This window comes from Plectropomus leopardus, chromosome 7 (genome assembly GCF_008729295.1).
Source record: "Plectropomus leopardus isolate mb chromosome 7, YSFRI_Pleo_2.0, whole genome shotgun sequence".
NCBI lineage: Eukaryota > Metazoa > Chordata > Actinopteri > Perciformes > Serranidae > Plectropomus > Plectropomus leopardus.
The window spans coordinates 10779397-10851485 of record NC_056469.1 but is presented as its reverse complement, the minus strand read 5'-3'; the positions used below and the strand labels follow the sequence as shown (position 1 = coordinate 10851485).

The 72089-nt window shown below is 39.0% G+C and overlaps 4 protein-coding genes across 5 annotated transcripts; all 4 read right to left on the bottom strand.

The window, feature by feature from the left end:
- Positions 1 to 17898: 17898 nt before the first annotated feature.
- On the bottom strand, positions 17899 to 27089 carry LOC121945665 (sulfotransferase 2B1-like). Of its 2 annotated transcripts, none has more exons than XM_042489964.1 (6): positions 26951 to 27089; positions 23105 to 23313; positions 22688 to 22814; positions 22479 to 22573; positions 20971 to 21151; positions 17899 to 20153 (listed from the first exon to the last, which is right to left on the bottom strand). In XM_042489964.1, the coding sequence occupies exons 1-6, from the start codon at positions 27087 to 27089 to the stop codon at positions 20038 to 20040; spliced, it is 867 nt and encodes a 288-aa protein (XP_042345898.1). In that variant the 3' UTR covers positions 17899 to 20037. The 2 variants fall into 2 exon arrangements, with proteins under 2 accessions (XP_042345898.1, XP_042345899.1); XM_042489965.1 differs by lacking the exon at positions 26951 to 27089 and adding an exon at positions 26639 to 26921.
- A 9102-nt stretch (positions 27090 to 36191) lies between these two features.
- sult2st3 (sulfotransferase family 2, cytosolic sulfotransferase 3) lies at positions 36192 to 39730 on the bottom strand. Its single transcript, XM_042490794.1, has 6 exons — positions 39553 to 39730; positions 38526 to 38734; positions 37973 to 38099; positions 37760 to 37854; positions 36644 to 36824; positions 36192 to 36389 (listed from the first exon to the last, which is right to left on the bottom strand). Exons 1-6 carry the CDS (start codon positions 39686 to 39688, stop codon positions 36274 to 36276), a joined length of 864 nt encoding a protein of 287 aa, XP_042346728.1. The 5' UTR covers positions 39689 to 39730; the 3' UTR covers positions 36192 to 36273.
- Positions 39731 to 42061: 2331 nt separating this feature from the next.
- Positions 42062 to 47674, bottom strand: tmem147 (transmembrane protein 147). The gene is made up of 8 exons (XM_042490270.1): positions 47591 to 47674; positions 46506 to 46608; positions 45964 to 46033; positions 44781 to 44846; positions 44509 to 44645; positions 44319 to 44403; positions 43948 to 44069; positions 42062 to 42954 (listed from the first exon to the last, which is right to left on the bottom strand). Exons 2-8 carry the CDS (start codon positions 46580 to 46582, stop codon positions 42834 to 42836), a joined length of 678 nt encoding a protein of 225 aa, XP_042346204.1. The 5' UTR covers positions 46583 to 46608; positions 47591 to 47674; the 3' UTR covers positions 42062 to 42833.
- A 6705-nt stretch (positions 47675 to 54379) lies between these two features.
- gapdhs (glyceraldehyde-3-phosphate dehydrogenase, spermatogenic) lies at positions 54380 to 70186 on the bottom strand. Its single transcript, XM_042490906.1, has 11 exons — positions 70104 to 70186; positions 60506 to 60563; positions 59704 to 59800; positions 58746 to 58852; positions 57912 to 58002; positions 57678 to 57796; positions 57457 to 57538; positions 56512 to 56663; positions 56203 to 56365; positions 55804 to 55901; positions 54380 to 54876 (listed from the first exon to the last, which is right to left on the bottom strand). Exons 2-11 carry the CDS (start codon positions 60532 to 60534, stop codon positions 54807 to 54809), a joined length of 1008 nt encoding a protein of 335 aa, XP_042346840.1. The 5' UTR covers positions 60535 to 60563; positions 70104 to 70186; the 3' UTR covers positions 54380 to 54806.
- Positions 70187 to 72089: the final 1903 nt, after the last annotated feature.

The window sequence follows — 72089 nt, the reverse complement described above, 5'->3', positions numbered from 1 at the left end:
GTTCATAATGGCAGAAAATACGAGTAATTAAACATGAAGTATTGCTGGAGCTTCCACTTCTTCAATTTATAAGTACTAATACAGTCCCTATTCCTGACAGGACATGTAATATTTACAACCAAAGTTAAAAACTGAAAAAAAAAAAAAAAAATTTTAGGCCAATGGTTCCCAGTAGAGTGCTGACATGCCGTCACTCTGTAGTATTACTGTAACATCAAGATGCAGGAAGTACTTAGTGCACACACAAAGATAATAATCGGTGCTTAGCCTGCCCACATGGCACTAGCGTGTGTATGTATATATGAGTGAGTATGTATGTAGTACCAACTGTCAGACACATCCTCTTAACCCGGCTGACGTAAACTAAAGAGGGCCGTCACACTGGCTGAATTATATATTAATCTGTGTGAGTATGTGTGTGTGTTGCAGAGCATGTTATCCTTGCATGTGCTCTCTTCACAAGATTATCTAACTGAAATTAACATTAAAAAATAGAGTTTTAATATCTTTTATTACTAAAAATGCTGAATGTAGATTTGACAATACAATGTTTAATCTGATGAAGTGGTGCTTTTAAAATTTAAAGATGGATATCTAAAAAAGTGTACATAACAGCCGTGGTGTTAAATAGTTTAACAATTAGCTCAAAAATGTACATAGAGCTACAATATGTATAATGCACTAAGAATCAACACAGCATCAACATCAGCAGTTGTGACAACAGTAAGAACTAACTTACTGGGCATAGGTCTTGTTTCAATATTAAGGGGGGACACATATAAAATGGGGGATTTGGGGTGTTAAACAATTCATTTCCTGCAATCCGATGGTTTTATGCACCAATTTGTACATAAAAATGTAACTTTGTGTAAATATCTTTGAAGTATTTTTCTACTTTCGTGTTTCTTATTTGAGGAGGACAAACTCGCATGTTCAAAATATAAAGGGGGTCTATGCATTTTGCTTTGCAGAGAACAGATGTTCAAACTGCGGGCAGCAGGCCAATGGAGGCCCTCAGAAACATTTAGGATGGCCCCTGAATGTGACATGAAATGCATGCATTATTGATAATTATAGGGCGCTTTACTTTAATTGATGATGCGTTTATTGTGCTGTTTTTAAACCATTTCAGTTTCTGGTCCAGTGTGGTGGGAGTATCTTTGTTTTCAGGTTTCTATATTTCTGTATTTTTCCTGATGTTGCCCTTTATGTATTTTTGTGTCTTGATGCCTGCTGTACATCATATTTCCTTCAGGGTAATAAAGTTGAGTTGGTTCTTTTTCAGCACTTTAACTTTCAATAGCCTACACACACTACCTGGCTACTGTATGAAATTGTGTGCACCTAACAAACATCTGTCTAGTTATGAATGACAACTTGTAGAAAGCAACTGGTTGCACTAGTGGCAACTCTCAAGTGTTGCAGAAATCCTGTTCTGTCATCACTGCTGGTGCTGTTAGCTGAATTTAGCGATATTGGTGGTAAACTTGACAGATGGAAAAGCCACCTTGGACAAACGCTATACAGTATGTTGAAGAGAAAAAAAGGGTACATATAAAGTGATCTGCCTTATCAACAAACAGGTAAATCTGGTGCTCAAGGAATTCAATGTGAAATGCCAGTATGAGACCAATCACAAATTCTATGACAAGTTAATGGGTGGAAAATAAGCCCCCAGGAGCACCGCTCAGCTTTGAAGCCAAGCAGTGGCCAAACATGGAAATACAACGTCAGAGTCCGTCACATGATGCCATGTGGTCCAAAAAGACTTTTTCTCATAGACTCAAAATGTAAAATACATGTTTATGGTTTTGAGCGTCACAATCCATGTAAAATGATGGAATTTGATCCTTTCAGTCTGATAACATTTTGAAAGTCTACAAGAGCCCATTCCAGTTAGTGGAGGGCTAACCCAAAATTTGGCCACTTGACTGGCAGATCCACTTGGCCACTGAAAGACTCTAGTGCACTTGCTCTAATGGGCCCAATGATGCGGAACGTAATTTCATATTGCGGAGTTAAATATTTTTTGTCTTCGTGCACCACTGAGCAACCTGAATGAACGGGGTCCTGCCTCCAATATTGTATCAAGTTCTCTTCATACATCCATGGGAGAAGAAAGCAAAGATAAGGGTGAAAATTTTCAGGGAGACTTATCTTAATGCGGACTAACATAGACAAGCTATGTGGTATCTTGTGAAGTTGGAGTTCAGGGAGAGGTTGTGAAACTGTTTGGTGAAAGAGGCAATCAGCTTATGTCCTCAATTTGTACAAGTCTCAGTCATATGCCGGCTCCCTGGATTGGCAATCGGTCATTAAAACTCATTAAAACCCTACATTAAGGTATTATAAACACAATGATGTAACAGGGCAGTTGTAATTAGCATCACAGTAATCCAAGTACTGCTTGTTCCTCGCACGCAGGGCCTCTAATCTGTCACATCATCAGTGTTCCTAAAATAGCGGTAGACCGGATTCTGAACAAAAGAAATACTTCCTTTGACTTGTATTCTCTCTATTGTTATCAATGTGAAAGTGACAGCAGTGCAGCTGCTGGCTATATTTGTCCAGGTTGTATTTACACACAGAGAAGACCGTAAAAGACACACCCCGAGGTCATCTAAACCTCTGTTTACGCCAACCATTGTTGTCACATAAACAACTAATAAACAAACCCTGCAGCATGTACACCGTATGTGCGTGTTTTTACCGCATCGTGTTTATTCTGGAGCGATCCAACATCTAGCCAGACCCCTGCACCTCCTTCAGCTAATAATAGGAGGGACACAGACTATTTCCTCTTTCTGTCCTCTTGTGCCATACAGGAAACTCATAGTGAATCAGCAGAGGACGAAGACAGGTGATGGTCTTTTACTATCTGTCTGTCTCCTTGGTTTGTTCTGAGCATCCGTCATTTCATGTCAGTTAAATGCCACGTGCGGTGCACAGGCAGGATGAACTAAATTAAGAATAACTATGGCTACATGAGCCAAAGGTCAGGGGTACATGACCCTTCTGATCATCCTGTACCCTGAGAAAAGGGTAGAGAGGGAGAGAATATTATAAGGATTTTATTAACCCTTTGAAACCTTGATAAACATCACTTTTATTGTGTTTCTTACAGATGCCTTTGACAAATATTTCACCTTTCCACAATCAGCAAAGGCAATGAGCAACTTCATAAGAAATGTTCCCCCAATTAAAAGAAATTTGTAGATTTATTAGTTGTTTTTGTTGTTTTAAACAGCTAGGGGAAAAATAAAAAAGCTAGGGAAAATGGTAATTATAATTATCATAACTACAGATACAAAATTATGACACAAAATTCTTGTAATTTTTAAGCAGGGTTTTCCATGGGTGTTTTTTTTTTTTAAACTTTCTTTTCCTTTTTTTTGGTGCTAATTTTCTTGTACTTCTTGCACATTTCTTGCAATTTTTTGGGCCATTTCTTTTTAAGTTGCTTATTACCTTCTTTTCATGTTTTTGGAAGAAATCATTCAGTTACCAATTTGCTTAGGCTTCAAAGGGTTAAGAGGCAACAGTAGTAGCACTTAATGAGATGATTTTTCAGCTGAAGCCACATCCGTCATCAAACAGCTGGACAGTCTAAACAATCCTGAATGTCGCCATCAGATCATTCATCTGAACATCTGAGCCCACTCTGGCAGACCAAGCTGCAGATGTTCTGCTGATTTTTTTATCGCTCCGATTAAAATGCAGCCTGCAACAATCACAGTGAGAACTGAGCACTGCAGAGCACACTGCCGGAATTACATAATTTAAATCAAGTATAATAATCAAGACAATTTTACAAGTTTAATATGTGACAGTATTTAAGGTCTGTTTTCCGCTTAAAAAGTAGATGATAAAATTGGAAAAACTTGTGAAAATGTTGTATAACATGAAGTAATCAAAACTTTTGCACATATTCAGTCCATCATCAAGCTGTCGTTTGAAGCCAGCCTCTGTCATTGTTACTGCACGTCACTAAATTTCAAAATACAATCAGCAGCAACAATAGTAGGAAGACAGATGGTGGGCTGGTGTGCAGTCAGCTTGTCTAGAAATGATGCATGTGTGCTTAGACTTTTTGTTTTGTAGACAAACAATGCAGCATGCCTAAAAAATCTCTCCTTACATGTTTCTTAGATGAATTTACACTCACAAACACACTCAGGCAAAATTCAAATCCAATTTGTTTTCCATTTAAAATAAATATATTTGCTTGTATTTATTTACTTATTTATAGATTACATAAATGACTTTTGTTGTAATGTGGCACTTTAGGTCAAGTTTCCATTGACATTTTGAACTGAAGGGGAAGTTGTTGACGACATCCCATCGTAGCAATACAAACAATATGTTACCAGAATGGAGCCCTGTTTATTTGACTTATAGTTTATTTTGCATGCCATCACATGAATGAATGAATTTACATCCAAACACCGCAGTCGGCTGTGAGTGGTTTGCCAGCAGCTGATATTTAAGTAGAATTTCCGTTAAGGATGTTTTCTTCCAAACACATGCAGCCTCTCATTTGGCAGACATCATTAAACTGACTGCTGGGAAAATCTGTTGTGCTTTGGATTGCCGGTCAGTTGCTTGATGTTGAGAGAATGAAGGAAAACAAGATACATTTTATGAATGAACTTTTATCTAGATAACTTGTGAGTACAGGAGTTTGAAGCATTTTAAGTTGCCGCAATATAAATAAATAACAGATACTCTGTGCATTTGTACATTTACATATAAGAAGCCAGTAAGCACGGGCTCAGCAGCACTCATGGACGAGAGGTTAGGTGACACAGTGTTGGGCAAACTTGCACGTAGCCTCTCCATGCTGCATTATTGGAAGTTTTTTGTTAATGGGTCTTATCTTAGCCTTTGGTGTTAACTGAGACATTTTCTTTTGTTTAGCTGCCTTGGGGAGTTTATAAGGGGAAAAGAAAAGATTTGCCATATATAAACACATACGGTAAATCCTCTCTCTTTAACTCATCCACACTCTCACACAAACGTACACACAATAAAATTCACTCTCCGCTACCAAAGTTGTAGGCGGTGGATGGTGTGAAGAGGGACATACAAACTGAGGCTACTGCTCACCAGGCTTTCTGAACAGCATACTGTGCTGAAATCTTCAAATCGTTTGAAATTTTTAATTCCAACTTAGGTCTACTGGACTGAATACAGGCTATTTTTTATTTATTTTACAGATTTTATTCATGTTTTATTTATTTTATTTCTGGGCTTATTTTTGGTCTCTTTATTTGTATTATTTTATATTGACATTTTGTTTCCTACAGCTTGCATTAGTTGCCCTCTCATTTTAATTTTAATCTAACTTTACCCTAGTTTTGTCTCACTTGTGTTCAGTAAGACTGGATTTCTGTTGTTATATTGCCTCTCATTTCTGATTTTTCCTTGACTTGTCAAGGCACTTTGTAAACTCTGTTTTTAAAGGTGCTGTGCAAATATATTTATCATTATTATTATTATTTTTGTTGTTATTATTATTATTATAACATTTTTTAAATACATTTTTAAAAAATATTATTAGTATTTGTACCAGGGACCATCATCATTACCAAAAGAACCAGTTAGGAAATCAAGCCTTTGCCAAATCCAGTCAGAAAATACAGTGAAAAAGTCTTTTTCTCCAAGAAACTCAGCCAGTGCATCCTCTTATCTGTGTTTAATTGTTGTTATCTGAATTAATTGTTCCTAATTGTTATCAATTATCTACTTATCTCTTTGTTTACTCTGCTAATGCTAAAGTTAGCACTTTTTGCTGCATGAGCCACAATTACTGTTTTGAAAGCAGTGGCCTGCATGTTACATCATCCACTATAACACAGTCCCCGACAAGCTGCTTATGTACACAGTTACAGAGCAGATCTCTTTGGCATGACAGGACTGTAGTGGATTGAAATTGTTTTGGTTGGCAGAAAATCCAGACTGAGACAAGGAGAGAAAGAGAATGCTGAGCTCACATGATCAGGATGGTCTTATCAGGCTACAAAAACAAACACCAATGCTTAATCCAAGAGTACTCACAGACTACATACGAGAAACAGGCCAGATAACAGTCCTGTTGAAGCACAAATGCGCAAAGAGCAAAACCCAGAGGCAGAAGAACCTAATGAAAAGGAAGAACCGCAACAAGCCAATTCTACCACCGAAGGTCCAGAAGAAGAGAAAGAAGAACCAGAACTGGTAATTCATTACTTGACTTGCATGTCCCCGATAAGTGGCCTAACCTGTCATTACCAAAGGAAAAGCCAGGACCCAAGCAGTGGGGTAGAGGAACCACCCCAGATGGAGGTTAGATCAAACAAAGATATTTAAAATGTTAAAGAAACATGCAGTCATAAATAAAGAATCGGTATATGAATAAAGATGTGTGATTTATAATGTTATGTATTTTGTAATAGTCATTGAATTAGTATATACATAAATGTGTGTAATTTATTCTTTGGTTGTATTAAAATAACAAAATGAATGTGTTTAATTAAGTGAGGTCTGATAAAAGCTGAACTTTTATTGATTTTTATAAAGAAATGTTTAAGAATAAGCCCTATGAAGATCACAACCTTTACTGAAAGTAAATGTAATGTGATCTTATGACATGTGTCAGGGAAATGAAAGGACTGGTGGAGAGTGCCAAGAATGCCGAGTGGGTATGGATGGACAGAGAAAATGGGAAGTATCCAAACTGAAAAAAATATGAATTAATTAACAGAATAGCAAAGTCTTTTTTTGTATGATTTTGGTATTTGTTTGGTATCACTAGTTTTTTTATTAGGTCTTTGAAGGTACTCGACTTGCTGTCGAACAACAATCCTGCTGAGTGCTGACATAAATGTAGCACAGAAACAATCACAGTGGACCACGAAGGCTACTATCCGTGTGCGCCTGCCAGTCTGCTGATGTGACATGGAGCTGGTCAAACCTACAGTACGTGACTGTTGTTGTGTCTGAGCCTCATTCAGGGATTTCTGCTGATTATTTTCTTTAGTCTTTTTTGGGCCTCCCTGATCACATCCTCTTACGCTCAGTGCTACTCATACCATTATTCCCTGTCGTCACCCAGATAACACCCACCCAGCCACCCACTCCTGGGCATGTGCGTAGTGTCCTGCATTCAGGAAGAGGGACATGCTGCCTTAACAATAGGGAGACACTATAAAGGCAGTGAGGAGCCAATCTGCAGACGAAGCAGTGGCACATAGACGGGACATTATGTCATTTCTAAAATACATGAAGTGACTGCTGGATACTGGCTCATTAATTGCTTAAGTGTTGAACATACCTAAAATGGAGCAAAGCAATGTAAGACATGGGGAAAAGAGACAAAGTATCAGGTGGCAAAGCAAGTAAATATAGGGGTGATTACAAATGCAGGGGCTATAAATAAATTATTTAACACAAACAGACAAAAAAAACTACATAATCAAAAATAAAAAACAAATAGAAATGCACCAGAGCCAATTAAAAGCTACTTTATATAAGTGAGTTTTGATGAGTGATTCAAAATGGGGCACCGACTCAGCACGCCTACTCTGCTTCAACAGGGCGTTTAAAAGTGTGGGGGCTCAAACAACAAATGCACAATCACCTTTTGTTTTCGCCGTAATTGGAACAGATTACAGTTTTGCCTGAAGATCTCATATTGGCAGCATATTTGGTTATAACAGGTGAAGAGCTCAGATATATAAGGAGGTGCCAGGCCAGAGGTGGTTAAATTAAGTAAGTAAATTAAGTATTTATTAAATATGTAGGTTATAGTTTTTGCCAAGACAGTTGTGGTCCTGATGATAAGAATCTCTCATCTATGACAGAAAACAGAAAGAAAAAAACAAAACTAGATTTATAGCCCCGCATTTGTATGCCTCCGCACACCAGTTAGCCTCATTCCCATTGCACAAAAAACCTGCTAACACCCGCTAAAATCTGGCTTTTTCATTCAATGGGAAAGTGTATAATTGGCATTCACACTAGGGTCAAATGACGCTGCAGTAGACATCACCTCCGGCTGTGAACGGCATTGATGGGAACACAACATCCAAGCGAGCATGTTAATTCCAGCCCCTCAGCTGGTGAGATGCAATGACAAGCCGCCACTAATTACTGTCCGAGTCCCCGTAAGGAACGCTAAAACATTGATCAAAATTTGTCTGCACCGAGTTTTGAAAGATTGACTGAATAATTACGAGATATATTTAAAGGGAAGAAACCACGGTTTTTACAGACCTCTGTCCATGCTGCTTTCTGTGCTGATTAGTGTCACCACTTCAGTATCTGACCAAATGTCTCCCCCTCTGTTCCTGAGATGTTGAATAATAGCCAGAAAAGGGTTTTATGCAGAATATTATGATGTCACAATGAAGCTGACCTTTGACCTTTTGGATATAAAATGTCATCACTATCATTATCGGCGTAAGAATTCTCAAGTTAAGGCCAAACACATTTTGTAAGATCACACTGACCTTGACCTTCAACCACCAAATTCTAATCAGTTCCTTCCTCAGTCCAAGTACATGTTTATGCCAAATATGAAAAAAATCCCCGAAGGTGGTCTGGAAATATCGCACTCAAGAAAATGAGATAGAGGCAAGGTCACATTGACCTTGACCTTTGACCACCAAAATCTAATAACTTCATTGTTGAGTCGGGGACGGAGACGTTTGTGCTAAATTTGAAAAAATTCCCTCAAGATTATCTTGAGATATTGTGTTCACAAAATTGAGACAGACAAAGTCACAGTGACCTTTAAACCTATGACCACCCAAATCTAATTTAGTTCAGTGTCGGGTCAAAGTGGGTGTTTGTGACAAATTTAAAGAAATTGCCTAAAGGAGTTCTTGAGATATTTCAATCACAAGAATGGGACAAATGGACAGACCATCAGAAGACATAATGCCCCCAGCAACAGCTATATATGGGGGCATTTATTTATTTCAATGTTCTCTCAATAGACAATATGAAACTATTGTCTCCTGGTTCCCTAAAATCTCATTTATTAAAGATGAAGCCCAGCAGGTGAATAACATAAATGTCCTCTCAGGACATTTGCCCGGGGCCACCTCCTCCTCCTCCCTCCTAGGCTCTCTGCCTGACTGTCTGTGTCTCTACGTGACCGGCCCAGGGTCTGTCAGTGCCAGTGAAGGCTGCCATGGCAGCAGATAACACTAACTAGCTTCCTGCCATTACTGCTAATTGCCCCCACGGCCCGGAACTGTGCAGACACCCTGGGTGGGGCGTGACTGAGGAGTGTGTGTGTCTGCGTGTGTGTTTGAGAAATATAGGTTATTCACATGTCTGCAAACGCTACCTACCTGTTGACATGGCTGAATTTATAAGTGTATATGTCCGCTGTCCGGGGGAAACATATAGTTGATATGTTGTGTCAGTGCTGTCGGTGCATTTACTGTAAATGAAAGAGAGGATGGAGGGTGTAGATGGGAGAGATAGTATGTAGCCAGACAAAATGTGTATGTTGTCTATCATAACACAGAAGAGGAAAGTCCCATCATCAAAACAGGCTAAATAGCTCTAAGCTGGTTGACCTGAGTTCAAATAAGGAACACTGGTTGTATTCTAGGAAAGACTTCGATCTAAAGAACATGGACACATTATAGCCTATAGATTGATGTCACACAAGCGTATAAGGCATTGCATTAAGAACAAAATTAAGGACAAAATAACAAAGCGATATTAATATTTTAGTATGTAAGAATAGTAATAATATTCTAGAATATCAATAGCAGGTATGTGCTAAAATAATCAACTAAAGTAAATAAATAATGCTGTATGTTATAAGAAGGCATACAAGGGCGATGGTGCATCAGCATTTCTGACGACTTTCCTGTGTCACACAAAAAGGGAGGAGAGGATGTTTAGATGTGCCACTGTATGTTATCACGGATCTATCTGCAGCCGTCTACAGCCGGCTATATGACCCTGGGGACGGCCGGCAGCCGGCTTTATGCATCTAACAAGGACATTGAGCACGGACAATTTAGCTACAGAAACATCATGGATAAAACTGTTAGCTACAGGGAATACAGATTGACTGAAAAAACAATCTAAAAGATTTATGGATCATTTTCAGGACTTTTTCAGGATATTGTGTGTGTAGCCTATGTGTAGCTGAAAACACAATTTTTTTTGCAACTAAAAGTAGTAGTTTGGCATTTTGTGAAAAACCTTTATAAACTCTCTTTTCAAGAGTTAGATTACAGTCAACACATTTACACAATTTGGTTTTAGAAAAAGTCAAATTATTGTGTTAGTCCAACTAACTGGACTTACAATACACAAATGCCTCAAATTCTGACTAACACACTTAGATAATTCAATAGTGAATTAAGCTACTCTTTCATGTATACGCCTCAACTAAACTTGAACTGACCTAGGCGTTCTGTGTGTGCTCCTAGCTGCCGTGCCAGACTTCCTTGGTGGTTAGGATTCGGGGACTGTTCGTTATTTATGAGGGTGGGAGGGGTGGTGTAAAATAGGTAAGGCATTAAAAAACATTAAGCACTGAAGCGGGATTCTTTTTTTTATTTATTTATTTTTTATTTTTTCTTCTTAGGTTAATCTGTGCAAAAACTAAAGTGTAAAAATGAAAATTAATCCTTTTTTGGGGGGGACAAAATATACTTTAGCACATAACCCTGCATAAAACAGCAGACTTTAGTTTTCACACTGTGCATTCCCAGGATTTTGTGGGCTGTTTAGGGGTTGTGGCCTGAAGTGCCTGAATTTACAGCAGCTTTTCAAAGAAATTGAGATGCAAGTTGTGCTGTGTCTAAGTTGTTTTTTTCCAATGAAACTGTGGAAGCAAGTAAAAATTGTTGCTGGACCATCCCATGCTGCTTGTCTCTTACGCTCTGTGCCTGGTTAGAACGAGCTAACACAGCACATGTGACTTCTGCTTGAGCTGAAGCCCGTCAACAGACACATCTCACACAGAGCTGACACTAAAATAAGTCGATGTTTAAACCTGTTAATAACCACTGCCTAACATCAGCCATGTGATACAAACAGTTATCTCTGTCACTGTGTGTGTGTGTGTGTTTGTGTTTGTGTGTGTGTGTGCACCTGCGTGCGTGTGAGACTTTGTTCCAGGCACGGAGAAGCAGTAGTCTCATGATAAATGGAGAGAGAGGGGCTGAGCCAATCAATAGGCTGATCGCAGCTCTACAAAGAAATGAGATTTTAGCTTCTTAGTCAAATTTGTGGTCAAAGTTGCAGTGATTGCACAAAATTGCAAGGTCGTGCAGAATACACGGGCATTGGCTAAATTTGGGTTAATTGTTGTGAAGCCAATCTAAAGTAAGTTAAGCAGCTGCTGGCTATAACTTTATATTTACTGGATGCGCAAATATTACAGCAGTATTGAGCTTCTCACTAAATTCTCTGCTATAGCGCAAATAAGTGTATTTCCTAAAACATGTTTGGATTCCTCTAAACCAGGGTGAGGGCATACAAAAACAAAAAAATAGAAAAAAACTTTGACATAGAAAACAACTCAGAGTCGCCACAAGTTCAGAGCTTACTTTCACATCTACTGACTTATTGATATTTTCTGTTTTTCTTGTTATGTAAATTCCAGTGAAGCAAAGCCCAACCGTCATAGGTTAACAAGACTACGAAAAATAAAGTTGCAGTGGTAAAACATTTTATTTTATTTCAGATTATTTTACAGCTTGCTCATAAATGAAATGTTTCGCTGACCCCCCAAGCTTGGAAAATAGAAACGGCTATAAAAACTACTGCTTTTTGGGCAATCGTCTTTGTTCGCTTATTGGGATTCAAATTGTCGTTTGGCAATTTTGTGGACAGGAAAGTAGATTTTAAAAAAAAGTAACAGGGACACTGTGGGAAGACCTCTGATGTGCACTGTGAATTTCATAATCTAATTTGAATGATCTAAGAAGCCTTTTCCAAACACTGTCACTGTTTAGAAACATTTGGATGTCTTTGACTGAAGCTTCATCGGATAAATGTGAGCGTCGCTCTGGGCAGAGGAAGTCAGCAGACTTGAGAAGACTTGGCTGACTGAGTGTCACAGACTTTAAAAAGATTACAGGATCTTCTGAGGAGTTATTGGCTATCTTGTGTAAGTGTGTATGTCTACAGCACGTTGATGAGATGAGGGCATCAAAGCAGGCCAGCATCCTGTGGGCAGCCCAGGGCAGGACCAGTGGGCACAAGGCGGCAGCGAGGTGGGTGTCCTGAAGCAGGCACCACACCGTCTGCCGCAACAGACACACACACACACACACACACACACACACACACACACACACACACACACACACACACACACACACACACACACAAACCCTCCTCGGGCACAAAAGGCCACCGTGTAATTGAAGTAGTGTCAGAACTCAGGGGACGGAGAGATGGGAGGGACATAAACACGCTCAGAGGAGCTATTCCACAGCATTATCCAATTTAACTGAAACATTAATGTTACAATTACAGTGTTGTGCACAATTTAAAGCTAAAATTAAAGACAAAAACAATGATTAGGGAATGTGCATTTACACTTTTCAGAGGCTTAGGGGTTTTAGTCAAATGAATGATCACTGAAAAGTACATGAGAACAGGACAGGACTGATGTTTCTCACTGCAGATATTTCAGCATCATCCAGATGGTTTTGACTACATGTAAATTCACAACTGAATTTAAGTATTCATTCATTTCTCATTATGTTGCGGAATTAAATCTGTCCTTCTTGATAGCCACTGCTGAGCTGATTAATTGAAATTAAGTGCTTCATGCATTTAATAGCACAGCATCACTGTAGCAGCGGTGTCTGGTAGATTTCCTGATTATGATTCATTAGTGTTGTAGTACAATAAGCCACCCCCACCCCCCCACCCCCTTTTTTCCAGTGTTTTCGGTTTGATGGGGATATTTTATTATTTCATTTGGGATATTTTACTTGATCATTAATTTCTTTAACCAAATTGAAAAAAAGAAAAAACTTTCACTAAATAGCCTAGATAGAGCTGAAAATAAAGATGGTAAACTTGCACACAAAATATTCATGTCAGTGGTAGTTGAAGGTATACTGTAATATCGACAGTATTTTATTAGTCATATCTGAAATGGAAGGAGCTTCTATCTGTCTGTCCTTTGATTTTCTTGACAACCGTTCATCTGATCGACTTCATGCTTAGTACGTGAATTGCTGAGGACTGAAGGAAGTCGAGCTCTTGAGATCTACGGGACACATTTATTAGCTGTGGGTTATACACACTGTGTAGCGTATTGATAGGGGACCCCTGTTAACTGCTACACCACCAAATGGCATGCTGGGAACACCTCGCTCTCTGCACTCACTAGTACATTCAAGAACAGCTTAAGTAAGAGACCAGAGTTTTTACATTACAGCAAACCCTAAAATAACTTTTAAAATAAGTGCTTTTGTTCCCAGAAATAGCCAGGTTTTGACTTCATTAAGGCTTTAAAATGTTCCTTTAGCTTTTGCACTAAAATGATGCATATTCTCTAGCATCGCTGTGGGACGGATCTATGTCATGGCAGGTGTATTCCTCAAGACCCAAGTAAGCGCCGTGTCGAGTGTGAAGCTGTTTAATAAGCAGTTCTCTAGAAAGCTGCAAGCAGCAATGCCAAAGTCCAAGCAATGGTCCGTTCAGAACAGGCAGGTTTCCAATGGGCGCTGCGCCAGTTCAGAATAATGCCAAACCAACGTCAATGACACATTTTACATCTCCTCCATGACTTAACACATGTTATAGGGAACAAAACAATCAGTTTTGGGAGATTTAATCATTGACAAATTAGCCAATTTAATTAATTAATTCTACAGTACATCATCGACAAGGCTGTTTGACTGATCCTGGTAACAATGTCTTCCTATGATATGTCTAGTGCATATTTATCCTTAAAATAAGTACTTTTTTTAAAAAAAAAAGATGTGTCTTAATTTATAGTTGCATATTAAACTAGCAACAGCCTAAGCTTTAAAAACAGCAGCATCAATCAACAGACTCCAAGGTTTCTGAGCATGTACGTACACAGACTCTCAGAATAAAGTTTTATTGTTATGATTAGGACTTTTGTGAGTGTGTCTAAGAATCTGTCAGCCCACAATCAGTCAATCATCAGTCTTTGCCCTGATCTCTTTAGGAATGAAAGTCTTTGTATTTGGTGTACTGTAGGACTGGAGAGAGCAGAGTCTGCAGAAACAGTGATGATGTGTCGCTGCCATCTAGTGGTCGACTCAGACTTTAAAAGTAAATAGATGATTTTCTGTAACATTTGTTTGACTTCACTGTCAGTGAAATGCTTTGGATATTATATGTTTGACAGCTACTTAGATTAGGTCTACTTCTACATGGGCGGCAACCTTCTAAATTTATTTGTGTGTGTATATGTGCATGCGCGCGTTTGTGTACGTGTGCATGTTTGCATTCAGCCAAGCGAGAGATGTCAGAGGATACAGTAAGTTTTTCAGGCTCTTAGGTGGAGACATGTTTGGATATGTTTTCAGGTCTTCAGGTATGTTTCTAAGACTTATGACTTACTCATAAGCCACACATCCTGGATGAGTCCTGAATGTTCAGAACTATAGTAACACAATATAAGTAATACAGGGGTGTGTAAAAATACTATCTAAAGCCATACGTACTCAGTGTCCCTGAATGGGAGAAATCTGTGCGACAGATGAGTAGACAGCAGAGTAGGTTATCAAAATGACTTGAGTAAAAGTGAAAATTACCATTTAAGAAAACTTACTCAACTAACAGTAAAAATCACCTGACTAATAAGTTACTCAATGTACAAGTTACTTTCCATTTAATAGAATGAAATAAGAAAAAAAAAGGTCAACAGACCGCTAAAAAGATGAGTTGATGTCATTATCACAACATCAAAGATGAACATTTCACAAAAAAACGCAGCCAAAATTAGCCAGCTAACTACATCTTCACCTACAGTATGTGCAAAATTCTTCAGTGTGCTGGCACACATTAGAAAAGGAGTTTTTGAAAGCAGAGATGTTTTTGTGGAGGGAGAACTTCATCATGTGACTGTTGTCTTTTAGATTTTTGTGTATTGTCAGATTTGGGGATTGTTGCTGGGATCCGCTTCTTGTTCTATGGTTTTGCTCCGTCATCATCGTGTCATGGTCAAAACACAGGCAGCTGGCAACTTGGCATTGCAGTTAAGTGCTCCTCTCGCCCTCTCCCGCCTACACTCAATCCCCCTTTTAGATTAGATTTGTAGCAAAAGTATAAATGGCAAATGTTGCAAAGTAAAGAGAAGATTTCTGGGTCTCAAATATATTAAAGTGAAGTGTAGAGGACCAGTTAAACAAAAAGAACATGAGAATTATTTGTTTTTTGAAAATCTACTTTTTTGATTGTGTGCATTACTTTTAAAGCTTTTTGTCGCACCCCTGCAAGTAAGTACACTGTCAATTTAGTGGTTATTTTCCAGTCAAGGCTGACTGGTAGCTATTAAAAGGCTTCTGATGCTATTTTAAACCACAGGGGCAGAAGACTCACAAAGACAAGCCTGAAAACTATGAGACTGAGAGCTTTCTGGTGCTTTTATTTTTATGTGAAAGCATTTTGTAATGCATGCTCTATAGAAAGCTGCTATATTACTTACTTCTGTTATCAAGATATTTTGGTTAATGCATTTGCAAACACCTGAGTGCTACCACAGAGTGGAGAGTGGAGTTGTGCTTATTCACTGGGCTTTTCCATAAAGTAAAACCACTTGGAAACATGATCTTTTGACGAAAAGCTCCTTTACATGAGCTCTTTGCTGCTTTATGTCAGCCAGGCGGTGTACACTGGACCTGTCTGAGCTTGTCGCTTCTGTTATTATGAGGGGCAACAAGAGACTCAAGCATGCAGCCAACAGCTCTGGTGCTGGGTATTTTTTCTTGGTATTCAGCACTAATGTCTATGACTTTGATGAATCATGCAGGAACTAAAAAGATGTCCATTAGGTATAATTCAGGCTCTCTTAGACTTCAATAACATTTTGCAAATAATATTAATAATATTACATTATCTAAGTATTATACAGCATATCTGAGGGGGATGAGCGGAAGTACAGGACCGTCATCATGGACTTTGTCAACTGGTGTGAGCAGAACCATCTCCAGCTCAACGCCAGTAAGACAAAGGAGATGGTTATTGACTTCCGCAGGAGGAAGACACCCCAGACTACACAGGTGAACATCCAGGGTCTGGACATTGAGATGGTGGAGACCTATCGATACCTGGGTGTTCACCTTAACAATAAACTGGACTGGTCTAATAACACAGATGTCCTGTACAAGAAGGGCCAAAGTCGTCTCCACCTGCTGAGAAGACTGAGGTCCTTTGGAGTGTGCAAGACTCTGCTCCGGACATTCTATGACACTGTGGTAGCATCTGCTCTTTTCTATGCAGCGGTCTGCTGGGGAGCAGGGAGCACAGATCGGGACAGAAAGAGACTGAACAGACTGGTCAGGAGGGCCGGTTCTGTCCTGGACTGCTCCCTGGACTCCATTGAGGAGGTGGGTGAGAGGAGGATGTTAGCAAAGCTCACATCCATCATGGACAACCCCTCTCACCCACTGCATGAGACTGTGGGGGCTTTAAGCAGCTCCTTCAGCAACAGACTGAGACATCCACCCTGCAAGAAGGAGCGCTACCGCAGGTCATTCATCCCATCTGCAATAAGACTCTATAACATCAGCATCACTGGCTGATAGGAACAAAACTGGCTTCATCCAAAATTCATCCCAGAGTAATTTGCACAACAAATTTTTGTACATATTCTCTAATCCATCTTTTGTGTACATACTATTCTATTACTTAATTATTATTATGTGTACATACCTTATTTCCTCTATGTACATACTTATTTTATTACTTATTTATTGTTATTGTTATTGTTATTTTCTTTGTTACATTTCACTTTTCTTTTTTCATGCTGCTGTAACATTTGGAATTTCCCCCAATGGGGGATCAATAAAGGAATATTCTATTCTATTCTTCTATTATAATGACACATTTACCAGTAGCGATTCTTTCTCCACCATTGTTTTAATGGACATGTTTTTCTGAATTACTATATCTTGGTGCTCCTCCAATTGTTACAGGGGTCATTTTGTTCTATTGTGCTTCAAAATGCTGCTTTGTCATACACTGCCACAGTGCAAGCATTTTCTGCCCTGGCAATGTTTAACAGAGCAGTAACAGTGCAAAATGCTTGCACTGTTCTGCTCTGTTAAACAGTGAATGCATTTTGCAGCACAATGTAGACTTAAATGACCCCTGTAACAATGCAACAACACCAATTAAACTTCATTTTAACATTGAATGTGGCTAGACTCGATGCGATGTTGGGAAATTATTTGTGAGGTGCAAAGAACTATAACAACGATCATCATAAAAATGGTTAGACTTTAGTGCAAAGTTATTTGTGAAGCAGTTGTAAATTTTGTTCTTAGTCTCCCGCCAAAAATGCTCTTATAATGTTTTTTTAAAAAAATCACACAAGAAAGAATAGAAATCTAAGACATAAACAAGAAATAGTGCATAAGTTAAAGTATAGTAAAACAATTGAATACAAAACCATTTATCATGTAATATACATTCTTATTATATATAGACCGTAGGGATGAAAATGTTAGGTGATGACTGGTGAGGTTTGATTGACTTGCAGCAGACTTCATAATCAGTTTTAAATCTCTTTAAAATAGCTTTAATTGCATCAACGTTTTTTAGCAAAGTGTAAGTTTTAGTGTTATAATGACAAATGCCCAATTTAATGAAAAAAGAAATGCTATATGTTCCGTTGCTCTTTTGACAGTCAGAATCTTAGTTGAATGCACCTCAAGCTACATTTTATCATGTTTAAGTATCAGTAACTCTTTATTATGAAAGTTCAATTGTTAAATAACACCAGCATATCATAATGATTTTTCAATAAGCAGAATGTTTTCATCCAAGATCATTTACCTCAAACATTTTTTGTTTAATTTTAAAAAAGCCAGCCATTTATAACCTAAAGTTAACTCTTGTATGTACAATATCATTGCAAAACTTCATGCTAATGACCCAGCAACTATCAATCATCAACTATCAGCCAGTAAGCCTACACTTTCTCTGGTTTGGGGTTAAAGGTTTTTTTTTTTTTTTTTTTTTTGCTCTGACAACAGTTCAAGGCTTAAACCTAATTCAAAAAGACAAAAATCCTAACTTGTGCAAATCCTCAACATTTGAAAAACATTCTTGTACAAAGAATGTAGTCCAGTTTTTGATGGGCAACCACAATATCTTAACTTCTGCAGATGAACCCCTTAAAAAAAAAAACTTAAAAAAAGGAAAAGATCACCAAGAAGACTTGACTTTTCCTTCAGTATATACTTTAAGGCCGAAGCAAGCAAACAGCAAGTGATACAAATAAGATATTGAAGAAATTAACATAAATCCAGTAGTAATTTAATAATGGTGATTAGAAAGTTAAGACACCATAATAATAATAATTAAAAGTTTAACTAATCATTCAATGTGTTGAACTATGACAATAATACACCGAATAGTCATCAGTAAAGGATAAAAACAGTATATGTGAATAAATGTGTTACATAACTGACTAAATAATTAGAGCCAGATATAAAGTATATTTTGCCTTCTTTCATTTTCTTGTGCAAAGAGTATGGCAGATTGAGACTTTTGGGAAAATTAATACTAAAATACCGTAATCCAATGTCAACAGTAATACAATTAAGGACAGCAGATTGATTTACATGACATCAGCTTGTTGTTTTTTAAGTTGGCCACATTCAAGCTAATAGGTTTTTACTCTAAAACAAAGTTTCAGAAAATACGTCAGAGACAGCCAAAAGTAAGACCAAAAACAAGGTGGAACTCTTACTTTGAGGCTTTGAGTATGAGGCTGTCAAGGTGGCCCAAACACCGTTTGGGAGTTGTTGCAAAGCAAATACAGCAACATATTAGAGTGATATCAGGATCATTATCCATTGCCGGAGGAAGCCATTATAAGGATGAAATCACAAAAGGTATGCAGGTCTAGCAATAAAGTTTTGGCTTGACAAGTCGTGACTGATAAGACCCTTTCTGGAAGTACCTGCAGATGTCTGCATCCTAATTTTCAAAAGTCTTCATTTCCGCCCGTCAAGACTAAAACACAAGTTGTCAAACTAAAACAGAGTCAGCAGCAGTTGCAAAATGCCAGAGTAGTGTGGACGCTTAACATGGCAATTGTTATGCGTTAAAGAAAAAGGATGTAAACGTAGTTTGTTCTCTCACATACACAAACAGGTATGAACTTGTATCCTATGAGCCAAGACACAGTAAGGGGTGTAACAGTAATTAAGCATTTTTTTTATGTAATTATGCCATACCTCCCTATGCAAACTGTAAATACTTGTACTTAGTTAAAAAAAAAAAAAAACTTGTATATTTGTTCCATAGTAACTACTCCTCAGCAGTTACTTACAAATTAGTAATTAGTAAAAATGTTTATTTTATGTCTAATAATAACATTATGAAATTATGTTAAGATAGCAAGTAGCCAGCAAATTTGCATCATTGTTGTGTTGTTGCTTTAATTGTTTTCACTGTCAGAAAAACAACTAAATATGTTAAGACTGGACCATAAAAGTGCAATAAGCTCTGTTAAAGTTGTGAGGAATCCAGATGTTGAGGCAGCATTTCCTTGTTGGGAATTTAACACAAAAAGTACAAATATTTTTTTCTGCAGACAGTGTACTTTTGCAGATGCAGCATTTAGATTCTGAACAGATTAAATGACAACATATTTATCTAACCAACTTTAAAGAAGATCTTTGTTAAGTGCATATATGTATATATATATATTTATCAATTAATTGCTTTAAGTCGTAAGCCTAACATTAAAACCGACAGTAACTAAGAATTTTGGCCAAGTTAGCACCAACCTCCTACTTGCCTTGACTTTATTTCTACAGCTCTTTCCATCTCTGTCTTTGCTCTGGTCGATGGTCAATCCAGGCTCCATGGCAGAGTGAAGCTCTCGTTCTCCAGCTCTTTGCGAATGGCCGATGTGAATCTAGCCAGCTGCTCTGGGCTGAAATGGTTTTTCCAGTCTCCCGCAACACCTAACACAAACACACACACACACCAAGACAAACACATATACACAACAAACCTCTGATGTGAAATAAAATCAACTGTTCAGCTTAAATTGAAAAGTAAAGTCAACTCTTTAACAGTCACACTAAGAGATGCATTCGCAAAAATTGTCTTCCTAACTCCACATTTAGCAACTTTTCAGTTTTTTTTTTTTTTATTTTCAGATGACCCATACAGGAAGCAGATATGCAAGTCAACCAGCAAGTTGACTAGGGTAATTCCAGCATTAATAAACACATATTAAGCATCAATGGATTTTTTTGATTGATTGATTGATTTTTTTTTCATATAATAAAATTATAGACGGTATAATATGTTAACAAAATGCATCAATTTATTAAGAAAAAAGTTAGAGTATATCACATTATAAAAAGTGCCTTAAAACAAAAAACAAATAATTAAAAAAGAAAGAAAAATAAATTAATAAAAAATAAAAATAAATCTAATAACAAAATCTGTATAAAACGTATGGTAAAAAACAAACAGTCAGTGTATGTAATAAAATAGAATTTATTACAATAAGAGTATAATAATGTCTGTGGAAAAAACAGACAAAAACAAAAAAAAAGAGTTTTTAGTGCAGCAGTTCGATCACAAAAATGTCAACCATATGGTTACAAAGCCTGTGAGAGAGTTTACACTAACATGAATATATGTCACTCCTAATAAGTCAATTTGAACACGTCCGTTGTACCTAATTGACTTGATCAGCTCTAACCAGTCAGACAGTTAAATGTAACTGACAAAGGCAGAGGAAGTGATGATGGACACGTGGGGCCTCACCTTTCCTGAGGAATGGAGATTTGTCTGAGTCCATGTACATCTTAGGGACCAGGCTGAAGTTGGACATGTTGTTGTTCTTCATGGCCTTGAAGGAGCAGTGTTCTGCTATCTTCTGGATGGTTCCTTCACTCAGATTACGGCCCAGGAAATCAGACATGCGCCTGAGAGCTGCAGGCAGGTCCTAAAAGAGGGCACAGGGACACGTTCTTTCAGTTACACTGAACAATAATTTAATCGCAGCACTATGGTTTTCGCTCCCATTTTCACAAGTTTAGGTTAAGTAGATAGTAGATATAGATATACTTGGTCACAAATTTGTTGAAATCAGTGTGAACCCGGTTTCACACTGGACATGGAAACGGCTACCGAGCGTGCCAATTTTCCATGGTTGCTTGGCTTCAGAAACCCTGTCGAATAATCAGATCATTCACGCTGGACGCAACGCGGCCCCGAGGTCTGCGGCAGGCTGACGATGCAGTGATAATTTCGGCATTTGGTCTATTTTTTCCATGAGCTACAAGCGAATCTGGCAGCAAAACACTCTATTAATAATACATGCATGAATGATCTGATAATGATAAATGATAAAATATGCATCCGGTGGCACACTGACACACACTCACACAGAGATGCTTACACATCCAGACACACACAGCCAGAGACACAGAAGCAAGCAGGGACAGAGAGACAGGGACAAAGCTCTCTGTGTGATTGGAATGGAGCAGAGCAGGCTGTGAGACAGTAAACATATCGAGGCGCTTCCCCATCCAGTGTGAACCTGGCGTTAGTGAGCAGTTCTCCGTTCACCTGACAGGTGTGGCATTTGCCAATTTGGGGATTAAACAGCATCATTACTACTCAAGTGTGCGTCGGGATGATCACACTAAAAGGCCACTCTAAAATATTCAGTTCGATTACACAACACAGTGCATCATGCCGTTTGCATAAATGTCCACCGGAGCGTTTCCCAATGAACTGAATGTTTATTTCACTTATCACAAGCCGTCTCCAATGCTGTTTCCATGAATTTGGCAGTACATCCAACCGGCCTCACAACAAAAGACTGCATGTAACCACACCTATGTCTGTCTTGTCTTGCAAGATGACCTGCAATTCTTGTCTTGCAAGATGGCCTGCAAGATCCTCTGAAACCAGCCAGCCAAACAGCGGATACAACAATTGCACAAAACCTCCAGAAACTGTCTCAGGAAAGCTCATCTGCATGCTCAGGGTCCTGACCTGACAGCAGTTTGTCATCGTAACAAACTTGTGTGGTTATGAGGCTATTTGGATGTACTGCCAAATTCAAGGAAACGTCATTGGAGACTTCTTATGGTGGTGAAATGAACTTTTAATTCACGGCCAACAGCTCTGGTGGATACTTCTGCAGTCAGGATGCCAATGGCACACTCCCTCCCTGCGTAACACTCGTGCCTTGAGTAAGCTGTGTACAAGAGGACACTGTGACAGCATATGAGAGTCTATGAGAGTTCTGGGTAGTGTTTTACCTGAGTCATTTCTTCATATGTGATGTACATTATTCTGTCTCCCAGGTCTGTGCCTCTCCAGCTCTTCACATGGTCTGTCCACTTTCCAAACATCACTAAAGACAACACAGACAAAAGACCACAGAATAAATACAACGGCCGCTCTACTTCAACAAAAGTGACATACAAAGACGATTTGTTTAGGGTAAAGCCTTCATGAGCCCTCTGACCTCTGCCCTCAAGAAATTTGTCCATGAATTCATCAAAGGTTCCTGGATCCTCAAGGAATTCGGCCATCTGATGGAAGTAGTATGAAGACACCAAGATGTCCATAGGGTTCCTCATGACATAGATTACCTATAACGGAGACATAAGAGGCTGATTTAATAAAAAGTCAGGTGAAATGTGTCCCCTTAATTACAGACTGAGACTATGACAAAGACAATGTTAGTTACAGACCAATTCTTCTTCTTTCAACGAATGTTGACTAACTAACTCATGTCTTTTAGTAAAGATCTTATTTATCTATATTTCTTACGACTACGCCTCGGGGAAGTTTTATTTTGAGTTTCAAAGTGCACTAAACTCATGTACATTAATTTGACATCTCAATGCTGCTGAAGTCATACTAGTCTTTACACCTGTACCTTGGCTTTGGAGGTGTGGAAGGAAGGGGGCATGAGGTGGCAGGGAAAATGAGTGACCAGCGCCCGTGGAGAAGGCAGCTGATCCACAACCACTGCCAGTCTTTTCTCCTCCAGCCAGGGGACCCTGTCCCAGTTAGGAATGGTTTGGATCGGCGTCAGATCGCCCCCATTCAGTAGCAGTGGGAGGATCTCTTGCATCCAGATTGTACCTGCAGAAACGAATACTCTGAATAATGCATGCACGATAATATCGATAATATATGAAATATCAATATCTGTCAACATGCTGATTTCCACCGATATGCAAACTTAATATTTTTATTCATCAATCTTTTATATTGACAAAGTGAACATGTACAAAACAAGTTTAAGTATTTGTCTTATTTTGCACAATGAATGAATATTATATATTGCTGAAAAGCACTGTATTTTATGTCTCCATCTGCTGCTGGTCCATCATGATAAGAGTGTGCATAATATGATACACTGGATTACTTTGCTACTGAAGAAAACATAAAAATGCAATAGATCTCAAGCACATTCTGGGTTATAAGGAGCAGCCTTATTCTATGGTTTCTATACAGATTTATGGACGTTTATGTGTAATTCACTTCGAAATATAATGACATCCTCGCAAAACCTCAAATCCACAGGAATAAGAAGGTATGGGAAGTTAATCAATGAGTGAGTAAAAAAACACACGTTCGTTCATGTGGACATCACGCTCACACACACTATCTGCTGGTGTTACCCTAATGAATTTTTGACAACTGTGTTTATGGTCTTGCTCTATGCAAACACATAATATAAACCACAGTTAAAATTCATCAAAATATATAAATAATAAAACATGTCCTGAAGCCATTTGGAAATAATGTCAGTGGCTCAACAATGACTTTCACATGCAAGCAGAGACTACTATGTGCTGGCAATGGCTAAAGAAAATCACATGGCAAAGCTTAATTTAATTTAGTAATAAAGTGACTACTTTTGTTCACTCCCACTGCTATTCACACATGCTGGATGAATGGAGGATTGGACTTGATGCTGTGTAACCATTTGTGTTGAGCTGAGGCAGCCAGGATGTTGTGGACACTCAACAATTTGACCACAGCGTAATCCTGCTAAAGTGTCTGTGCAGCATCTGCACCATATTTCACTTTGCTGAAGGATTACCAAGAATTAATTTACAAGTTAGCACACTGTTCCCATTTCCTGCACTCTGGACCATTGTGTACTTACAGTAAAACGTAAAATAAAAACAGCAAAAGTGCCCTCTTGGATGCCCACATGGTAGATAAAACATGATGCAGTGCCCTCTAGACAGTACTGAATGATAAATTACATTCAAACCACCATTGTGATGTAAAAGAACACGATTTTCAAATTTGACTGTGCCAAAAGTAGTTTAACTTGGTACTATCTTCTGCAGGCCTACAAAAATGTCATCCCCGCAGCACTTCAATATTCACTTGGTAAGTTTAAGTGTGTTCATATCAATTCATCTCACTTCATCATAACACGCAGGCCTGGCCACATGACAGCAGTGTACTGGTATTCCCTCCACTGTTTCTGTGATTATAACATAGAAGGATTTAGTGCTGGTGAATAGTGAATAATACAGATCAGAACTTTTTGAAAAATCATATTTTTTTGCAATCACATTGGTCTAAAAGTTATATTATTTTCCCATATTGTTCTAAGGTACACTTCCCATGACAGAAAACGCAAAGAAGTGCCCAGTTAAGCAGCCTTAAAATTAAGAAAACACGATGCAGCACCATATAAGCAGCCCTACATGCTAGAAAACTACACCACAGCATGCAGCTAATGACCTTTTATGTTTTTTCACTCCTGCAGTAAAGTATAAAGATTTTAAATTTGGGACAAATGGACTATCACTCATTTCACACTCGGTATCCTTAGCTCTAAATACAATGTATCTGCCTTGGGGTGAGTCACAGAAAACATGTCGGTGTCTTCCACAGAGAAATTTTGAGCGAACTCCACGCTCTCCGAGGAGTGACGTTCAGAGAGCATGTAAATGCTGCAGTAACAAATGTGCTTGTCGGTGTACGTGACTGTGCTCAGATCAAGGTCTTCGAGAGGATTCAGCAGAGTTGGTCTGGTAGCCTTCACTTTGCTCCTACTTCTGTTGCTGTCAGGACAAATTGTCCTCCGTGTCCCTGAGCTCTTCTTTTTGAATATTTCTTGTTAGCAATGGCGCTGTTTTTTCCTTCAAATATTGACATTTGACATTAGCAGCATGGAGGCCAGTGAAATGTTACAATAGTTGATTATTTTTCATATCGCTTACTTATTCAGTCTCTCTCTAAACCTTTTGACTAATTTTGAACAAAGTTCGAGTGCTGCTCAGACGGAAAAAAAAAAAAAAAAATCAAGTGTATGCTGTATTGAGATTATTTTTACTGCTTTATCTTAATGTCACACAGTTTAAGAAAAATGAAGTTTGGATTTTGCTCTCTTCAAAGCCAGACTCTACTGAGAAAAACAATTATTTAAAATCACTGAACACAGAAATTGCTGGTCTAACGCTACTTTGATTAGTTAGTTTTTGTCTTATTGGGTGACTTTGGTGTTTAAAAGAGCCAGTTCGAATCATCAAAAGTTGCATAATAACACATACTGACTAACTGATCGAAACTAAAATCAGGCTAAAAATGTATGTTCCCCTCAATGGTGTCTTGTGGCTTCTGTAAGAGCAAATCCCTACAGCTGCTAACAGCTTATCCATCAAAACGGGCTGTCTGACAGAAACTCAATATGGCATGCACTACTGTATGAGTTACAGTGACTTTGGACACGTACCCATTACAATCCCACTTTTAAAAAAAATGAACTATACCTTTAACCCCAAGATAAAACCCACAGGAGACCTCTCACCTAAATGTAACTTCAGACAGAGAGGATTTTTTTGTTTGTGAGATTATCGATTTGCACAGAAACACACATTTTGCTCCTTGTACTGTTGGCCCAGCTGACCAAAGTTACTCTCAGATTTTCAAATGCATTTTAACTGATTGCTGATAAAATCTTATATTGACAAAAAATATATATATTGACATTTGGATGGACTGAATTATATCCAATTGTAAGACCAAATATAGCCGACAAATGGCAGGAAAACCTGATTGGCATATTCTGCATTCATGTATTCTGTGTTTATACTTACAGCTTGTGTTATTCAGTGTGACAGCCAGACTGATTGCCCAAGTATTAGAAATCAAACTAAGCAACACTTTGCCACTCAGTCCAATTTGTCATTTTCATTAAACAAACAAACACAGGGATTTTTGATTTCTGTATTCTTACAAAGGTGCACACAAGCTACCTTAGAGAGCATGCACGCGCACTCAGAGCACCGGCTGAGACAATCAACATCCCACGCCAAGTAAGGGAAGCCCAAACCTAACATAAAGTAACTAAGGCTGATAATACTTCTATAACAAAGTCAGAGAAGTCTCTCATCTGACCAAACAAACAGGTCCAACAAGTGTGCTCAGCGACAGTGACCTGACAAAGTGAAGCTCCCTGATGTTCCCTGGAGGCTTCTTTTTTAAACAGGGAGCCCTCCGCAGCCTCCTCTCTCCCTTTCCCAGAAAATACTTCCTCCTCTTGGACTCATCGCAAACTGTATTGTCAAAATACATAAAACCTAATATAGCGTGTGAAATCTTGTAGCATTCCTCAATCCCGTGAGAGCACTGCAGCACGCAACTGCTGCTGAAACAAAACGTCATGAGCACGTCTCTGCAGGAAGACAGATTTTTGCAAACACTTTCTCTGTGGTCGAGACACAAACTTGTCTCTGACAGGAACACTGACCTGACTTCGGATAAACGACAGCCGTGACGTCCTCGTCTTTAAATGTGTATTGCTGTGCAAACTTCAAGCTCTCTAAAGAGTGAGTCTCTTTAGGGAGCAGAAGTCCATGGTACTGCATGTACATCCCCTCAGAAGACATGTTGTCAAGACTGGGAAGCAAATAGGTCACGAAACAAAATGTGATTCACTGTTGCATTCATGTATATGGGAAAAGTCGGAATATACACAGAAACGCAGCCTATATTAGACCAAAAGTAAAAATAAAAACTTCGTGACACCCAGTTTTGGGCAAATCATGTCACTTATACTTTTTATTGCATTTTTCCGGTATGTTCTGTGATTTTGTAGGCGTTTACGTTTTGCCCACTTTAAGAAGGCTACAAGTATCCTAATTTGTCACTGAAGTACAAATAATTTAAAGATTTACCGCATCTCTGCAACGAATACCCAATTAGTAAATCGTTCGCTTTGTCATTTTACAAGAGAAGAAACAACAGCACAATAATCACTCTAAATAAAACAATACCATATCATATTACCCGCTTTACAAGAGGCCCATGAAGGCAGCACGTCACTGATTCCCAGTGCTGGAGGAAGTATTCACATTTTTACAATACCACATGGTAAAAACACTTGTTTACAAGTGAAAGTCCTGAATTAAAAACTTCACTTAAAGTATTAAAAGTCAAGGTACTCTTACCATAAAAACAATGTAGCTGTTTTAATTGAGCTGATTTTTTAACTATTTTGTGCTGGCCTGCAACTGATTTTTTTTATTATGGATAAATTTGCTAATTAATTTCTTTGTCAACTGAGTGATGGTCTGTAAAAAATATCTGCAAATAGAAATGAAATGTTGTCCAATGTTGTCCAGCCCAAAGCGACACCCTCACAATGTTTGTTTTGTCTAACCAATAATAAAAAAATATATATATATTTAAAATCAATTATAAGATTCAAAAGTAAAGCTGCAAATCTGGAACCATGAACTTTCAGTAACTTTCTAGTAAAGATCATCAAAATGGTTGTCAGTTGATGTGATTGCTAAATAACTTTATTACGTTATTTATAACGTTATTTCAGCTGTACTTTTTAAACTACAACAAAACTTCATATTTTATACATTTTTTTTAATTTTTTATGAAACAAAAATCTTGCAATGGTTCCAAATAAATGTAGCGAAGTAAAAATTGTAGATGTAGTAGAGCAGAAATGTAATGTAAAGTACCTTCAATTTGTGAAAAACAGCCACAATACTTAAGCAAATGTACTCAGTTAAATTCCACCTCTGCATTCCTAAACAGTGCCAATGGAGTGCTCCAGGGATGACGTCTTTCTGTAGGCCAACCCAGAACTTAGTGTCACCCTGGTTCCCTCGTCAAAAAGTCATCCACTGGATTTTGGATAATTGCAGAAAATAATCTCTTTGCTAAACAAATGTCTATGATACTTACATGTTTTGTTCAGCAAGATAATCTTCACAAATAAACACCACTTTTACGATTTTTGAAGCTTAAATGCTATCACCAGAAGTAAAGAGTTAATGTTAGGGTATTAAACCCGTTTTTTTTTAAAAAAAAAAAACTGACTTTAAGAACATAGGTAATGTCTTGGTCTACCTTGTGCATGTTTGTACAGTACTCTTAGACATGTAAGTCTCCTTTATATATATATATATATATATATATATATATATATAATATGTATAAATCACATTTATTAGTTGATTTTTATTTTGTATTAATACATTTCAGTCTGACAACTAACTAGTAACATAACTAATGGTGCCAAATAAATGTTGTGGAGTCAAGTTAAACTCAAGTTAAGCACTTGGTTACATTCCACCTCTGACAACACACAGAGAACAGCTGTCAGGCAGCAATGATGCTGCTCAAACACCTGTCATATTTGCATGTTGCTGGTGCTCTCAGGGTTTTCTTTATAGGGTACCAAAACACAGCCACTATCATTATCTATCATTTATATAAAGCCCATTCACAGACTTTGATATTGATTCATGGTGAATTTCCAAGATTAGAATGTGCTCATGCTGGAAAAGTGTCCTGAGGAGAAGATGAACAGTTAAGAAGAATCAATAAAGAGATGAAAATGACTTCACTGTACCTGACTTGGGGTAAGTCACAGCAAACACATCGGTGTCTTCCACAGAGAAGTTTTGGGCATACTCCAAGCTCTCCGCGCTGTGAGCCGTAGGGGGCACGAGAAGGCCGTGGTACTGGATATACTTGTGGGAGGACATGATGATTGTGTCCCCTCAAGGGTTAAAAAATCTGCAAGGGATTGGGTAGCCTTCGCTTGCTCCTTCCTCTCTCTCTCTCTCTCTCTCTCTCTGAGGTAGTCTGAGAGTTTCTTCTGTTACATATAGTTCCTTTTCTCTGAGCTTTTCTTTATTTGCCACTCTAGCTGGCAGGGCGGAACCACTTTTTTTTCTCCCTAGTACATTTCTCTGAATGGCAACTCTGTACTGCAAATCATCAGGGGCCAGATTCACAAACGATGTGTGCGCACAAAAATCCATGCGTGCGCCTTATCCCACACATAAACTGGTGTATATGAAGGAAGAATGGGCCTCATTCACAAATCTGTGCTTAAACCCTGCATATGAACATTTTTATGCACAAATCTGGGATTCATCACTATTCAGAGGGCTACTATTTTCATACCTGAATTTGTTCATATTTGGCAATTTAGACCACCATCAGAACACATACACATAAATGATGAGGGCCCAGCTGTCTTCGAAAATGTAAATACACGACTTTTAACTAAATACAGGGCATACATTCATTAAAAGGCTTTAGCTGACAGCATTATTCAAAACGTCCTTTTATTCTCATTAATAATGGTCATAATTCAAATACTCAACCATGAAAACTGAGTGTCCCAGTCCTAGCTTACATTGGAGTATATGCAAATGTCCATGTTGAAATGGAACAGTTTTGTTTACTTTAATTTACTTTAAATTACTTTAATTTTTACAAGCATCGATATGCAAACATATGTTTAAAACGGCGTTTCTAACTAGGCCTCGCCTACACTTTTGGATAACTATGGATGTGGAAATGAGGCCCGTGCATGTGCGCCCAGTGCCACAATGATCAAAATTTTATAAAAGAGAATCCAACATAGGCTGTGCACTGATTTATATAGGCTACGCATATTTCTGTTGTCACACAGTTTCAGTCGTGAATCTACAGTTTTATGCATCTTGCCCCAGTCGTTTTCTAGTTTAGGGGATGAAACCTCCACATGACCAAGAGGTCCAGGTTTAAAGGATTGGTTTGCACAGTCACTGATTTTAATTTGGAGGTTCTTTACATCCTCAAGAATCTCCTCTGTGCTTTTCTGGGTATCCTGGGTGTGTTTGAGGAGATGCAAAGAATCTTATCCGTATCCTGACACCAAACATTGCAGTGATTCCATGTTAATGCATTCCTGGACTGAATGTCATGGCACTCCTAATGTCCAGCACGCCATTACTATTAATCCTGTTAAGTGCTAATAAACCCGCATGGGCCGTGGTTAGTACCATTGAGATCCTGAAGTCACACTCCTTTAATTCTCACTGGAATTCACAAGGGCACGGGTCATGTCAATGTGTCACTGCAGCCGTCTCTCCTCTGACAAGCCAGCGTGATTTCTGCAGCAACCACACACAAGCAGCAACAGTAAACAGAGAGGGTAGTGTGCATGTGTATTAGGTAACAGCAAAGCCTATTGTGGCTTTTCAATAATGATAGCTTTGCTGGACTCCAGGGACCCCAGCTGAGAGAGGAGGAAGAGAGAAGCAGAGTGCAGGCAGAGCGAATAGAAAAGGGGGTAACGGGGAAAAACATGAGTTGTGATTACAGAGGAGGTGTGCTGTGTGAAAAGAAGTTAGAATATTAAGTATCTGGAGCAAAATCTTTGTTAACTGAACTTTTATACCATAGACACGACTCAAATTTGAATGTGATTATTCCCAAAATAAAGATTTTTGCAGCATTCTTCCTACTATAATAATTCTGACAACTCTTTTTTGTGCAAGTTTTGTGGAAATCAAACAAAAAATGTCCTTACCCTTCTACACACAAACACGTTTCACTGGAGTACATGTCTACAAATCTCTTTATCTCCCTTTCAGTGTTTGCATTCCCTCCCTCCCTCCCTGAAGTGTAACAGTAGAAGTGCGGGAACAGAGTGAGATCTTTTCACACTCTGTATATCGCTGCTGCAGCGAGTCAAACGTTTTGAGAATTTTTGTGTATCCTAAAAAGTAACTGCATTATTTTGTTCAAAAAAGGTAAAAGATGTGAAAAGCTGCTAATTAACATTAGTTGTTATACAGTATTAGTGGATTTAATTTAATAATTTGTTAAAGGAAAGCCACTAGTGCTGTTGATTTTAGATCACAGCCAACATTTCATCATCTTGACATTAAAATCTTTGCTTTCTTCTGACCACCAAATATTGACTTAAATGAAATGGACTGAACACTGTTCACTTGTAACTTAATTTTGAAAACAAAAATGTTGAGATGACAAAACATTAAATAATCATTCATCCAAATCCATCTTGATATACTCTCAAGTTGATTGTTTTGTTGTTTTTTTAAAATTTTTTTTATTGTTTTAAAGTTTTATTAAGTTTATTTATTTGCTCTCTAGCTTCATCTGAGTAAAATAAATGCTCGGGTTAGAGTGCTAAAGGTCTCAGCCTCTGGATACAAGGATAGAGAGTGCACCACTGATGAAAGCCATCAGCTTGGAAGACAAAAAATTACGTCTAAAATAATTTTAAATGTGACATATGATCATTCGGGCAGCCATTAGACACTACATAGTAATCTCTAACTCTAAAAAACTCTAAGAGCATGATAAGTCAAAGATGCTTATTTATAACTTTAATGTCAAAATCAAATATGCTACAATTCAGCATTCACTTATTAATTCTGACGGCCTGTTTTTGAGTCAATCTTTAATAACACACACACACACACACACACACACACACACACTGTTGTGAGGTGAAACGTAGACTGAGGAGGAGCCGGCTTCTGATTGATCACAACATAAGTCCAGTCTGGACCAGAAAGAGAGCGACAATGTATCAGTGATATTAGACAAACATTAACTCTTACTGTATGTTGCAATGTCTCTAGATGCATTTCCAGTGGTGCTGACAGCCATGCAGAAATTCAGTCCACCATCAGAGGGCACTACATCATCAATCACCAACACACCTCAACTCCACATGGATCCGACCAGTAGAGGAGTCCTGACAGAGGGAGTCATATATAACAAACGTAAGTCAAAAAAGGCTCATATGGGATGTTGTAGTAGCTGTTAGAAGTCAACATGCAGCAAATATGTCAGTGAGTTTGACAGAGTGTTTGTAAAGTCACAGAGCTCATACAGTCTTGGGGCGCCTCCATACTTTCTACATGTGTCAGATTGATCAAGCTGGCCTACTGTGGCAAATTTATTGTGTGCAGCTGATGTTGTGTGTGTGCATGCGTGTGTGTGTGTCCATACGGTCTTACCACTGTGTGTCCATTGTGTTTGTTGAGCCACATTCTATTTAAAGCTTAAATCACACCCCACAAACCGTGCCCACCATCAGCAGGAGACAAACCCACCAGCACTACATACCATTTACATAACACTGATAAACACAATAAAAAGACAAACACACACACACACACACACACACACACACACCTCTGCTAGGCACAAAAGGTTGTACATGAGAAAAGGGCATGACTGTTGTTTGTCACTACAGATATTTCAGCATCATCCACATGGTTTTGACTTCATATCAATTAACAATTCAATTTTAGTATTAACAGCGTCACTCAGCATACTCCCAGATTTCTGTTAATATACATAGGGTCTCTATAAATAAAGGTTTGTTATTATTAGTAGTACTTTTGTGAGTGTCAAAGAACCTGTCAGCCCATCTTTATGAGTGAATGTCTTTGTAGTTGATGTACTGAAGGAGTGGAGTGAACAGTCAGCAGAAACAGTGATGATGTGTCGCTGCCATCTAGCGGTTAAACCAAATACATTTAAAGTAAATAAGTTATCTGCTGTAACACTTGTTGTCTTTTTTGTCATTGAAATTATAATTACCATATTCTATATTTGACAACTATTTAGATTACTCCTGCCAGAGTGTCAAATAAATAAAGTTTCCATTGCCATTTGCAGTTGATGTGCTCCTCTTGTGCTCTACCCCCCTACACTCAGTCCTCAATAGAGAAGAGTACTGTGGCGGCAAAAAGTAAGAAGTAAATGCAGCAAATTAAAAAAGTACTTGATTCTTAAAAACTCTTTTTTTTTAATCATGTGTTGATTGTTGTGCATTACTTTGCACCCCTACAAGTAGATACTGTCAGTTTAGTTCTTATTTTTCATTTCATTTTTTTATGTATTTTTGCTGGTCTCCTGACCATCCCCATGGGTGCTCGGGCTTTTAGCTACAGTGCCCACAGGCTCTGGTACTCGCTCTGTCTACACATTCGACAGTCTGACAGCAAAACAACATTAAAATCTCATCTCAAAACCCATCTGTTCAAACTGGCTCATTCACTATAACACTCACTGAACTCTATGCCCCCCATCCCCTTACCCCCCTTTAAATTCAGTTTTACTATTTTCATGTGTCTTGTTCACATGGGCTTAATACCGTGATACTACGTCCTATTTTATGCTTTTATCTTTATGTAGAAGCAATTTATGATGTATGTTCTAGAAAGCTACCTTATAATTTACCAAGATTTTACCTATTTTGAAAAAACAAATATCCAAAATTAAATAAATCTATCACTCTGTTACATGAGCTCTTTGCCACTTCATGTCAGCCAGGCGGTGTGCACCATCTGTTTGCTCTACAGTTGTGAGTTGCGTAATGAAAGCAGAAAGACTCAACCCAGCAGTGCTGGTGCTGTTTGTTTTTTCTTTTTCATAATATTCAGCACTAACGTGATGATGAACTAAAAAGATGTATATTAAGTATTAATATAGTAAGCCTACATTATTATTACTTCAAAGTTTTTTGCGCCTCACCAATAATTACTTGGCATCAATATCTAGTCTAACCACATTCACTGATATTATGTAAAATATTATTTTTTTAACGCTGCTACAGGTTTCATTTTGTTCTACATTGTGTTGCAAACTGCTTGTTGTTAAACAGGGTAAAAACAGCACTAGCATGATGATGAGCTATGCAGGAACTAAAAAGATGTCTCTTAAGCATAATTTAGGCTCTGTTAAACTTTAATAACGTTATTGCAGATAATAATATTACATTATCTAACCATTAGTGACACATTTAGTAGTGGTGACTCTTTCTCCAATATTTTTTTGTATTTCAGATTTCTACCACCACCACAATGATGGACAGACTTGTGGTTGACTTAAAAAAAATAACACACTGGCTACAATTCATTTTTCCAGAAACAATGTCTTAGTGAATTTGATAATCTGCAGCTTGCAAAAAGATAAACTGACAGCTGTTAATGTAATTAAGGGTGCTTTTCAGAGACTTCCATAAGGTTTGATTTTCTTAGCAGACTTTTTTTTATCAAGCCTGTAGCGCTGCTACAGGTGTCAATTTGTTCTTGTTGTTAAACAGAGTAGAAACAGTATAACATTAAATATTGTCAAAACGGAAAATCCTGACACTATTACTTCTCTGTTAAACAGTACAAGCATTTTGCAGCAAAAATGACCCCTGTAACATTGCAGCAGCGTAACAAAATAGTCATAAAGATATTATCAGTAAATGTGTTTAGGCTTGATATGGAAATGATTAGTGAACTTTAAAGTAATGTCAGTGTAATTATTACTACATTATTCAGTTTCCAGTGAGTGTGGTAAGACTAAAGACAGAAAGTCCAGTAAAACAGTCAAAGTCAGGAAATTCTTTGTTGTCAGGCTTCCTCTAAAATGCTCATACTTGTACTAGGTGTGTAACAGCTCACTTTGTTATGATACAGCAAAGAAAGCAGAAATGCCAGAGGAATATCCTTGATTTGTAATAGTTTTTATTCCATGTTATTTTAATTCATTTTTTATTAAAATTAACATTATAATTATGATCATATGTTATTTATTTATTTAAAAACTTTGAACAATGATGGAGCTGTACCACAGTGACTCATCTTCTGGGCTGTCTTCAGCATGTTAAACAAAAACAGCTCCTTACAAAACATAAACTCTAGTTTTATTGTTTTTAGTAGTATCTTATTATTGTAGTTATAAACAAATACAAACTTAATAAAACTAAATAAACAATTCTGTTTCTGAAATGCAAGAGAAATATCTGTTTTAAATATATTTAAAATGTATTAAAACTAACATTACTTGGAGTATTGAGGATCTGATATGATTTTTTCCACATGTCTTTATTAAACAAGGACCTTGCATAAAAAGACAGTAATCTCAAAATGAGAAAAGATGATTCATGCCAGATTTAGCTATTAATTTTGATTCCTAGAAGGCAGTTTTAACCCTGAACCATTTTCTGAACAACAAAGCCCTTAAAGTCAAACCTGAGAAAGTGCAGGCATATTCACCAATAGTTAATGATTTATCGCCATGAAGTATAGTGCTGAACCACATACATGAGCTGATGATCGCGATGATTTTCTGATATAAATGGCTCGCTTTCTTGAAGAAAAAACGTGTTCATACAAATTTAATTTCAGATGACACCATGCTGGTTACATTTAAATCTGAATAACATGATTATCCATGTACAAAGTACACGGCCCAACAAAGCAACCAAAACTAACTAACGTCTACAGACATACCCTTTAAAAAGAACACACAAAAAGAAAAGATCAGCATGTAGACTTGACTTTCCTTTCACATCCACTTTAAGGCTGAAACAAGCATACCATATGTGATACAAATCAGATAGGAATGCATATCAATACAGTAATAATTAAATAATAGTGAATTAAAAATTGAGACACCATAATAACAATTATAACAATTAAACATTGTATAAATCACAGTATCATCACCAAATTGTTGAAATGCAACATGTGTATGATTAATACCCACAAACAGTATAACTGAAAAGATGTGTAAAATACGATGACAGTTGGATAAAATTTACATACATTGAGGGCAGATCAACTTTAAAGAGGCTCTCTGTTATCTGTTTGTTTAAAATCAATAAAATGCTTTTAGTTATGACACTAACATTAAACCCAACAGTAACTAAGAATTTTGGTCAAGTTAGCAGCAAACTACTTGCCTTGACTTTATTTCTACAGCTCTTTCCATCTCTGTCTTTGCTCTGGTCGATGGTCAATCCAGGCTCCATGGCAGAGTGAAGCTCTCGTTCTCCAGCTCTTTGCGAATGGCCGATGTGAATCTGGCCAGCTGCTCTGGGCTGAAATGGTTTTTCCAGTCTCCCGCAACACCTAACATAAAAACACCCACATCAAGACAGTCACATAAACACAATAAATCTGTGATGTGGAAGAAAATCAACTGTTCAGTGGAAATGTGGAAAAGCCAGATTTAATGGAAACTGAAATCAACTGACATGATTATATCGTATTCCTAATAAGTCACTTTGAACTCTTGTGTTGTGCTGAACTGATCTGATCAGCTTCAAACAGGTTGACAATTTAATCCAGTCAGAGGAAGTGATGATGGACACGTGCGGCCTCACCTTTCCTGAGGAATGGAGATTTGTCTGAGTCCATGTACATCTTAGGGACCAGGCTCAAGTTGGACATGTTGTTGTTCTTCATGGCCTTGAAGGAGCAGTGTTCTGCTATCTTCTGGATGGTTCCTTCACTCAGATTACGGCCCAGGAAATCAGACATGCGCCTGAGAGCTGCAGGCAGGTCCTAAAAGAGGGCACAAGGACACGTTCTTTTATTTTCATCAGATATACGGGGATATAAATACCTGATTTCTTTTTGCACCATGTAAACACCATATCTCTATTATTGTCAAAATTGGGATAAGCCTTAAAACTGGAATACTCATGTCCATTCAACCAACAATATGTGGTCTCAGCGTCCACAACAACCACCACAGCAACATTAGAATCTTTGTAATAACCAACTGCAGATCACACACATCCACAGAACGAAGATTAGGAATAAAAAAATGCACATTTCTCACTAGAAATGTTCAACTCATTTCATTTTTTCTTAAATTCTGATAATATACTGTTACTTTTTCTTGTATCATAATAATGTAACTTAGCTTTGATCGTGTCATAAGTGTTGATCATGTCCCTGTCCCAGGAAACGCTTCAGGGCAAATCCCTTTTTCTTTTTCTTTTTTTACATTACTCTCACATCCATATGCTGTATTGCACTATTTATTACATCTTAACTATTTATTATATCTGGGCTATTCAGGCCATTTACACAATAATCACACACTGCATGACAGAAATAATCGCTCACTTACTTATACTTATACTAGAGGTTGGTGCTTGTATGTTTTTATGTGTGCTTCCCTTTGACTGAAACTTTGCTACTTTCATTTTGTATTTACTTACCTTTTTTTAAAAACTTTTTTTTCTTTTGTTTGTGTACTTGCATGTTTATAGTGAGGTTCTAGGAGAAAGTGCATTTCAATCCTGTCTATGTCCTGTACATATGGCAGAACTGACAATAAAGTTGACTTTGTCTTTGATATCACCGTTCCATGTATTCTGTTACTCCCAAGCCTGACCATCGGTCTACCTGCCCTCTCTGAGTGTAAGTCGCTGTTTTATGTCACTGAAACAGCCAACAAAAGTCTATGAGAGTTCTGGGTAGTGTTTTACCTGAGTCATTTCTTCATATGTGACGTACATTATTCTGTCTCCCAGGTCTGTGCCTCTCCAGCTCTTCACATGGTCTGTCCACTTTCCAAACATCACTAAAGACAACACAGACAAAAGACCACAGAATAAAAACAAACAACCACTACATTCCTTCAGCAAAAATGACAAACAAAGATGACTTTTTAAGAGAAAAGCCTTCATGAGCCCTCTGACCTCTGCCCTCAAGAAATTTGTCCACGAATGTATCAAAGGTTCCTGGATCCTTAAGGAATTCGGCCATCTGATGGAAGTAGTATGAAGACACCAAGATGTCCATAGGGTTCCTCATGACATAGATTACCTATAACGGAGACATAAGAGGCTGATTTAATAAAAAGTCAGGTGAAATGTGTCCCATTGATTACAGACTGAGACTATGACAAAGACAATGTTAGTTACAGACAAATACTTAAAAAAAAAAAGCCTGGGAAGTTTTCACAGAAACACCACAGCAAGAGCTCTTCTAACTGTAGATGTTGGGGGTGGGTGGACTGATACCAAAATATAGATACTGCCTTGGTAGTTACTTGGTATCAGATTTTGTGGTGTTGCCCATCCCTAGCATTTGTTGTTAAAATGACATAAACTAGGAGCTCCTGCACGATGTTCTGTGAGATACCTACATTTTCTCAGGTACAATATCTCCACATCTCAAAGCTGCTGATGTCACAGTTGCACAGGGGAAGTATTTACACAGGAATATCACACACAGTCTTCACCCTTTTACCTTGGCTTTGGAGGTGTGGAAGGATGGGGGCATGAGGTGGCAGGGAAAATGAGTGACCAGCGCCCGTGGAGAAGGCAGCTGATCCACAACCACTGCCAGTCTTCCCTGCTCCAGCCAGGGGACCCTGTCCCAGTTAGGAATGGTTTGGATCGGCGTCAGATCGCCCCCATTCAGCAGCAGTGGGAGGATCTCTTGCATCCAGATTGTACCTGCAGAAAACAAAAGAGCAGCTGAAAATACATCACAAGACTGCTGGAAGTACTGAAAGGAAAATGCACCAACAAAGTGAAAAAGCAACATTAAATGGTCTAAATCTGTGGTTTTCAGGTTTAGGTTTTCAACTTGTGTATATTTCTGGTAAATGGGCACGATTAAAACCATGTTGAATTAGCATTTAGTAGTTCTTTTAACAGTTAGCAGTAATGATATCCTCAGAAAGGTAGGTATGTGACTTTATTTGTACCCGTAGGTAGATTTGTTTTGCAGCATAATAGAGAGAGCATCCATATTAGTTTACAACATTAAATGAGAAACACTTACAGAGGACACATGCATAACAGACAGGGCTAACACCGGGTACTCACAAGCTTACAAAAATCAGGACTCAAGAGAAGGCCCTAAAGCAAAACTGTAAAATCAAATAAAGCCTAAATGGCAGATAAATAGTTCTATAAATAAATATAAAAATTAAAAAATGTGTGTGCAACCCATGCTAGGCTTTATTTAAATTAATGATAGCGGTTGGGACAAAGCTGTTCCTGTAGCGCTTTGTCCTACACCTAGGTACTTTAAAGCTTGGCCCAGACGGTGGGAGCTGAAATTCCTCAGATAGAGGATGGGAGCTGTCACTTGTAATGTGACTGGCTATCTGCTGCAGCTGTTCATTATACAGGTACTCGATGCTCAGCTGTGACTCACAAATACGACAATGTTGTACCTGCCTTACCTTCATGAATAAACATAGTTGAAAAGTTGTGGTACATTTTAAAAGAGAAAATGAACAAATATGAAAATGAATTCACTGTACCTGACTTGGGGTAAGTCACAGCAAACACATCGGAGTCTTTCACAGAGAAACTTTGGGCATACTTCAGGCTCTCCGCACTGTGAGCCGTAGGGGGCAAGAGAAGGCCGTGGAAGTCAATGCACTCGTTGGAAGACATGATGATTGTGTCTGGTTAAAAAGTTAAAAGCTCTGCAGGTTATTGCCTTCACGTTGCTCACTTTCTCTGTCTGAGGTAGTCTGGGAGCTTCTATCGTTATAAAGCGTCCCTTTGCCAGTATCCTCCTCCTCCTCCGTCTGAGGAAATCTTACTAACCATGCATGACAATACATTAAATTTGGAAACTTTGAAAATGAATAACTAACCACCTGTATGGTCTACAGCTTTGCAACTTTCACTAAACTGTAGGCCCAATTTTGAAGACACTTTTGTAAATCCATTCTAATGCAAATTATGAAGTTCATCATGCAGTTTCTACTAAAAACTGTTAAAAACCAATTAAACCTCTCTTCTCACACATTTTTTGCTCAATTCACACTAAACTCACTACACAGCATTACACAGATTTTCGAATGATCAAAAATTGAACCCACAGGGCATCAATATGAGTTGCTGTAAACAGCTACTGCAAATTCTCACTAAATAAATCTCCATTGTTCATGGAAAAAAATGACAATAAGTTGCAATTATGATAGCTGAGGTGTCCACAGTTTCACAATTGTATGTCAAAAACTGAAATTTTGACATTTCAATTTTGAGCATTTTCAATTTTGCCATTATGTATACTAAAGCAGTCAGTGGAAAAAAGGATCTTTAAGCATCATTTGTTCACTTACGGATCAATCAGTCTTTGTGAAACGTCATTCTTGATGTTTTTTGTGTCGTCTACATGAGGTATGCAAATTGTCTGAATTTTGTCTTGGTTAGTAAACTTTTGACACAAGCTTGACATCTGCCTGCAAATACATGCACAGCTGTTATGGTTCACCGTGGTTATCTGTGCTTTATAAGTAGAGCTCTGCTATCAGTCACTGTGCAAAGTACATGAAGCTCACTAGTGATAAAAAACATCATGTGTCCTCAGATACCCTGTCCCTTTTCTTAAACATGACATCTGATCATTCATGACAGCCATTGAACACTATCTAGTCTGATCATCAAGACTCTGAGAGCAAGATAAGTCTAAAAGACATTTTAATGTCAGATGTTACAATTCAACATGATGTGGTCATAATGCTGAGCAGACTTGAACTGATTCATTCTGCGGGCATCTCTTTTTTTGTAGGTAAACTTAATGATTAATAATAATATTCTTTCTATAGTTACGCTTTAACTAAATGCTCCATTTAATTTGGCTACTCAACTATCAAGGAACTTTCACTGTCATCATTTTTGTAAATATATTTTACTATTTAATCCAAGCATTTAAACTGACTCATTAAATGATAGATAATAAAGGAATGACATTATTTTTTTAATGCTCAATTCATCCCTGGTCGTTTTGATAAAAAGTTAACCTTCAGTGCTTGTTTTCCTTGGAAACAGAATCATCAAAACAAACTAGCACCACTGGTTAGCTTACCAGTGAAATCCCAGCGATGTCATACAACTCAGTTATTTTAACATTTTCATGACCTGAAGCAAAGCATCAAAGGTATCACTTTCTGTATGGATCCTTGGGAAAAGTATCAGTTAAAGTATTAGTTTGAGAGAACGGAACATGTCTTCTCTCGTTGACTTTCACACCAATTTTTAAATCAAACCCAAAGCTCCTTTAACGCTGGCCCTGCTGAAGCATGAATGCAACAGTAGGTAAACAAAACTGCTGAGATGACACTCCTCTTTATAAAAATGGTCCTCTGTTTAACAAATGACACAACACGGATTTGAATAAGATTCTTGATTAAAGATTTTTACAGTATTTCCCTCATTTGCAATCTCTATAGTGCTTTCTGGAAGAAGAAATCAAACTAAAAATGCCAGTACAGGATCATGTCCACTTAGTTATTATTTCAGATAGTTGCCTTTGTGTTTGACTGTTTGCAGGGATGGACTTAAAGGGACAGTTCACCCCCCCCCCCCCCAAATAAAAAAAAAAAATATTTTTTTTCTCGTTTTTATTGCTAGTGATCAATCTAGATTGCTTCGGTGTGAGTTGCAGAGTGTTGGCGATATCGGCCATAGAGACGTCTGCTCTCTCCAACATAACAGAACTAGATTGCACTCAGCTTATGCTCAAAACGCCAAAAAGTATACACTGGAAAAACTCAACAGCAATGTTTCTTTGCAGAAATCATGACCCGGTAACTCCACACACCTTGTTGTGAGCAGTTTCATGTAGGAACTATTTTTTCTCTACTGAACTACACCAGCCAACCATGTTACCGTGCAGAAGGAGGTATGGATCTACTGCTAGCTCACGAAGCACCTTTGAGCTAGCTAATGCTACAGCTCAGCCTAAGAGGACGAGTACAAGCCTCTCGTAGATGCATGCTTCTTTCTGCCCCGAATCAATCAAAACTTAAAGCAAAATTAAACAAAGACAATTTTATTACTTTAATGTCAAAATCACATATGTTAGAATTTAACATGAAATGGTCGTAATGCTGAACGGACTTCAGTTTATTCATTCAGTGAGTCTGATTTTGAGTTAAACTTTAAATCTTAGATGTCTTTTTTTCCAATTATGAGAAAAATCTTGCTCAAGTTACATTTTAACTTATTATATTATTTACTTGTGGATAAATAAATTGATGAATTGGTGGCCACACAATGAACTGTCAAGGAACTATTACTATCATCGTTATAAATTCACTTCACTATATCTTCTAAGCATTTACACTGGCTCATTGGACAACACATAGAAAAGAAAGAAGTTATTGTTAAAGTCTCAATTCATTTGAGGTTGTTCTTGTACAAAATTCACCTTTTAAAAAACCAACACAGCTTAGGTAAGCCAATCATTGAGGAAGCTTCCACTATGTCTCCACTCAACCTGCAGTTTTAACCGCTGGACTGAAAGCAAACAAAGCCTTAGAGCTTGGTTTCCATCAGCGGTCCGTACAGACTGATTAAAACAAACGGGTAGAACTGGTTGGCGTACCATTTGGTAGCTTGGCCTTGTTTGTACATCAGACCAGTCCAGCTACCAAATATCAACAGGCATTTTTTCAGCAGTCTTTGGTGATGTGTGGTGATAAGTAAACTGAAAGGGTATTGAGAGTCAGCTTCTGATTCATCAAAACGCAAGTCCAGTCTGGACCAAATAGACTGCTGCAGGCTCAGTCAGGGTACTGAGGTGTACTTAGTTACTGTGGACCAGAGTGACGAAGAGAAACAGTGAGCAGAGCGAGATGGCACCAGTCAGCACGGCTTTCACCAACAATACTGTCCAACTGCCCAACAGGAAGACGTGGACAAACAACCTGACGGCACAACAGAGAGAAACACGATGTCACTTACAGCATTTAAGTACATAACAAAGTTACTAGGCATAGTTGAAATCAGAGCAACAGAGTGTCAAATATTTTAAAAATTCTCAACTCTTCCACATGTTAATGCATTTGTAAGCAAAGAGTTTTTAAAAATTCCTCCAGGCAACTAAAACACACTCGTAACCAGGCATGCATTTAGCGGTGGCCTTTTGTTCGTAAACTGAGGTCGACTCCAGCCACCAACACTGACGACATAATGAGTCCTTTTAAAATTGAAATTTGAATAAAAAGACTTAAAAGCGCTCTGTGTATTTCTCTTGGTTTTCTTTGCTATTCACTGCTCATGTTGTTGCTGTAAACTAGAGCCATCCTGTGGTTGACAAAATAAAGTACAGCGAACACATAGGCAGTCAAATCTAACTAAAGCTGAATTTCAATATTTGTTTCCATGTCTAAAGTTAAGATTAGAATATTAAAGGAATACTTCACCAGCAAAAAGATCATTTGTATATCAAATACTTGTGTTTAACCTTCGATTTATGAGGAAACTTTTTCTGCATTCCTCCACAGTGAACAGAGAATCTAAAAAAGGCAAACAGTCTTCGTGAATTTAACTAAATGATGACTTCCTTTAAACAGCAAAACTGTATCAAAACAGTCTTACTTATGCAGTCGTACTTCCTGAACACACGCAATTGATCTAAAACATCCCGTACATTCAGTAGAAACAGTCTCACACACGGCAGAGTAGCGCGCCTGTGGAGGCATGTGAGAAAAACAGTCTTCTATACAAAGTAAGGGTAACATCCTGTGAGTAACTGATATAAAAATGGTCATTTTGCAGGCAAGCAATTCTTTTAATATCATCATCATGTGGTATCCCACTCTTAAACCACTCGTTTGTTTTTCTCTGTTCTGTATGTCCGATGGTGTGTATTAGTAGAGTATTTACAGTAAGAGTGTGTCAAAGCGTGTCACACTTACTCCATTAAGAAGGCCTTGTAGACACAGAGAGCCAGCAGCACAGTAACAGGAAGCCTGAAGCTCTTTGGAAGGTCATATCGTGTGAACATCCACACCACCGCTGCCATGGCGATATAATGGACCTATAAACAAACAGGAGTAATTGCTGCTTGAGTAAGTGTGGAAGAAAATAAAAACACTGCAGAGGATAATTCAAAATGTGACAGCCTTTCTGAAAGCAGTGGATGGAGGTGAGATGGGAGGATGAGAGAAAAAGAAGAGACTGACATTAAGATGAGGGAAGTCAGGCTAGAGTGAAGGTCAAGGGCAGATAATCTGAAATGCAGGAATAGACAGAACAGCGACAGAAGCAGAAGAAGACAGCTACTCACCAAACTAATGTTAGAGTCAAAGCTCATCTGGATGTATTTCCAGTCAAACTCAATTCCTCTGGCTCCCACCCACAGAGGAAGACACCTGAAGAGCAATAACAGGTCAGCGCAGATTCAGTGTTTCTATATTTACAATCATTTGACAAAGAAAAGCTAAAGTTTCTTCTGCAGGAGCCGTGATACTGCTTACCTGGACATCACAAGTTCTGCTGTTGCCCAGCCCATGGCAGCCACCATGATCTTGTACTCCCCCTTACCGGCATTTCGAGACATCACAAGATGCAGACCCAGCAGGTCGGCCAGGTCCACTGTCGCCTTCATAAATTCCTGAAAAACAAACGCACGCATTACAACCTCACACAATCTGGTATTCTACTAATGATCTTTGTTTTTGCAATTATAACATTTCAAAAAAATATTAATCTTTTTCTGATGTTCCGATGATGAGGTAACAATACTCACCCCTACAAAGTCATAAACTCCGGCTCCTCCTTCCCATGTGGGAAAAAATGTGGCGAGGAACAGCATCTGAAAGAAAGATGAAAGATCATCAAATCCTGTTTACACACTCCAAAATACTAATAACATTAAAGTCTATGCTTGTATACTACATACTACAACTCCCATGCTCAGTTATATGATGAAATCAGGATCAAAAATACCTTAATGATCCTCTGAGGTAAATTTGGACATGTTACAGTTTTTCTTATATTTTAGCATAGATAAGTGATAAAGAAATAGAAAATAAAAGCTATGTAAAAATATAAAAATGTGTGCATTATACTACAAAATATAACAACATACACACATATATACACAGACATGGACAAATTTGTTGGTACCCTTCCATAAAAATAGAAGAACCCACAATTTCCTCTGAAAAAACTTGACACAGACGAGAGTAAAAGGCATCCATTACTGTTAATTCCATATTTAATGAAAATAGACATTTACTTAAATACCTTACTCTATGACATACCAAAGGAACACAGGTATACATGAGACAACTGCTTTTAACTCAATCAGTTTTCAGGATGAATGAAACGTTTTTTCAATGAGCTCTAAGGGTACCAATAAATTTGTCTGTGTGTATATATATAATAGGAAATATGTACAAATATGTGCCTCAGACTACAAAGTGTGTTAAATAAATGCAAGAATAGAATAAATGTATTAAATGAGAGAGTCGGTGTGAAAGGGGGAGAGAGAGGGGTCGACATGCAGCAACGGGCCGAGACCGGAGTCAAACCCGCGGCTGTTGCAGCAAGGGCTCAGTCTCTGTACATGGGGCGCCTGCTCTGTCCACTGAGCCACTGACATCCCCACTAAAGGAAGTCTAAGTGTGAGAAGTTTAGGCTGGTTGCAATCAGCAAACCTCACCATCTAAATCCCCCTAAATCACACACAGTTCCTTTCAATAAGAATATTAGATGAAAATAATATTGCAGCAGTGGAATTACTGCACAGATTATTGTACAATTAAGACATTATTGCACAGAATTATTGTCCCATTACGTCTGTATTGCTCACTTGAAAATAAATAATGATGAATAAATGATGGGTTTATGGCTGCTGACAGATGATATAAGTCTAAGGGCCAGTCTATGGACTCAGAGATCGTTGAATAACCAGAAAGCTCACTCACCTTACAGAGTTGGACAAACAGGTAGGTTGCTCCAGCCTGGACACACCTCCAGAAAGCATTGTACTCTGAGCTAAAGATTGAACACAAACACAGAGTTAAATGACCAGACTGCAAAACAAGGAGGCATCACAGATGAAGCAGTCGAGGCAGAAATTCACAAATTGAGAGTGTTTTTAAACTTGAGCACAGGAGCGGTGACAGAAACAAAAGTTATGTTGTTAAGCAAAAGTACGACCAAATTCAGGAGCACACTCGAAAGGTCTAAGAAGATTATGTGGACCCCCTCCAAACTTAAGCAGATTATTAACAGACTTAGTCTCTGGCCATATGTTGCTACAACGTATGAATAGGAAGAAACTATGTTATAATGATGTATAAATTAGTCATAGCGGTCTTTTTCTAGCATACTACATCATAGTATTTTATTCTCAATCCTGAACTCTAACTATGCTTCACTAGCTATGACTGAACTGATGTGTATCAGTACGGAGTTATGCATCATTCACGCATTTTGCAAACCCTTGATTTAAACAGACACTTACAGGCCGCTGCACTTGTATGTTATGAAGTAAGGGAAATAGGCCAAGGCAAAGCAGTTTCCAAAGTGAAACAGTGTCATGATGTCCAGCAAGAAAATTCAGCTCCCTGCAGAGAAACAACATAAGATAACACAGACTGTTGATCCAAAAAGACACCCTTTGTTCTCATATTTTTGTTTTTAATTAATGAAACATTTTCTCTCTCTCTCTCTCTCTCTCTCTCTCTCTCTTTCTCTCACACACACGCGCGCGCGACACCTCAAAATGTCCCACTCCCCAAAACCTCACTCCCCAAAACCTAAATAAATTCAATTCAAAAGTTCTATGAAACAGACTTGAAGACTTCAGAAGTTTAAATCATATAATGTAGCAGCCTGCTCTGGGGTTTTTTGATAGGCCTTTCTCACAGCAGACATTATGACTTGTCATTGGAGAAAATGCACAAGGTCTCTGCGAGAGCGTTACAGTGAGGAAAGCATGCAGGATACAAGAACCCTGAAAACAAAGCAGCTAAATGGAATTCGGCCATCAGTCATCTCATACTTGACACCTGTGTTATTCCCACCGTGACAAGTCAAAAGGTTAGAAAAATAGTGTTGCAGAACATATAACAATCATTTGCAGACATGTTGATTACTATTTCAATTCTTTATTTTAAATGTTGTACAAAACAACAGCAGTACTCAGTACTCAGTACTCAGTACTACAGGACAGTCACCAACAGTGTTGGAAATGTTACATTGTCGCCTGTTTAACACTGAAGCTTCGTAGCTACAAGCGAGCTAACAGGCGGATTTACAGCATTTGCAAAGCAAACACAAGTTTGTCTTCGCCATGAGAAAATGTTTGGCGTGTCTTTTTGATCAACCTACAGAGTTATAAAGCTGTTGAACGTCAAATTCACTGAGGACATGAGTACTCTGCTACGCTTACGTTAGCTGGCTAAACCACAACCCACGCGCCTCTGTCAAAAACAAGCCAAGATATTTTAACTCGGCCGAGTTGAACCATAAAACTAGTCTCAATCAAGTTACCATTTAATTCAAATGGCAGCGACAATAAAACATTTTTTAGATGTCAATACTTACCGAGTTTGATGAGCTGAGGAGAAGCTAACTGAAAAGCGTAGTCTCGTTGAATGACAAACGGAAATAAGCCAGGTCCAACCTCAAAATGCATCCGACTGTGTCACCAATAGGAACTCAATAATGGCACTCAGGAGGTATTTATGTTTTTTTATTTTAGTTCCGGGGAGAGACATGCAGCTTAGAAAGTTGTGTGTTGTATCTATTTTAAATACAACCTGGACCTTCAAAACCATAATCAAAAAATGAAAAATCATATAATTTTATTACAACCAGAAACTTTAAACACAGAAATCAATCATCAAAAATGCTGTATTTTATTTTATTTTTATTTTATTTTATTTTATTTTATTTTATTTATTTTTACAATTCCAGGAGTATCTTTTCAATTTCTTACTGTCAATCATCAGAGGGTTAGGGCCCATTTACTGTGGAGGACCGGTCATACATTTCTTCTCAAGTCATTCGTGGAGGCTCAAGGAAAAATATTTGCAGCTTAGGGGAGAGTCAAGATGAAATAAATAAATAAGTTACACCACAGCCACACCCTTCTCTGATGAGTAAAGTGCATTCCCTTATATTGTCAGAATTGTTACCCTCCTGTTAAAATGCAAAGCAAATTTTGAAAAAGACAAAAGTTACACAGATGATACATGGGACGATAAATATGTTTAACTGACTAAATTTAGGGACCTACAGTTGCTGATAGGTTCGCAGCACTGAAGGAATCCAGCTGGAGCAAGCAACGATTTCATGTTAATGATGAGAGTGTCAATGAAAAGCAGGGTAAACTCAGACTATTCACATATCCACATGTCTTGTTCATTTAAATTTCTAAAGTTGGCCACAGTTTACACAAGCAAAATAATATGTGATCTGTCACCAACAAAGTCAAGAGAGATTTTTTTTTTTTTTTAAACCACTTAACATTTATTTTTTTATGTAGGCAAAAGATAGACAAATGACATCCTCACTCTCTAAATGTGGTAATAATCTAATAATCTAATTATATATTTTCAAAAAGTATTAGTATTAAATATAATTACAGCACGAGATTATGTCTATAGAATATAGAGAGCTCAGTGTGCAAACCGACAGACAAAAGAAGCATTCACGGAGCACTGAAAAGTCAAACCTCCTCTCCCTCAAAGCTTGTCTCACTCGTGTCTCTTCGAGATTGCTTGACAGATGAAGTTTCGTCTTTCAGAGCAGTCCCTGATGATCCACTTGTTTGTGTCGTGTTTGGACAGGGTCCCACATTGCTTCCACAGGGATGGACAGTCTGGCAGCATCCCATGGTCAGCCAGTTCCTTTCCATTCACCCAAAACCACTTCCCTCCCTGGAAACGCAGGCTCGTCCAAACCTGAGAAGCACAAGGCGAGACTGAGAGGTGTGATTGTGTTTCATCTGTGGCTGCTAACACTTTCATTCACCTTATTCTGGTTTAGTTGCTGAGTTTGTTAATCAAACCAAACACAATGATCTTAATTTAACTGCTGAAGTTGAAGACACAACAAGGCACTTATCCAAAATAAGACACTGACTAAATTTGTGAACTTGTGGTTCTGTAAACAAAAAATGAATACACACAGTTTAAGGCACATGTTTCCACGAGGTAATTCATAATTTTACAACAAGTGAGTAATATTTGGCTAAACGGATTATAAGTACGCATAACTGAACAAACAAGCTGTAGTATTAAAAAAAAAGTCCCACAATGCTTCACCACAGAATAAGAAGAGTAAAGTCGTTCATTGAATTCAAAAGGTACACCTGTTTTAAAAAGTGGAGTGTGCCACCTGTGTGTTTGATGCCCATATATGCCACTTTCAAGCTCAATTTTCATTTTTTTTCAGGTTCACAGGCTATTTGTATTTGATGTTTCTACTAGGACATGCTTACATGATTTAATTTTCCTCAAACTATTTCCCTGAATATTCCTGTATTCACTCTCCGTTTAAAATACTTCCTGCAACATAGCAGACCTGGTCACGGCAAAGCAGCATTAAGTCGACAGCGAGGACTGTCACTTTAAGGAGCCGTGGGAAGTTAAATACTTGTTCACTTCAAGATGAAACAGTTAATGTCATCTGTAAAGAATTTTTTCTTCTTTTTTTTAATAACCCGTATGATGTGAGAAACAGCTGGCCTGCAGGTATTTTCACATTTTCTAATATGCTCCTCATTCAAGAAAGTCTGGACACCCCTGCCTCAATGTATTAATAAACATTTTTTATCTTATTTTTTTAAAAATTCAAAATATACTTAAAAAATACTTTTCAATTTAAATGATCCATAAAATTGAAATGTAAAAAAAATATTAATTAACAAAATGATTATTCTGTTTTTAACTGAATTATTAATAACTGAAAACCTTGAACTTTTAAAAGGCTTTCAAAGTTTGCCTTTTATTCCATTTACTGTGTCTAACATATTCCATCTCAGTGATTTCCACAAGAGGCTGCAAGATAAATTTGAGGGAGTTGTGAGATAATTAACAAGAAAGTAAATATAAAATAAAATCAGCATGTTTATTGTATCTGGATGTCTTCCAGTATTTTTGATATTTGATAACGCTGTTTTTGCAGGACTCAAAAAAACTATAAGAATAAACTATGAGTTAAGGAAAACTCATTAGGTGGTTGAACAGCTTGCAATACGCAATCAAGGACTGACTCACTCAGCTTTGCTTTAAAGGGTCACAAGCCAGCACTATATGAAAACCTTTTGTTTTAAGTAATTTGTTTAATTTCAAGACAGTTTCCAGTGAAAAGGGTTTTTTTTTTTTTTTTTTTTTTGCTTATGTGTAAACCCCTCCTCTCAAACCTCATCGGTTGTGGCTCTGAAGATCCTCTCTCTGACGTAGTTGTAGCCATAGTCAGACAAGGACTCCAGGCTCAGGAGCTCATATTTGCAAGTGCTTCGGCCGACACATGGGGTTTCCATGCAGTGCTTTAGGGCCTCCTCCCATGTCTTGTTCTCATTCACCACCAACAGGTTGTCACCGTAGCAGACAAAGCGAAGTTCTTCGGAGCACACTTTGCTGTGCCACTTTTTAGTGGTATGATCAAAAGAGGCACAGTCGTAGGTGATACGCCCTTGTGGTGCCCAGTTTCTGTAGTCAGATGGTCCTCCGATCCACTTCCAAGTGTCACCACCCTCTCGGTACAGTCCAATCCAGCCACCATCCTGTAAGTCATTTGTTCCGGTGATGGTCGAGAGGTTACTAGTTCTGTCCTGACAGTACTGAGAGGCTTTGTACCAGTTACGGAGAATGCTGAAATGTTTAATTTTGTTGTTTTGTGAGCAATAGAAGGCAGATTCTTTCAAACATTTCGCAGCGTACCACTTTAAATCTGCACCACTCACAAAGGCACAGTGACTGCTCTGATGTCCCTCTTCCCAGTTTCTGTCCTGCGAGTAGTCATCTCCTGCGATCCCTTCTCCACTTCTGAAACAAACAAATGGATGATATCTCACTAAGCCACCTCATATAACCTCATTTATACTCATCAGTACTGAAATCAGCATCATTTCAAACAGAGTACTCACATCACATCTATCCCCCTCCATGCTGAGTCATTTTTAGGGTCTCTCATCAGACCGATCCAGATTTCTTGGACCTTTTTTTTCAGCAAAAAGTCAGTCAAATCAAAATGTTGCACTATGTCCAAAGTAATCAAGTCAATGTAGTTCTCCTGGCAGTACTGTCTCGCCTCTGTCCAACTCTTCTTCTTACCTGGAGAGATAATGAAATTCGTTATGCTAAATGCCTCCAAACAAAAAGCAGTAATGAGCAGGAGGGAGAGACTGAACTCAGAGCTGTTCTTGTTCCCCATGACTGCTCCTGTTTTTACAGACAAAAACGTGTCTGCAAAACCCTCATTAGTTGGGTGGTTTCGTGGTGCAGTGAGTGGTGGGTGAGGATCTTTCGGTCTGCTCTTATAGCAAGGAACGACGTACCTGGTCACTCCCACATAGACACACCTCACACCAGTGTCACCTCTCACCTCTGATACAGTCCAGATGGAGTTTGTCATGCCATTTTCAATATTGTACTATTAAAATAAGAAGATGTGACTATAATAGTGAGTAATTCTCAACTAGGGGTACTAAAATTAAAATGAGTGACAAGACTGATTTTATACCAGAAAAAAACAGAAATTATTCATAGATTTTGGGATGGCATGCTGCAGTTGTTAGCCTAGCTCTTCTGTGTGGAGTTTGCATGTGTTCTCCTCATATTAACATGTGTTTCTACAGACATGCATGTTAATTGTTGACTCTAAATTGCCTGTAGGTGTGAATGTGAGCTTGCCTTTATGTGTCAGCCCTGTGATTGACTGGCGACGTGTCCAGGGTGTATCTGTCCCCCGCTTTTTGCCCAATATCAGGCTGACCCTGTAAAGAGTAAGCATTCACAGATGATGGATGGATTTTTTTTAAAAAATACATGTCTCACATACATTCACATATCTACTGTGTGCTTGAAGGAAAATGCACATACAAGTCGGATTACACACTGATGTGAGTTTATTTTATGTCACAATAATCTGATCAACTCACTACACAGGATATAAACTGAAGCCTCCAAAGCTAAAAAATGACACTGATGCAAAAGTACAAAAACTGCAGTTCCTCAAATGGCCACTTGAGGCTGGCACAAACAGTTCCAGGATCTATCACAAAAATAATAAAAACATCCCATCTATAGACAATCTGCAATGAAATGGAGTCAAACTGGTAAGTGGCTCTGGGGTATACTGGACCGAGAAGGTTGGGAAAACACAGGCACAAAGGACCATTTTTGATTAAGTCTGTCGGCACACAAATTATGTTGGTGTTGATCTCAGTTTATTTTAAATTTGTGTCCACAATTAAGCAATGTTAATGATAACTACAAATTATGTTTATTTGATTTTTGGAAGTCACTCTCCTTTTTTTCCTTCATGCCTCTTCTCATTGACCACTCGTTGTGTCTTTCTATCTGACCACTTTTTTCAAATCTGTTTTTCCTTTTTTTTCAAGCTCTGAGTGAAATCTCTGTTTTTCACTCTTCATAGCAATAAGAAATAACCAGAAAAAACAAACAAAGTGGACCCAAATCCAGTCATGTGTGGTGCAGTGAAAGGCTCTGTTCCTCTGAATCTACAAGCTTCATTCAAATGAACTACATTCAAAACTGTCCAGCATGCATGATGGGGAAATCAGGCTGTAAGCAAATGACTGGATTTGAATGTTTTTAGTCAACAGATGCTGATGTACACATCCTGGGATGACCTCTGTCCATCTGGCGATTCTTACCTATAGGTTTCTGCACAATGTTATTTGTTACTGGGGATTGGACCAAAAGCAGCCGACAGCAGTCTGAGTGGAAAATGTCAGCAGAATGATTAAAATGAAGATTACAAAGTTCTCCACATATAATACAACCCAAAAGCTGCAAAAATTTAAAAGAATTAAAAAGTAATATTTAAAGTAAATAGATACAACTAGAAACATAACTCACAGGGATACAATTAAGAATATTTTAAATTCTAGTGTTCCACAAAATCATTGTTAAAAATGGGAATAAAAGGGGTATAGTAAGGGAAATGCAGGAAAAACAAAGACCCCTAAGTGATTCCTAACTTTGAAACCACGGTACATTGGGAGTGATTCACATAAAAGCTGTTTATTAATGTATGTTTTTAGTAGGAATATCAGATCAGATCAGATCAGATCAGCTCAGAAATACTTTATTGATCCCCGAGGGGAAATTGCCTTTAGTTAAGGATGCTCCATTCAAAAGAGGCAGGAAAGTATAGAATATATCAATAAAATTTAAACATAAGTACTAATATAAAATAAATATATCTAAACATATATCTAAACACTAAAATATAAATATACATTTTGGGATAAGGGAGGAAACTGATTTTGCCAATCTAATTTTCCTTCTGCGGGTCTTTCCAAAGTACTGGCACCCTAACAGAGAAAGCTCATTCACTTTTAATCTAGTTTGAGAATACAGGGGTAATTTCTGGCTCATAAAGAGTTAAAATATCATCAATTAGCAAGGAGCTAGACCTTTCAGTGCTTCGGAAGTAAACAGTAAAGTCTTAAAATAAATTCTGAATACCACTGTTAGCCAGTGCAGATGTGCTAAGCCTGGGGAACGTTTGTCTCTATGTTTAGCACAAGTTAACATTTGAATTGCAGTTATTTAACGAGCTGTAGACATGAGATCCATTTTTGACTGAGGCCGATAGAAGAGTCAAGTCACAAACACAAACAGAACAACGTTTCATCACTATAATGTGGTGCAGGTTTAACTCTTTGTGAACATGACTTTAAATGCTTCCAATAAAAACAATTAATACTGTTTATAGTTAATGCTACCATTTTTTACACACACACACACACACACACACACACTGGTGAAATGTTTTGCTCCTGTTGCAGTGAGTTCAGTTTAACAGTAGGTGGCACTGCAGCAAAATCACTACAAGCAGCCTCTAAGCTTTTCATGTCAGCTCATTCAGAGGGAGTAACTTAACCAAGGGAGGTAAAAAGCAGAAGGGAAACATTTCTTCTATATTAGGATGCAGCCCGCATACTGAGCGTTGCTGCAGTGCCCCAAAAGAGGCAGCAGGTGGCTCTGAGGGTTCACTACAGGAGAGGGCGCTCCAAAACTGTGTAACAGATAGTATCAAGTCCCCAAATTCAACAATTTACAAGATGGAAATGAGCATGGGGTTCTGATAAGGCTCCATGAAGCAGTGCATGAAAATAAAACAGGACAACTTAGGTTTAGGTTTTTCAAGTTTTATTTTTGTCTCATTACTCTTAAGCGGAGTTACAGTAGCTCTGCCTCTCAGCTTCCTCCTTCCACTGGTGATTAAGCCTTTTAAACACACCAACAGGGAGATGGATACAGTAGTTACCATAGCACTGAGCCATAAGGACACATCTAAAGTGGCAGTAGGAGGTGGAGAGGGGGCACACGGACACAAATACTGTCACCGACCGATCGTCTCATTAAAGGAAAATAAAAACAGATCAACTCAGAACACTCAAACACACTGTTGCTGCTGCCTACGTATGCTGTAGTAGAGCTAAGGGCCGTGATGCTATGACTTGGCTATGGGTGGGGTCTGTGTGTAAAAGAGAAGGGAGGGTGTGGGGAGGATGGTTGGGGTGGTCCCTTTCCTGACTTCCTTTTTGGACAGGAAGCGTCTACTCCTTGGAGTGCATGTAATTCAGCAGGTCAGCGACACGGTGGCTGTAGCCAAACTCATTATCGTACCTGGAGAGAGAGGGAGCGGAAAGAAGACAGAGAAATTCATTGTTTTCTTTTGAAAGGATAACATTGTGCTTTCTTTTTCCTCTTTACAGGGTTCATATACATTTTCCCTGATAAATTTCCAAGACTTATCCATGACCATACATTCCAAAATGACCATCGATACTCCTTATTGATTCGTTCTCATTACTATATAAAAGCTTTTAAAAAATATATATTACTGAGAAAAAATTCAGAACAGAATTACAACTGGATGTTTAAATATAAGTTAGGGACTGTTTGTTATTTATGTGAGGGGAGCAGTAGGTGCAGTGGGGAGGACTTAAGTTTTTTTTAAATCTTGGCTTGAGAGGAGGGTTATACAACTTTAAATGGTTGTATTTTTATTTCTTTGACTGCAGATTTTTATTAAAGGAAACATGACTTCCAAACCCACAGGCATGTTTTATTTTGGCCATTTTTTTCTTTCAAATTTTTGGCAAAATTTTAAGAAAACATTTGGGCAGTATTTTTTTCTTTAAAATGTTTAAGTGATTTTTAAAGAAAACATGCATTCTAAACCCAGAGTCACGGGTTGGAAGGCATGTTTTCTTTACAAATTGTTGGCCCTTTTGTTTCTAAAATAAGGTGATTTTTAAAGAAAGTTTTTGGCATTTTTGTTTCTTTAAAACATGACTTTTGCATACATGTTTTCTTTAAAAATCACCAAAAATTACACAATTTATCATAGCAAGAAACTGTAAAAACAGAAATTATCATTGGATTTTCAAATTTCCAACGGCCCTTGAACACAGTGTGTTATTATATAGATTTGTGAAACAAAATTCCATGGCTTTTCCAAAACTTTCAGGGCATATGTAGTTTTTTAAAACTTTCTCAGACAAAAAATCTGTTTCTATATGGGACTGACAAAGAAGTTTTAAAACTAACCAGGAAATGAGCTTGACAAAGTTGTCGTTGAGGGAGATGCCAGCACCAGCATCAAAGATGGAGGAGTGGGTGTCACCGATGAAATCAGAGGACACAACCTGCAAAGTGCAAACCGCACAACAAGTCAGATTCATTACTAACTGCAAAATACAAACTCAGTCACATAGGTCATATTTCTGAATTTCTATTTACAGTCATGATTGGATCACGATTCACTAAAACCAGGAATAAATGTGTTTCTTAATCAATGCATCCTTATTAAATGGATAAAAGCAAATAATATGGCCTGATTGTCTTTGGCCAACCTAACTCAATGTCCACTAATTGATAATACTTCTAACATCATTATTAGCCGTGTATTTTTTTTACACTACATGTAAAGTATAATTTGGCTGTTACCTGGTCCTCGGTGTAACCCAGCACTCCCTTCATGGGCCCTTCTGCGGCCTTCTTGCAGGCTTCCTTAATCTCAGCGTAAGATGCAGGCTTGGACAGACGGCATGTCAGATCCACCACTGACACATCAGCGACTGGCACCCTGAACGCCATACCTGTCAGCTTACTAGAGAGAGAGGAGGGACAAAATGAATATATAAATAAATAAATTGGACTCATGTTGACTTCTGGATTTGGTTTCTCTTAAGCCCATAGCCCAAATTAGAAAAGGTGCTTCTGATTATCAAGATGATGGCATGTGTGTGTCCTCACCCATTGAGTTCAGGGATGACTTTGCCCACTGCCTTGGCGGCACCGGTGGAGGCTGGAATGATGTTCTGGTGGGCACCGCGGCCATCACGCCAGGCCTTGGCGCTGGGGCCATCCACTGTCTTCTGGGTGGCTGTGTATGCATGGACTGTAGTCTACAAAAGGAGAAAATAATATATAACATCAAACTTCTTAACGCTCGCAAATATTTTAAAAGATACTTTGCTGATTTTCAACCAGCTGCTCAAATCTACAGAATGAAAGCAGGGCTTTGCTCTAACTACAGTTTGTACTTCCACATTACGACACAAAGAGTATAGGAGCAGCAGATCAAGAGAGAGAGACGCTGCTCTCTCTATTTCTTTCTCTATCTCAAAACTAAGACAAAACTGAGATGAAACTAAATCTAGACGGTGTTGATCAAATACAAACAAGGATTCAAGGCTTGCCCACACATCGATGTATCTGTGGTGATATGCCACACTAACAACATCTACCGCAACATATTCATTTTCTTTTCTTGAAGCTGGGCCATTTGTTTGGAGCGCTGTTGGAATATACGCCAGAGAGGCAGATGCAGTGAGAGTGACCCGTTCATTGTGCGAGTTTGCTGTCACTGGCCTCTGCAGAATCTGCTCCTCTCTGCTATTGCCCACTGCCATACTGCTTTACAAACTGAAACTCACATTGTGTCATCCACCAGTTGGAGTATTTAGTGGTTCAGTGTGGTTAAGTGCTTTCTAGTAGTTTAAGCTTTTTTTTTTTACCTCTTGAACAAAAGTCAGTGCCACAGCCCTATTTCTCTTTTTCTCTGTTCATGTAGCATCACTCTTTACTGCATTAACAGCCCAGTTTCATGAAAAGACCATCAAAGACTTCCAAAGACAGTTCCATCTATAAAAAGGCATCGTCACAGAGGCGTTTTGACACAGATTCACCGTAACGTACCATGAGAGCCTCCTCAATGCCAAAGTTATCATGGATGACTTTGGCCAGGGGGGCCAGGCAGTTGGTGGTGCAGGAGGCATTGCTATCAACACAAGGACAGACATGGTCATTAACTACATGACATACATGATGGAATTGTTCCACCTAAATCTAAGAAAATGTTTGTGAAAATTTAAAAAACGTACAATGCAAATGCATGCCCAAGACTGAAAGTGCTTTACCTGACGATGTTCATGGAGGAGGGGTCGTATTTGTCCTCGTTAACACCCATGACAAACATTGGAGCATCAGGTGAGGGAGCGGACACAACCACGCGCTGAGCTCCGCCCTGGAGATGAGACTGTGATTGGACAGGAGAGAAAGAGGGCACAGGTTAGAAACTGGACTATCTGTACATTGTTTCTGTACTGTACATTTGTTTCTGTATATGTGCATGTGTGTTTGTGTGTACATACGGAGGCCTTCTCCACACTGAGGAAGACTCCAGTGGACTCGACAACGTACTTGGCTCCAGCCTCACTCCAGGGGATTTCTGCTGGCTTCATACTAAAGTCAGAGAAATAACAATCAGTTTAGGACTAAATGATTAGAACTACAGTTTAGTTATATTACATTTGGAGTTGAAAAAGACAACTAACACCAGAAAACTACAAAATTAGAAACAAAGAAACAGGGATGGTGTAAGTTACATATAGTGGAAGAGAAGTGAGGGATAATCTCGTTAAAAAGTACATCCTGTGCTTTCTAAAACGGTCTGCAGAGCCTCTTTGGATAATGCCATTCTAGTAATGAAAACAATAGAATTTTTCAGGGAAAACCCTGGGATGTAAAGGTTAAGAGCAAATGGAGTGGTAAAAACAGGACAAACCAGGACGAAGACCTCAAATAATTTACACTCAGTGCTCAAAGAGCGACAGGAATGTCTCTTCTATAACCCTCCTTTTCGCTGGTGTTGCCCTTTGCAGAGAGGAGGCACCATTACTGAAAGGACTAAAACAACAGCCGGTACAGCGTTTTGTAGCTGTACGAGAGGCCCCAGTCAGCAGAAAGCCTCATTCCACTGCCTGAAATTCACTCAGGATACTAAAGACCCGGAGGTCACACTGACATAAAATACCTTAACTTAAAAAGTCTGTAATAACTCAAACTAAACTCCCAGATGGCTGCTTCTATTACACATATTTCTCTGATACAATTCTATTGTGTTGCCACCAATTTACATCAACACGAATGATATTTGAAATCTGTGCAGCACCACCCACTCACCACTAAACATCATCCTCACTTACCACTGGTAGACGGAGATGGGTTGTCCATCGACCACGAGCTTGCCATCGCTGTGGCTGACGCTGCCACTGTAACGGCCGTGGGTGGAGTCATACTTAAACATGTAGACCTGGGAGGTGGAAGGAAAATGACAGGGTTACGAGGGGAGGGATGGGATGATGCAAAATGACACGTTATATTATCTTATTTCATACACTTCATTATCTTAACGCACTGTAGCAACTACAGGAAACACGCCACTGAGAGGCTGAGGCAAGGCCTGAGCTACTGTGTGACACGCCAACAAAAAAAGAGATTTGCTGAGATCCAAAATGAATACATTTATTGATGAAAAACAATCTGTTTAAGAAGGTGCTGTCAACAAAAAAATACAGCGACCCACTCACCCTCACTATCAACCCGACAGGTGAAAAGCCGATGTTCGTATCGATTATAAGTGTCCACATCAATGTGACCCAACTCGCCCAATAACCGCAATCAAGAAATTAATAAATAATAATATCTCAAAACACTGACAAAAAAATCACGTAACTGTAGCAAAATATAAACCATCCAAAATCATATTAATGCTACAAAATTCACTCCTTTCTAAATGAACTCATGGCTCCAAAACACACAAATGTCTTAACAGTTTTTCAGTTTCCTTTCTTTATTTTAAGAGTAGAGTTCTAATTTTGTCACCTGAATAAAAATTTACAACCAAATGACAAACAAGCTGCTGAGGAAGCAACAAAACTCATGTTCATTTCAGGTGTTGTTCAAATGTAGAACTTCGGGTCAGATTTTTTTGCAAACCAGACTCATTCAACAACATGCTTTGCTGCTTAAACCTTGTTTTTGGACCCAATATTTAAAGTGGGTAATTATGGTGTTATTAATCTTTTTTTAACACATGCTCCACTGGAATTTAAATACATGGAAATCATCTGTAAGCCACTATGTGCATGTAGGTTTTCTTACCATGTACGCCAAGTCAATAAAGGGGTCATTGATGGCCACAACCTTGATTTTTTTCTGAAGGCAAGCCCTCAGGACCAGACGGCCAATACGGCCAAAACTGCAGAGTGAGATAGGACAGAGAGAGAGATTATTATTAATAACTGTTTGGGGAAACTGGTGGGAAACTTCCTCAGGATGTTGAACCACTCTTGGGACGTCACACGAATCTACTGAAGCCCCAAACTGTGACATTAACAAAAGAGTCCAACAAAACTTCCATAGAGAGGACCTGCCCATTAATCCCCATCAGCAGAAAAATCATGAAATCATTATTCATGTGGCTCCGCAGCCACAAGAAGAAAAACCCTGACTTATAGAGCACATTTTCTCGTCCGATCATTTAAATACATTATTTATACATTATATAAGAAACTGTAAAAGCTCATTCAACCATAATAGAGACCAACACCGGCATGTAATTTAAGTAAAGAGATGCTTTTTTTCGCTGAAAACACAGCAAGCGGCAGTAAAGTGCAATTGGAGGCCAGCTGTAATGCCCGTGGAAAGCTGCGGTGGCCTCTCAGAGCTGCAGCAGTTTGTTTCTGTGGAGAGCTGCGGCCAAACTTAAAGTTGAGGATAATTTTACTTTTAGCTGCAAATTCCAGCTACAGAATACTTGCAGTGTGACTCCTGTGACATTTTGACCTATATTACAAACTACTTCTTCCAACCCGAAACACGTAAACACACCTACAGGCCCCAGAAAAACGTAATAATTATTATAAAATGGGTTTGTGTGTGTATGTGTGCGTTTCAAACTCACCCATTGATTCCAACTTGGAGGTCTGACATGGCTGCTGCTTGGTGGGGGATTGAGTTACCTGAGAGGGGAAAAAAAGAAGAAACAGAGAAACCAAAGACATTAGAAACACAACAGCAGCTACTGAATGATTCAAATGACACAAAAATGCAACAAATTGTCCTTTAGGCTGGCAACACACTTGGTCAGATGATTCAACAATGCCAGAAATCACTGCAGCTGAACAATGTGCCAACAAACGCCCTCTTTTCCCTGACACAGAGTTTAAACATCTGAAGTGCATGTGAGTGTTTTGGACAAACTGTTGCCCTGGCAGCAGAAGGTGGCTTTAATCAGGTTAGTTAAGCTGTTGGCAAAACACAATGTGTGTGAGAGTGGGTGTGTGTGTGTGCGTGCAATTGCTGTAACGTGACCATGCCCAATCTGCCATTTAAGTGTGAACACTCTCTTGCACAGACTCCATAAACCCCCCCCTCCCCAAAAAACATTCAATATATATATTTGATGCGCTGTTGTAAAGCCTGCCGTTACATTTGAGCCTTTTTCTTAATTTGCTAGTTTTTCCTTTATTCTAACCCTGTTAAATATACACTGACCATCAGAATGTTACAAACTGGTCTCTCTATTCTCCACTCTTCCTGTCTTTTCCTTTACGCACATAACGTGAAGTAACTTGCTCACAGACTACTACTACATTCATGTAGCTTTGCACATTTGAAAATGATCTGCTTTGGTGCTTGCAGGTCAACTGTAAATATGCACAGCAATGCTACAATAGCTTGTAGTAGCGGTAACGTCACAGTACAGTAGACGGGCAATGTGACGCATTAGCACTAAAGGGTGAAAAACACACCCAGGTGTGCTGCTGAAGCTAGTGAGATGAGCCGAGTTAAAGTATGTAACTGCACAAGTGTGTGATTCTGTTTGTTGTCAGTGACGCAAAAATGTGGGCTCTCAAATGGCATGTTTCCTTTGCTGCAGGAGTAGGGAGGTGCTACATCATGCACGGACATGTTTAGAAAACAACGGGTTAAGAAAGGAGGGAGAAAATGGTTGGTACGCAGCAAATAGGGACTTGTCTGCCGAGCGAACAATGAGCGAGCCTGGCCTTGACTCAACTATGTGACCTCCTTTTCCCCGTGCTTTTCTCTCCTTCTCATACTGCCCGTTTCTCCTCTCCACACCTCCTCTGTCCTCCTACTTTTCCAGCCCCCATCCTTTCTACCAATTGCATCCTTTCTCTCCTTTCCTTCCTTCGTGCCATTCATCTTCTAACTCCACCTCTTCCTCTCCTTTGGTGTCTTTGATCTGTCTCCGCTCAAGGAAATCATATTAGCTCCAAATCTATTATAAACCACGCGACTTTTCTTTCAGCATGAAGAACTACTTGAAACTGCATTACAGATTTCCTGTGTGAACTACTAGCTTCATTTAGGATTAAAAGGGAGTCATTTTGAATTTCTATATGTAAACTGTACCAAAAAACTGACGCATGCAGGTGAGCAGCTCAGTAGCATTTGTCAGGTGCCAGCCAGGCCAGTAGTTATGTGTATGTGTGTGTGTGTGTGTGTGTGTGTGTGTGTGTGTGTGTGTGTCTGTGTTTGTGTTTTCGGTGTGTGTGTGTGTGTCAGGCCTAGCGCAGGTCAAGTAAGTAAGGGCATCCCAGATTGTCCTTGAAAATGGTTGGTTGTCATTTTAGACTACTGTAATCTCCTAATCTGCTGCTGTGTGTGTCTCTCTGTGAGTGCATGTGTGTGTGTCCCAGTGGGGAGCATGTAGGACAGGCTGTCGATCTGGTGAAATGCATTGTGGGAGCACTTTAAATAGACTATAGGGGCAGCCAGATTAGGATAAATCGCCTCTGTCATTCTAGCACACATGAACGATGGTCGATAATTACCGAACATTTCACCCCAGATTTATTTGCTTGTCATTGAGCACAATCACATGCTGTCTCGCTGGAGCTGTAACCCCCTCTGATGCCAGTCAAAATCAATTTATGGAACAGTCAAAGGGTCATATTTCTTTTTAAAATTTGTAGTGCCTTTCTTTCAGGGTATAGAGCAGCCATTTTGTGTTCTGCTGCTGGCATCTATTATACAAGGTCACCAAAGGAGACAGAGGTAGACACAGAGGTAGAGACAGAGGTAGAGACAGAGGTAGAGACAGAGGTAGAGACAGAAGTAGACACAGAGGTAGAGACAGAGGTAGAGACAGAGGTAGACACAGAGGTAGAGACAGAGGTAGAGACAGAGGTAGAGACAGAGGTAGACACAGAGGTAGAGACAGAGGTAGAGACAGAGGTAGAGACAGAGGTAGACACAGAGGTAGAGACAGAGGTAGAGACAGAGGTAGAGACAGAGGTAGACACAGAGGTAGACACAGAGGTAGAGACAGAGGTAGAGACAGAGGTAGACACAGAGGTAGACACAGAGGTAGACACAGAGGTAGACACAGAGGTAGAGACAGAGGTAGACACAGAGGTAGAGACAGAGGTAGACACAGAGGTAGACACAGAGGTAGAGACAGAGGTAGAGACAGAGGTAGACACAGAGGGTGCATACAATGGACCGTGCTGCTCTCACATTTCTGTTCCTCTCCTTAATACTCGGTTCCCACCATTACCGATTGTGCATTCACAAACTCTGCGGTCACCCTCTCTCTTTCCTCTCTTTTGAACTCTCCTTCCCCCTGTCGCCTGTGCACTTTGTCACTGTTTGTCTCACTTGTTAGCTTTCTCTCTCTGTGCTTACCTCTCCATTTTCTCTCAACAGGGCAGTTGCCCTGGGATTTCCAACATAAAATGGCTTCTCTGTTGACAAATGAAACTAGTTTTAAACACAGTGGACTATTCTGCTTCACTTAAATCAGATGGAAAGTCTGGACAAAGACTGGTGGAGTCAGTGACGTGGCTCCAAATGTGGAGAAATTTACAACTTGAGTACTATTCTATGCACAAAAAAAAAGATTTTTAGCTATGGCCAGCAGCTCTATGGCTCGCTTTGTTGTTTAGTCGGTACAAAAAAGTTTTCCCCTGCCTTTGATGGCCACAGTATTTACCCTAGGAGGCTGGAATTACACATGGAGGTCGCAACTATCGTTAATTCACATTGCGTAATTAGTTGCTTGAGAAAAACTGTTTATCGTCATTGCTGGGCACAAACCTCGTATCGCCACATTTCACTTTTTTCTTCATAAATTAATTCTATTGGTCCCCCTCTACATCTACCAGTGGGTTTTACCATTTCCCAACCAATGAAATGTATTTTTTTTTAAAAGCTTGTGACTAAACCTCCTTGAATCCTTCTAAAAACAGCAGCATTATGTTTGAGTGACCTGACTTGGGGACGCATCAGAGACTAAAATATGAGGCAGGTGCAGAAGGGTGTGTCAGTCTGCCTTGTAAATGTATAATAAGAACTGGATACCTGATGACAAATGGCACCTATTAATTCCAATGTTAATGCTCGCCTGTCACATACGCCAAAGGTTTCTTGCTTCTGGGTTTACTTCCACAACTTGAGGCCAGCTGAAAATGCGCATTAGTGTTTCTACCACTGGCTCCGTCCAAAAGATCCTGCCCAGCTCATAGACTTTATATTGTGTTGAGATTTTTTAATAATTTTTGTTGATTCAAGAAAAGTTTTACCTCCATGGCTCAAAAATTCATAATAAAAAGAGTCATGATGGGCATTTATGGTTCAGGGTGTCCTGTCAATACTTTTGCAGACGTCTCTTTTATGGTAGTCTTTGGGGAAAATGCTTTACCATGACTGGCCACTGGAAAAGAAATGGTAGCAAGGCTGAGTGGTGTTCCTGGGGGCTTGGTGTGCCTGTACAGTATGTACTTGGTGACACTTCCCCCTCCATGTCCGTTACTGTTGCCTAGCAACAGTGTGGCGCTTGGGCCAATCAGTGGGAGGAGAGGGAGGGGTTACACCAGGCAGCTAACAAATAACCTTGCTTAATGCAGCTTTAATGAATGAATTAATGGAATTAAACTCTGGTACTGTACGATCACACTGTAGCACCACTGTTCAGCTCCCCAAATTACTGCCAGCTATGTCTCGTGCAGTTACAGAATAAACTATATCTGCAGTAATACGTCTTTAAAACAGTGATAGCAACATTTATAACCACACATTTGGGTTAGTTCTAATGCCACCTCCATAACCAGCAGCTCTTCCTACTTCACCACACAGTCCTGCCTCTTTTGACTGTAGGCCAATTAGCCCTGATGTGGTATTCAGCACACACACAGACATGTCTCAGCTCATAGAGGCAGTATTGTGCAGAGCAGAGCAAAGAAGTTACACGTCGTTCACCGCAGCTTGCGATCTGCTGACGCTCATTAAATGTAGGAAGAAGAAGCAGACAGGCAGCCACACGTAGGAAGTGTATTAAGGTTACTTCCTCACAATTTTTTAGTCAATGAGAGCTCTCTTCAGTAGTAGTAGTTCAATTGTCTGTACTAACCACACTGGTATGAGCAAAACGTATTATTCAAATTTATTCAATGTATCCACCTCCTCTTCTGATTGGCGGTCAGACAACAGCCAATCATTTCCATCTCTCCATTCATCTACAGCCTGCATCACCTCTATCACTAACCTGCCAAACCTATGACTCAATCGCTTGACGAGGGGAGGTGCAACCATCTCCTCTTCTGATTGGTTAGAAAGAGGGAGGAACCAGCCAGTCAGAGAAGCTTTTATATTGCTCAATCCCTCATTATTGTGGAGCACTCAGGGCTACTCACTCATCTGCTATACCTCCTTCTCTCTTCATCTATCTGTCCATCCATCCTAAGACTTCTTCTCAGCCTCTTCCCGTGCTCTCCTTTACTTGCTACAGTTCTCTTTGACCTCTAATTCCTCTTCTGGTTCACTCTAAACCGTCTCTTCCTCGCTTTTTGGGTTTCATGAATATGTGGCCTCTACTCTCCTTTATCCCACCACCCAAAGCAATCATTAAAATTCACCCCCTACCTCCTTCTCCCTGTCCACGCCACTCTTTGTCTGCCTGACACCCCTCATTTAGCACAACAGTACCCCCCCATCTGAGCTGTGACCCATTTTTCTCACACAATCACAGAGTTTAATCATGGGGGGTTCAGGACAGGGCTGCCATGCCTGCTTATATGCCAGTTCAGAGGAGGGCCTGCTGGGGGAGAGATGATTCATAACTTGTGGACCAGAAAAGGACAAAGAAAGCAGGCTGCGTCAGGTGGCAAAATCTTAAAATTGAGACTAAATCTTTTGGACTAATGAAAGAGGAGGGCAGAGGAGAGAGTGTGACACGGCATTTCACTTCTGCCAACACCTCCTCTGAAGTCAAGCACCAGCACTTTGCCAAACAAACACTGACTCGTCTTTTCTCTGTAATATGTCAACACTGTTGGAGCTTTTGGACAGTGTGTGGACTCCAGTTTAACCCTTATATGGAGCTGAGTTTTGAGCAGTGTGGATAGACTACTGTACATCTTTACAACAGTCTGGCACGCAAAAAACAGGACACAGACCAAAGAAACCATTCACATAATTCTCCATGGTCATGTTGAGTGATGACTACTTATTTGGTAAAGACTGGCTGTGAGAGTCAAACTACAACTCTGAGTCAATGAACTCACTGACTCTTCTTTTCCTGCCCATTATGCCACTCCCCCTGGCTTCCTCCTTCATCTGCCCTTCTTCCACTTTCTCTCACTTATTCAGACCATCCTCCAGCTTTTTAACCCTCTGTCACACTCTTTTTTTCTCCAGTATTTTTCCACTGCAGTGGGCTGATTGGCTGCAGGCCAGACAATCTATTTAATCAAGTAATTTTTTTTTGCTTCTTGGTAACACAAATAAATCAGATCCATTAGAGACTGAATAATAAATGTCAGTTATGCAGCGTTATACACACATTAGCAAAGTGGCATGTTCAATATCAGGAACTTTCCTTCTGCTCATCTTTTCTTTCGCCTCCTCGTTAGCAGCACACCTGCTTTCAACCTTTTTATAGTCTCATCACTGAAGCAATGTCGCTTTGCCGCCATAAACTAGTCAGTTAAACGTCCAACGCCATCACATCACCGGTCAGACACATGTGCACACACAACACCACAGGCTGTGTGTCCGTGTCAGCAGGCATGGCCTCCTGCTGACAGGACAGACAGATAACAAGCTCACTGTTTCTATTAGACAATTCACCAGAGGCAAACTAACATGTTAAGTCGTAACTTCATTTCTAGCAGTTTACTGATTTAATAGCTTCTGTATTCATGATAAGAGTAAAGAGGATAATGGGGGCGGTTTTTGAAATGTAGTAACTTACTATTGTAGTTCAACTTGTTCATGCACAAACACTTGTGCACACACAAGAACAAACACACACCAGCCATCATGAATTAGTAAAGGCAGTGCTGTATCAAACTGCAGAGGATTCAATAGGAGAGACATGTGACCACTCTGCAGAGGTAATGCTTGACCACACACACATTCACACACACATGCACACACACTGTATGAGCTTGTGTCAGCAGGCAGATGACAGATATCCTTCCTAAGGCTCAGACCCTGTCATTCGCCACCTCTAAAGCTACCGTACAGTCGTAGTTTCCTGCTGTGTTTGCTAATTTTCTTCTGCTAGTTGTGCAAACACCTGCACCTTTGAATAAAAGTTAAAAATTTTTTTTAAAAAAAACAACCCTGCAAAGTGCTTTGTTGTACAAGGGCTCTTTATGTCCCAGTTGTGTCTACCCTTCCCTAATTTAAGATTTATTTCCTTAAATTGGTGCAGAGTGCTGAGTCACTCTCAAGTTCCTTCTCTCTCATACACATCCTGGAGAATGGCTGGTTAATTTGTCAGCCACCCTACTCTGAAGTGGAAAACTTGTGTTAATCTAGAAAGACCAACTCATAACCAACTCAAAAGGAATGAATGACTGTATGTAAATTATTTTAATGACAAAATTGACTTTTAGTAGCCACGATCCATTCACAAACTGCAGAAACCAGGCAGCCTGCCCTCAAGTGTGTAACTAAGATAAGAGGGAGGTTTTCTGGTCTAGTCATCATGAGTATGCAGACACTAATATATTAGATTAAACAAAAAACTATATACTTCTTCAAACACCAAATAACCCAGTCCACACCAATGTCACAGAGACATCATGAGTAGCTTGTGTTGGTGTGTCCATATCTCCTAAACAACATGGGTTGTAGTCCTTGATAGGCTGGAACATCATGTCCTCTGTACAGCTACTGTGTCCTAGCTGATATCTACATTTAATACCTTTGGCAAACAGCCTGATCTGCAACACCTACAAGATCTGAATGAATGCCAAAGTGATTATACACGACATTGCATGTAACCTATCATGATGTATCAGTGGAGCTTTTTACCACAGCAAATGCACTGCTGAAACTGGGAGGCTAATTTCATTTTGGATGTCTTTTTACTGTCAATATGCACTAGTCTGAGTCATGGACGAGAAACGTCTACTCTCGGAAAAATCAATTTATAGAGAGGCTATAATCATTAATCATGTTAATTACACATACTGCAAAACTATTACCTACTGATGCATGGCAAATTTAATTTTCATCCAAAACTATGATCAATGAGACGGATGCTTGGCAACACATACAGCTAAAACACTTAGCATTACTCAGGCAGGACTGGGCCTGTTATTACTGACCTTCAGTCATCCTGAGCCTGAGCTAAGAGGTGTGACACCACATCCATGAGTACAGAGAGAATAACCCTTCTCAAAATGATATGGAGTCTAATAATGAAGACTAGCACTAGTCAGCATCACTATAGAAGCTCTGGGCCTGCTGTGACCTTCATCATCAGCTGGAGTGATGACCTTCAACAGTGAGACAAGGCCAGACATGGCTGCTTCTGCATGTACCACACCTACATGAGATGAATGGAAGTAACTGCAGGAATACAGTGACTGCCATGCTGAATAATATATCATGTACTGTATTATTATTATCTTTATGATAAATAACACTAAATGAGATAACAAACATTGGCATTCCCTGTTTTTACACAATGGGAATGTGTGGCCTTACCATATATATATACATATATACACACACACACACACACACACACACACACACACACACACATATATATATATATATATATATATATATATATATATATATATATTCTTTCGGGGTGTCTATCTTTTCATTCTGCCTCATTAAACAAGGTTGACTCATTCCACTATTTACTTTTCTAATAATGAAACCCTTGATGCATTCCTACACTGTATGTCTGATTGAGCAGCCTAATATGTTGGAAATGAACTTTGGCTTTGGGTTGTGCGGCTATGAAAAGCAGAGGTCTGTTTGCAAACCGCATCAACAGGTCTGTCGAGTCCGGAGTCAAACTGCGGCAGAATCATGCGACACTGCACAGACTCTCTGCCCTTCAAAGGCATCGCGGGAGGCTCTCTGCACGCCTCTCTCATCTTTAGACATGAAATAAAGCCAACTTTATTCGTTTGAGCCGTTTCGGTTCTTACATCACTATGACCTCTGCTTCCCGTCATTGCGAGAGTACAATTCATTTCTGAAACCTGACGGCGCAACGTCAGACTTCATCGTGAGGACCAGGAGAGGCACGTAGCTTCACCTCCATTCATACGCACTCATTCTTCCCTTACATCATTACAGCTCAGTGTACTCGTGCAGCGGCACTATTGCGGCAAAAACGTATATTTTATTTAATCCCCATTTTCATTCAAACAAAAAAGGTACACTAAACGAGCTCTTGCTCAGCTGCGATTATCGCGGAAATATATATTTTCACTCCGGGTTGACGTTACGTAACATGGAGTCTAATCCACTTCCGCAAAGATGCAGCAGTGGGAGCTGCCAATGTCACGTTACCCGCTCAGCGAGACGCCTCAGATTAATTAATTATTCATTCTGAATAGATTACAAGTAATATAGAGAGATTTTTTTCACCTTTTGAATGCTTCTGGGTGTTTATAGTTTTACTGGGTTTAAGTGTCGGTTATATGATGCAACGAAACGACTCAAGTAGAAAGCATTACACAACGACCAGCCTCTCCCCAGACTGCAAGGCCACGACTGCATCCCCTCCCTCCCTCCCGTCTCTTCCTGTACTATTAAAGCGCGCATCCTGCGAAAGACGCTGTTTTACAAATCCAAACGCTAAACGGGCTTAAAGCTATTCCTCTCCCTCATCCTCTCGTGCACTAATTTAGCACCGCTTTAAACGGATACGTGGCTGATTAAAATTAAGATGCAGATTCAAGGCTATGAGGTTGCTTCCGCGAGTCATTTCCAGCCTTTGGTAATAATACCAGTTTTAAGAGGAATTAAACAGTAAATGTTACACTTTTTTTTACACACATTTAAAACTGTGTTAACTAACTGCATTCGTGCCAAATTGATGTACGTCCGGCCTACATGTGTGCGCCGACAGATTAGCTAACATTTGAAACTAGTGCAGGCTGAATCGAGGGAAATGCCTGAAACGGCCTCACTTTAGATTATTTACTTAAATGTGTTCAAACTAGTCGTTATAAGGGCCTCTACACACTGTAGGCTGAGTGTGTGTAGCCGCTTACCTCGCGGGTGATGCTCCTTGGTGTTTGTTCTTGAGCCTGTGTGCGCAGTTCACAGTGCCGCCTTCCGTTTTTATACAAGACACGTGCCTCGGGGAGCCTGGTTGCCCTGGCGACGTGACGTCATGCCATCCTCTGCTGCCGGGCTCCATTCGGAACGAGGGACTTGTCACGGTCTCCCAGCGGCTGCTATAGTAACTAGAAGAAGCTCTGGTCTGGTTACCGTCTTTTTCCACCCATCTTCTAATTCATATAAGAGAGCTGAGGGTTGTTACGAGGATGAAAGATCATATGAAGGCAGATGAATGATAAAAGAGAGATGGCACATTGCCAACGTGGAAGTGCTCGGAAATGATTAAGCATTTTGTCCCATTCCCACCATGTACAGAATCGGTCACGTGCATTCGATGAAATACTGGAGACACATAGCGCGATGCATCTAAAGAGACAGGAAACGAGCATCTGGAGGTCACAGTAATAAAAAACAACAACACAGTACTATTAATGTAATTTGTAGGCTAGTGGCTATGAATGTGGCAGGTCCTTTAGATCTATACAGGCACATGTTTTATAACCAGGCATCCACTGTGCATTGATCTGTAAAGGACTGCAGAGTGGGCCGCCTGGATGCTGTGTGTGGACCTATGGATGGATGCAGCACTGTTATGTAAGAAGTCATGAAACTAACATACCACGTCCCATATAGACAGGCTGCTCTGCTGCTATACTGGCTTGATCATTGCATGCCTATGTTTGCATGTATCAAAATATAAAATAGATGACAATAAAAATAAGACTACAATTCAGTAGTAGTCAGTTAATTGTTGAATTGTTTATGTGTATCTTTGCTGTGTCTGAGCGAAGCCAAAGACAAATTTCCACTGAAATTGAAATCTCTCTGTCTGTCTATCTCTAATAAGACTTTTCTAGCAATTATTTTTTGTATTATTTGTATGTTGTCTTTTTCTCCTCTCCTTTCTCTCCTCTCCTCTCCTCTCTCATGCCTCAGCACGTGTCACTCTCTGAACAAGCCTACGTGAGGGAGGATGCGTACGTACAGTAGTGTAACATGGGAAATCCCTGCAGTGCAAAGCGAGGAGGAAGGAGCGCTCGTTGGCCAACGTGATTTTCACCAGATTTGCACACATTGCACATCCCGTCTTGCATTTCTTCATCTATGATTCGCGTTTGATTTGTGCATTAAAAAGCAGGTTCATAGCACTGTGCCTATATTTATTTGGCAAGCTGGTTCTGCTCACAGTGGTCTAAATTGTAAAGCGTCGCTTGGTTCGAGTTTCATTTTTTAAATATCAAAACTAGTTTAGATTTTTTTCTCTGTCACGCATCGAATAAATCCACAGCCACAGCAAATAACTTCGCAGTTTACAGATTCATCAAAGCATTTATGCATGCAACATTTTTGCTACTTTTACAAAACATGATCACATTAGGTTTTAAAGTGTACCTGTTCCATGTTGGATTGAGTCAGTATTTATTTTCTTTTTTTTTTTTTGCTTTAGTTTTTTTTCTTGTTATACAATTATAATTTATGACATATAGTCAAATAAAATTTAAATATTTATTAATGGTATTTGTTGTTAATTCTAATATTTTCATATTTCAACACTCACAGGGATCACTCTGGGGGGAAAAAAATGAAACTATGGCGCCATCTCCTGGTCAAACTACCATTCTGCACACCAAGATTTTTGTGCAATCTTCCTGTATATGTTAGATGTTAAACCAAGATAAATAAGTGCTGACATGTTGTGCAGGGCTGATTTAGAGGCATTCCACTGAGCCTTGTCCTAACAAGACTCTTTGACACCACTATTTCCACTGACTGTTTGCATAGTTTGGACAGCTACATGCAGAACAGAGGGGGCTTTAGGATGTTTTTCTGGAGGACCTCTGTTTATTTTTACAGAGGAACTCATATGCTTGTGGTGCTCGCTGCCGTGGAAACATTTCCCTTTATCCGTGAACAAT

Bases quoted from the DNA above. Each gene is read 5' to 3' on its own strand.
- LOC121945665 (XM_042489964.1), bottom strand. From the start codon at position 27,089: ATGTCTTCTGAGGGGATGTACATGCAGTACCATGGACTTCTGCTCCCT. The intron at 22,574-22,687 runs GTCAGAGGGCTC...TGTTGTCTTTAG, and splicing joins CAAATTTCTTGAGGGCAGAG to TGATGTTTGGAAAGTGGACA. The intron at 21,152-22,478 runs GTAAAACACTAC...GCCCTCTTTTAG, and splicing joins CATATGAAGAAATGACTCAG to GACCTGCCTGCAGCTCTCAG.
- sult2st3 (XM_042490794.1), bottom strand. From the start codon at position 39,688: ATGTCTTCCAACGAGTGCATTGACTTCCACGGCCTTCTCTTGCCCCCT. The intron at 38,735-39,552 runs GTACAGTGAATT...TGTTTTCTGCAG, and splicing joins TGTGACTTACCCCAAGTCAG to GTACAATCTGGATGCAAGAG. The intron at 37,855-37,972 runs GTCAGAGGGCTC...TGTTGTCTTTAG, and splicing joins CAAATTTCTTGAGGGCAGAG to TGATGTTTGGAAAGTGGACA.
- tmem147 (XM_042490270.1), bottom strand. From the start codon at position 46,582: ATGACACTGTTTCACTTTGGAAACTGCTTTGCCTTGGCCTATTTCCCT. The intron at 44,646-44,780 runs GTGAGTATTGTT...TTTGTTTTTCAG, and splicing joins GAGTTTATGACTTTGTAGGG to GAATTTATGAAGGCGACAGT. The intron at 42,955-43,947 runs GTAAGTGTGACA...TTGTGCCGTCAG, and splicing joins TACAAGGCCTTCTTAATGGA to GTTGTTTGTCCACGTCTTCC.
- gapdhs (XM_042490906.1), bottom strand. From the start codon at position 60,534: ATGTCAGACCTCCAAGTTGGAATCAATGG. The intron at 56,664-57,456 runs GTACGTTACGGT...CTCCTTTTGTAG, and splicing joins GCATTGAGGAGGCTCTCATG to ACTACAGTCCATGCATACAC. The intron at 56,366-56,511 runs GTGAGGACACAC...CTCTCTCTCTAG, and splicing joins GTCATCCCTGAACTCAATGG to TAAGCTGACAGGTATGGCGT.